This window comes from Lactuca saligna, chromosome 7 (assembly GCF_052625555.1).
Source record: "Lactuca saligna cultivar CGN05327 chromosome 7, ASM5262555v1, whole genome shotgun sequence".
In the NCBI taxonomy this organism is placed as follows: domain Eukaryota; kingdom Viridiplantae; phylum Streptophyta; class Magnoliopsida; order Asterales; family Asteraceae; genus Lactuca; species Lactuca saligna.
Window position 1 is genome coordinate 179,516,777 of NC_136423.1, and position 72,089 is coordinate 179,588,865.

The following is a 72,089-nucleotide window of genomic DNA, read 5'->3' on the forward strand; positions in this document are numbered from 1 at the left end:
GGGTCAAGTACATACCAAAATAGTTATGGACTTAGACACTAATCCAACACTCTCCAACTTGGATAAGTCTAACAACTATTCTGCGTACAACTTCAGATCCCGATCTGCAATCGTAGCTTTCCAAAGCCATTGTCAACTCTGATCCTATCAGATACGCGTGTCCTTAGATAAGGGATCATATATTCCTCCATTCTAGATATCGTCTGAGATATGATTTTTAATCATTCTCTTTGTACTATATCTCGATTTCTGATTTATGACGACAGACTAACCAAACAAATCAAATTAGCCCTAGCCCGGCCGAGCAATGTCATCACTAAACCATCGAGGGGCCCAAAGATATCGCTTTTATTCTTTGAATAAAAGGAACGGATAAACTTTGATACAATGCTTGCTTGCACTCACTAACCAAATCACACACAACAATATGTTTTATAACACCAAGTTACTAGTGCGTTTGCATATTATCAATGTGCAACCGATTAGCAAGATACAACTCACACATCTCGGTTTCAAGAATATAAGATGTTATCGTCTCACTAATCACTCGAGATAGTGATCCAAGTGAGTGTGGGTTTAATCCAATGCTCAAATCATATTCATAAGCACTCATGAACGTTGCAGCAAACATTTGCTTATGTCTAATACTCTTTTAGACAATCCACACACCAATTCACGACAATCTTCATTCATATCTACTTCCAACATATGAACGACTGTGGCCCGTTCGAATAATTCGATTATTCTTAATAAACTCAATTATTCTGGAAGTCAAAACATGCAAGGTGAAACACAAGAATAATACTAATCCCATATGGCCTCAAACCTTTGAGTATAAACAAAGCACGTTTTATTTATCACCATATCGATTACTCATTATTTGTCGTTTCGGGTAATTAACTTTATACTTGAATTATTACACTTGTCCCATGCTCCTAGCATGCACACAATGTTTACCTATGGTTTTTACTTTGTGAAATAGACAAATTGAACACATTTCCAATCATTCTCATTTTACAACTCCAAATCCATTTTCTTAAGTGTAAGAATATCAAATTCTTGTTACTTATAGAATATACTAGATTCTAACACTTTATGCAACGATCCTTTTTGTAATGCCACTGCACCAAAGTCTCAAAGACTATTGCCAATGATATTACAAAGTCCTCAAACGTAGATTGTTACAAGACAATTCCTTAGATATGATGTCTCTCACTCAAAGTACATTCCTTTGAACATCCTTTTGCATAAAAGTTTCTAATCTAGTCATAGATTTTCAATATTTACTTCCCAATATAGATACATTTCCATACTTTCCATATGACAACTCATTTCTTAATAGAATCTTTTCTATTCATCACAATGTCAATATGGTCCATTAATACCATGCTTCCGACTACTCACAAGCAACCAATCCTCATCGAAATTTGGATTGTTCTTTGATAGTTGTTTAATTATTTTAGTCAAAACCGATTATAGTCCCTTTTCCCTCTAAATGCGCTAGACATTTGGAAAATTTTAGAATGGTCAAACATTAAAGCATTTGGAATCGATCCTATACCCGAAGCGTATGGAACACGATGCATAATGTTTTATTTGCTATGTTCTTAAAATTTGAATTGCAATTTTAAGAACACACTATGTACCTTTGACTAAATTTATTAACATTTCTCAACCTAAGCCTTTAGATTTGAAATGAAGCATAATATTCTCTCCCTTAATTATAGCAAAACAACTATTCCATCCTTACAACTTTGCAAAGAATGACTCTTGTTTTCTATAATTAATATTGCCAACTTGCAATACTTTCCTTAATAATCATACAATCATAACATTTATGCTCCCACTATCATGATGACTATTATAAAACATAACACTTATGCTCCCACTAGCTTCGACATGTATTCATAAACATCTTAACTTTCAGAAAAACAATACTTATTGAATTTCTTAAGTTCATGTTTCTAACACTTAGTGCTTTGATAATCTTTTATCAAGGCTTCTTGAACTTATACACCTTTGCCTTAGATAGTTCATATGTGTGTCTCAACAATTAAGATTAATTGCCAAACCTTACAATTCAAATTATGGAAAGGGATGCCGTAACCATAATCGAATTCGAGAATGCAATTTTACAATCACTATCTTCTTAAAATCTTTCTTAGTGAAAGCATTTTCTCACAATCATTTTCATGAAGGAGGAAATCTTATGACACTTAGATTTAAATGGTGTATGTGTTCCTATCCATGTGAATTTGTTAAAAACCAAAGTTTACGACAAATTCAAACTCATATGGATCGAACTTTCTTAATCTTGATTTCTTGCCTTATGGTAGCACAGCTGCCCACCACGTCTTCCAAGTAGTAAAGCAGCTCACCTTTTCCTATCAATGTACTTTCCATTGATCAAGGTCCTTGCCTTTTATGCATTCAAATGAGAACTCATAGGACACACATGCATAATTAACTCGATTGGATTGGCACAGAAACAAAATAATGTCTTCACGATAGGTTGTAAACCTCAACTCGTGTGCTAGTGATGATCGATAAGGTTTATTTGATTTGTTCTTGAAACTTTTCAAGACTATTAAGACTCCCACTGACTCCTTGACATATTCGATTCTCTTATCAAAACATTTCTTGACAAACAAATATTCAAGAGTTAGTGTAGCTTTTATCAAAACAAAACACTTCATAATTTTGGTATTAGTTGGTCTTTGTCTTATTTAAGACATTACAACTTTCCACAATTGATGAATGTTATAAACCTTCTTAATACTATTCACTCAATGTCACAATCTTGACTTTAAGACTTGTTTTGGAACGAAGTATGATTGACTTCTTGATTTGACCATTTCTTCAATCTTTGATTCCTCTTCTTGGACATACAATTGTACCAAGACTCACTTAGAGGATCAATTGAGATATGGTTCTTAATCATTAAGACCTATCATAAAGCATAAAAACTACTCTCCCTTCTTCTTAGAATGGAGAAACTCTTATCTTTCTGCCTACTTGATTCTTCTTATTCGTTTTGCTATTGATCTAAACCGTTTAATCAATTCAAAATTACACTTAATCTTGTAAGTGTAATCATATTTACTAAGCCTTTAGTAAATCATGACGAATATCTTTGTTACTCTTATGGTGAACTTGATCAACACACAACTTTGTGTACTCGATCTCCTAGTCCTTCATTTGACACTTTGTCAATGAATTAGTCTAATTTTCAAATATGAAATTTCTCATTCATCATGCAACCAAGTTGCGTGATTCCAAATTTCAGTCCAATTGAAACTTTGGGCGATGAGAAACTCTCCCTATTTGGTAAGTTCTCGACATTTCCATAAATAACATAACTAAGAATCATATCCATTCGTTGTAGAAATATGCAAACATCAATTTTCATAACGATTTCATTGCAAGGGAATAAACAAATAAATAAGTCAAACAAAATTTACTTTATTTATAAAAGCAACGGAAAAACATTTGTCCTTACAATGCAAAATCTATTGAAAACTATGTAAAAAGAAAATTTCTAACAACTCTATCATAACTATTTAAGCTCAAAATCCAATCTTCAAGTCCATGAGATCGAGATACATCTCTTGTGATTAGATTCATCTTGCTCTCTTATCAAGCTTCCTTTCTTTTCACCGATCCTTCAAAACATTCAAATGCAATCTTGTCACATCATGTATTAAGAATCAATGAATAGGAACTTAATGGAGTTAGATAGTGGATTCTTACCTAAAGCGTAGTCATACTTTTGACTCTCCCATCTCTTAGATCTCTTAGGTAAATAGGGAAACTTCGTCTCCAATGCCCCTTCTCTTGGCAATAAAAGCAAACTGACTCTTTTGGAACAACACATGGAACTACCTCAGACATCGCCTTTCTCTTATGATCAAACTTTTCGATCATTGCATGTCTTTCATTGCCATTGTCTATATCCATAGAGGTCTTGAAGGCAGATTCACCAATCAACTTTGCTTTTCTATTGCGACAAACCATTGCTGATTCACAGCAATAAGCATGTAGGTAAGATCTATAAGTGTCACGTCGTGGTTCATCATATAGTACTCTCTTACGAACTCACTATACGAGTTAGGAAGTGACTGAAGAACCCAATCAACAGCCATCGCTTCACCGACAACGGATCCCATCATTCTTAATCTATCGATGTGTGACTTCATCCCTAAGACGTGTGGACACACCGACTTGCCCTCTTTATGTTTACTTGCCAAAAGGGCTTGAGTGATATTGAACTTTTCAATTTTACAATCTTGTGGGTTAGGGAGAATAATTAGGAGGATGAGGAGGAAGTGAAGCATGATTTCTTGTTCCTCGATCGAATCGTGGAATATCATCTTCATGTGGAATACTTGTTCCACGGGATTTGAGAAGACCATAGTTGTCGAACTTTGACATCGGGAGAAAAACGAATTTAAGTTAGTTGATTGATTGAGTCCTTGGTAAATCACCCAAATGAAATTCCAAGGCTAGGACCCAACACAATATTCTACAACTCGGGAGAGGGATGCTGTAACCCAAATTGCAGAACATTTGAAGGTAAGTGAATGACGATTCACTAATTTCCACCATGAAAAACGAAAAAGAAATTTAAGTTTTAAATCTATGAAAACTCCTAGATCCTTTGAGATTCATTGAACATTTCAATGGCATCTTTAAATCTCGATATGCCCCTCTTGTTTGTGACTGGGATGCCGAGGATCACAAAGCGGGTGTGAATAACCATGCAAACTTACATGGTGCCCTCACATGTTACAGTCACCTATTCGATGTGCCGGTAAACCACACACGCTCCACCGAACTATGACAAACATTGAGTCACCCTTTGCAACCTTTGCTTAGAACCATTTAGTGTGCCGGTAAACCACACACGCTCCACTAACGTCTTTGCAAGGGCACAAAGTGTAATTTCATGGAATTGCATCAATTCACTTTTCCTAAGTAACTAAGATTAGGAATTAGAAAAACATTTAGTTACTTTAGTAATTCATTATACTTATAATGGAAGGTTTCATCCTATCCTACCCGTTCGGCTAACGACCCTCCACTAGTCAAGAGTGCGGTGGGTAAGAGTGGATACCCATTCAATCGTCATTTTATAGGCAATTTCCTTAAACACCCCTTATAGACCAGCTTCGTGAATGAGGCCTACTAACGGTAAGACTGACTTTTACTCATACATATATATATAATGTTAGACTTTTAATGTTATATATAGTATAGGGTGTATTTTATACTTTTAAAATACTATATGGTTAACTTTAACAATTACACTTTTAATTCAATTAAATGGTTAACCTAAACTTTTATGGATTTATTAAACCTCTTTTAATTATACTCCTTAATTAATTAATAAAACCATAAGGGTGTGATTTGAACTTTTCATAACATTACTAGGGTTTTAGAATTTAACATTCCTAATTAAACTTTTAATCAACTTTTAAATTCCAAAACTTGAGGGCAAATGTTTGAAACATTTCAAAACATTAGGGTTTTAACTATTTAAATTTCAAAACTTCAAAACTTTTGGGTTCAAATTTAAACTATAAAACCTAAAGGGGAAAATATGAAACTTTTCATAACAACAAGGATCAAATAACAAATAATCTAAACTAACATTTAATTACATAATTATCCATATTTGATTTGTTTAATGATTTCTTGCAAAACAATTTATCAATTTACTCAAAATAATTAATCAAATATCTTATAAGGAAACAATTATCTTATTAATTGATAATTATCTTTAATTAGATCAAGAATATAGTCATATATATCATAAAATCGGATTTATATTGATCTAACACGATAAGGTAACTATCCATATGCAAAAATTGCAAGAAATCCCGAGATAAGCATTATCTGACGAGTTGACTCGTCGAGTCAGGCTTGGACTCGTCGAGTCTGCATGGACTCGGCGAGTCCAGCCTCCAGAATCCAAAAAATCGAATTTTTCAAACATGTTAAGCATCAATACAATAGAAACCAGTCTAGTCTCTGATACCACTGATGGGTTTTGGTCATAAGACATCCTATGTGCTCATACAAACCCTAATGCTTGGATCTAGGTTTCTCTATTGTACATGCTTTGAATCCAAGACTATAAACTCTAATTCTAGCATACAAGTAATCATATTAATATGTAATTAGGTTTAAGATCATACCTTGATTGTTATGTAGCAATAACAATCCCAATTCCTCCTTGAATTGACTTTGGAAGGCTTAGAGTCACAAGTGTCACTCCTCTAATGGTTCACAAACACCATAAGCAAGAGGATGAAGAGGAGAGAGGTTGGAGGCTACCAAAAACGTGTGTAAACCCTTACAAGAAACTTAGCCACGTTTTTGAGCCTTAAGGGGTCTTTATATAGTTGGGCTATTAGGGTTATCTAACAAGGAAACCCTAATTTGGATGCTTAAGCCTTAAGCAACTCATATACTCCTTTTAATCAAGCCCTTGGACGATTTCCTTATGGGCTTCCCCATAGAATTCGTCCAACCCTTGATACAAGGCAATCCATGGCCCAAATTATAATTATCTTATAATTACAATTCCAGTCCCTTAAGTTTAATTAATCTATTTTAGTCACAAAACTAATTACCAATTAATTATTGACTAATATTAATTAAACAATATGATTTCTCCTTTAATATATTATTCCCATAATATATTAATAAATCATATTTAATCCTTTCTCTCCATAATTCATCCCATCAAGTTGCTTTGGTGAAGGCAACCCAAAAGGACCATGCACCATCGGGTCAAGTACATACCAAAATAGTTATGGACTTAGACACTAATCCAACACAACCGACCTAAGATTTGCCTCCAATACTCTACCTGGAAAAACCTAACACCCGCTGGCTACCTCTGCCAGCCTTCCGCCCGGTCACTCTGACTATCATTACTTCTTGCAGATAATATTCTCAGGTTTACCCTAGCCCTGACCCTCCTGGAACACAACTTACTCGACTGACAATCCTTCTGGTACTCCCCGAGTACTCATGTTGGACCTCCTAGAGGTTCACCCCTCTTTTCCTCGTGTTTTCTGGCCTTCTAAAAGTGACATCCCATGTCAACTACCCTCTCTGTCACTGTGAAGGTCCTATCCTTCACCAAATCCATTACTCCCACTACCTCTAGCATGGGTCATTATCGCCAGTATCCACTAGGCATTTCTCTCTACTATAATTTGGTGTCGAGCACCCCATGATCAACTAACTAAATTCCATCATAGACTGCTTACCAACACTGCTACTGACTGAAAATTTCTGCTATTCCTTATCTACATTCTGGATGAACGGAGACCACCATGGTCCCTACTGATCTATCATTATCTGGATTATCGGCTCCCACCGGTCGCTAGCCCCAACACCAACTACTAGTCGCTCCGAGCAACTTTCGAAGAAACTTAGGCTATCCAATACTGCCCTCTCTACTCTGCCACTCTGGCGCTACAAGTCCTGGGACCCTCAATCCCCTAGCTTGACCCTAAGGTCCTTACCAGGTCCCACCTGTGCTACTAACACTCACGGACCTCGCCCACGGGTCTCACCCAACTACATCCTGGAGCGGCCTCTCCCCAGGTCTCACCTCTCTAGGACTATGCAGGCTGCTCCGTACTATTCTCATCCACTACCCGTTCTTGATCCCTATCTGATCACTAGGAGATAAGGGCCTCGCCCCAACTCCGCTAATCGAAGCTACTAGGGAATGTTACGGCTACACCGTAGTCTTACAACACCTTCCATCTCTGACTGCTGTTGTAGAATGTTGCGACTCCCCCACTGCTCCACCATGCTCTACATGCTGTCTCTGCCGCTGACTAATAACGCGAAAGCATCCCATGCTATCTATCCCCAAGATCTTCATTCTGGCTCACTCGAGTCCTATAGGCGATCCTCCAACCTGAATTCCCAACCACGTACTAACCATCACCATTACACACACTAACTGATGGGGAGTTTCTCAAACTCCCAACCCTGAACTCCTCAATCCATCAAACGTTGTTCCACTTCCTTTCCTTCTCAGAGACCGCGTACTCATTCTGGATCTGCGTGCTCTTACCCTTGTACACTCAGAGGATTCTCCCCCACTTCGATCCTGCTTACACCTCGTTGCTCAATGCTCGAAAAGAAATCCCAACTTGCTACCATTCCATAATCAATCTGCTGAGGAACCCCAAGCTTACCACAGCTAGGGATCTAACCAGTCCATTTCTAAAACTATACAGCTCTGAACTAGCGAGACATACCAAATCCCTCCCAGGCATGCTACAGTTACCGCTTCCTAAGTATCCTTCTCCAATTGAGCCCATCCCTTAACTATCATTCAAATATACAATGTATGCAGATGGCATATAACTCGGTCACAAGCAAGCCGCACAAAATTAAAATACTCATACCGATAATGATGCAGAGCCATAACAATATAATCATGCACGAATAAAAGAACTGAAAACGGAAGTCACATACCTGCAACGTCCGATGTTGCTCGCGTCCCTAAGGTAGTCATCTGAAAAGCCCTGCCTCCTACCACAGGCGCCTCTGCACAACCCTGATCGCCGTCTGTGATCCTCAAAGTTGCAGGGGCAGGTGTCATCACCCATCCTGTCGGAAGCAAACTGGGGCACTGGGTCTTCTTGTGGCCCCGCTGATTGCAATGAAAATATATCAAATCTGATCCCTGTGTGGTGGTAACAGTGCAATCCCAGCTAAAATGACCAGTCCGACCGCACTTGAAGCAGTCAAACTAACCACCGCTACCACTCCTTCACGCACCACCATGCGTCCTGCCAAACTTCCCGCACCGGATGTGGTCCTGATAATCCCTCAATCTTGAATCCGATCCCTTGGGACTTTTACCTGAACCTGTGGATATACGAACCTCATTTGACTTCCTCTTCCGGATCTGATCCAAATCAATTTCTCTCTCTCTAGCCCGCGCGATCATGTCTTCCAACGTTTTGTCGCTGGACCTGCTCACGAACTGCCTGATGTCATCCCTCAACATCTCGTGATATCGGGCCTTCTTCATCTCCTCATCCGCGACATACAGCGGAACAATAAGGGCCCTCTCCCTAAACTTGGCGGTGATCTCCGCCACAGTCTCAGTAGTCTGCGTCAAATCCTAAAACTCCCGTGCCAACTGCTACACCTCAATAATCAGTGAAAACTCAGTCCTAAACCTGGCTGAGAAATCGCTACATGTCATCGCGTCCAATGCGGCATCATCACCAATGGCATGACCAATCTCCTCCCACCAATCCCTTGCTCTGTCCTTCAATAGATAGGAGGCGAGTCTGACCTTGTCCCCCTCAGGACACTGGCTCGTACGGAAAGCATTGGTAACATCAGCTAACCATCTGCTGCTAGCAATGGGGTCCCTAGCCCCATGATAATCTGGTGCCCCGCAAGCCCTGAACTCTCGGAATGACAAAGTACATGCTCCCATCAAATCCATCATCTCGGTACGGAAGGCTCCCAGCCTCTCATCCAAAATCTCCAGTATACCCTCCTTGACCATGCCAAAGATCACAAGAGTCTGGTCTAGTATGCTGCGCGTAACCTCTGCTGATATAAACTCTCTCATACGCTCCTTGAGCTGCTCGGTCCATGAACCTGACCCCGATCCCTCTCCGGAGCCTGATCCGCCCACTGGCCTCTCTCGCAATGTCACCACGCTGAGAACATAACATAATAACTATCAGAATACTCATCATTGTTGCGACACCAAACACACGCACTACCAGATCCCCAGTCTCATCTCGGCCTTTCCCGGATCGAGTACAGATCCTCTGATTTCAGTAGTACGGGCCCATACTACCTTCCACATCTATCCGTACTTTCCTCAAGAATTGCTTCGACTCCAATAGGTCCCTTTTCCACTACTACTGCTCCCAACACTACCTCATCCTAGGCTTACCCTATGGAAACCTCTGACTCAAACCAACCAGTCCTCAGCCGCTGAAGGCCTCCTTATGATGCTAATTAGCCATCACCTGGATACCATCACATGTGACGAGGCTCAGATAATCCTTCGAGTAAAACACTCATCCCTACAACGGTTGGACTCAAACAGGAGCTGCGCAATAGGGCCAAATCCAGCACTCTGAGATTATTCAACCCTGATCACATGTGACATGATGTATCCACCTAATGGCTAGCTCCCATCACTCGGAGTCCCATGATGCATAAAGCAAGCAGCATTCAGACAGTGGGAAATCTAACCATAACATACTCAAGCAATCATAATCTCATATCAGGATTCTATACTAGCATGCAACACAAACTCATAAACTCATGCATAACCTAAACAGGCTATCCTACTAATGTCTAACCAGCACTATCATGCAGCTTAAAAGCACATATAACAGGCACATAAAGCATCCTCCCTAGATCCTTAGTCCTAATCTAGCATGTTATTCTATTAATTGATAATCATAACATAACTTGCATGGGTATTTTGGGGTACTTACTTGAGATCGGCTGATTACATGTACCACACCCTTTTTTCTTATCAAAATTCTTTTCTTTCTGAATTCTTTTCGCTTTTCTAAAATTGTTTCATTTCTAAAAACTCTTTTTACAAAATTGTCTTTTCATTCTTAAAACTTTTAGACCAATCCCTTAGTTTGAGTTCAGACACACCCGAGAGTATGTATGAATCCCTCAAAACAGATACCAACTTGTAACGTCCTAAAATTCAAGGCTAAAAATTTCTTTTATAAAACATTACATAAACATAATTATCAATCCATAACATAATCAGAGTATTCATTCCAAAATGTATTTTCATTATCAGAGTAAAACATTCCTAGGGTGTCTAATCTATGGTGTGTGCCATGCGACCACCCCGAGCTCTTCCCTCCGCTACCGGAAGTACCTGAAACCAAAACTAAAATCCGTAAGCACGAAGCTTAGTGAGTTCCCCAACCTACCACATACCATGCATAACCACATACTACACATACTGGGCCACGCCCGCTATTTTGGGCCTCGCCCCCTACCTCGGGCCTTGCCCGCTACAACGGGCCCGCTGCTCCAAGCCTCGCCTGGCTTCGAGCACCACTCGGATACATATCTATTTCGCTTAGGCCTCTCCTGTCACTAGGCCTCGCCCGCTAGCATATACTAACACATAATCATATCACAACACATAAACTAACATGTACTAACAAATCCTGTCCCGAGGCCTCGCCCTTGTCCTGCTACTGATGAGTCATGGAACCCCGTCCATGCTCCTACTGATAGTGAGGTACGGCCCAGCCCACACTCACTCTTTCCCTAACTTAGGCCTCGCCCTTGATCTGCTGCTAATGAAATGTGGAACACCATCCACACTCTGCTATTGGTGAGATACAAGACCTCGCCCACACTCACCTCCCTACCAGGCACATACATGTATCACACAGACAACAAGTATAAACTATCATATAAACCATTCCTTGGGCACATGCCCACTATCATTAGACCTCGTCCTGAATATCATACTAGCAAACAATGCCTAGGGCTAACCCCCGGGTCTTCTACTCATAACTACATGGGCCGGCATTGTGGCCTTAGACCCATTCACACAAAGGGAAACTTACCTGCACTAGCTGAACTTGCTGATACCCCTCTGGCTGCTACCCGAAAACTCTCTGAATTGAGGCTCCACTAGCTCCCCGAGCTACCAATATTAATATAACACTTAGTCTAACTGTCCACCGGAAGTCAACTAAGTCAACTCTGGTCAAAGTCAAAGTCCTGGTCAAGGTCAACCTTACTCGCCGAGTTTGCCTACTGACTCGCCGAGTTCACATGCTCAGAGTCCTTCCATTAGCAACTAGACTCGCTGAGTCAGACCATGACTCGCCGAGTCCACCGATTTTCGAGTCCTGACCTGTCTAACTCACTAAGTCTCCACCCGACTCACTAATTCGAGTCTTACCTCGAAGGGTTCGGGGTTTCGTGACCTGACTTGCCGAGTCCAAGAACAGACTTGCCAAGTCCAAGGCAAACTTCAACAGACTCGCCGAGTTGCTCATCCAACTCGTCGAGTTCCTCCAAATCTTCATGCTACTCGCCGAGTCCACTCGAAGGACTCGCCGAGTCTATTTTGTCTTGCGTACATTCAGAAGCCTTTTGAGTCATGCAGGGACTCCAAACTGTTGATCCATTCTTCCAAGGCCTATTCCTCATGTAAAGTTTCAAACTTTACGTGTAGCTAAGGAGATCTAGTCTAAACACACCACAAACTAGGATTTAAGACAATCATACATCACCTACACTCTCAAGGATGATACTTTATGACCCTCTGGTCCAAGACACAACTGGAGCTGAAGGGATTCAGCTTGGGGACGTCCAATCCCCCGAAATGTATCATACTTGGTCCATAATCTCATAAAGAGGGACATGAAATGATCCAACAATTAACAAGGCAAGGAAGGAAATTGATTACCAAAATGAGCAGCTAAAAAGATGAATCTTCTGGATCCACAACGTTCCTCTTGAACCCTCAACTCCTTCTTCTCCTTCTAGGCTTCAAGAACACTCCAACTCTTCAACAATGGCTCACACACTCAAAGAGAGCACTAGGGTTTTGTGGAATAGCTTATGAACGATGGGGGCTACAAATGAGGCTGATAGAAGGAGAATAAGATGCTTAAATAGGGTACAAGTCCCGGAATTAGGGATTTCTCAACCCAGACCAGACTCGCCGAGTCAGTCTCCCTGAGTCATCGAGTCAATCACTTAAACCGCGACACGGATCACGCTCCGACTCGTTGAGTTCATCCCTGGACTCGACGAGTTGACCTCTTTGACTTAGTGTTTTCTTTACTTACTTGGCCTTTCTGATTTTGGGTATTACATCAACAGTCTATGTTGACTAAAATCGTTGAGTGCATCTATGCGACTCAACGATTTCCTTCGCTTTCTCTGAAGCATCAGGAAAATCAAACTTAACTCATCATGTTGTCTCATCAACTTGCCGAGTTACAAGGTGTCCAGACTTATCGGGGGAAAACCCTAACCGACTCGTCGAGTTAACTCACCGATTTGTCGAGTCCCTTCAGTCCATCTTCTTATTCAGACGTTTTTAGGTAGAAATGATGTCTCATACTTTGGATCTAACCTTCTAAGGCTCACTTATCACGTAACGTTGCAAGCTTGACGTTCATACATGGCATCTAGGGCTCAAAATTCCAAAACAAGCTCCATAAAGGGTTTCATGCATGGAGACTTGCCTAAAGCTTGATAATGCTTGCGTCTTTGGGATCAAGGGACCTCCTTTTATCTAGATCTGGAGTCTCAACTCCATAACAAGCTCCAGCAACTCAGGAACCATAGGATAAGGGGGAAAGCCCTAAAAATCCCTAGAAGGAGATCTATCAAAAGAAATGCTTAAGGTGGTAGCTTTTTAACTCGAAACTGAAGCAAGCACAGAAAACCACTTGATCCAAAAGCCTCTTCTCATTCCAAGGATTGATGCTCTACAATCCTCTTCCAAATATGCACTAGAACACCCAAAGTTAGCTTCTCTCTCATAGACACAAGCAAATACACACGATTAGGGTTTCTCACAGGGTATTAGGGTGACAAGGGTGGCAGAAATGTAGGCTTAAGGTCCTTTAAATAGGACAGAAACCCTGAAAATTAGGGTTTTCTCACTCAGCTCCTACTTATCGAGTTGGGGTCCTTCAACTCGTCGAGTAGATTCTAGAAATCACGAGGTCATTAAATACTCTACTCGACGAGTTGGGGCATCCAACCCTTCGAGTTGATCTAACATTTTGAATGTAAAATAATTTAATATTATACCTAGGAGTTGGGATGTTACGCGGATGGAGTACACTAAGCGTTAGTTTGAGTACGCCTAACGTACTCAGCTATTTGACTTTTGGGTTGACCTCCTTAGGTAGGGGCATATTTTGGGTCTTTATGGTTTAGGCCTTGTTGGGGCATTCAACTTCTGACTTTAGGCTATAAACAAACTATGAACTTTCTTGGGATTAGATCCGTGATGATTTTTGGGCTCAATTTAGAAGTCGAGCCTTATTAGGCCTTAGCATGTCATTTAAGAATTTGGACCTTTTGAGTAAATGGGTTCATCCTTGGTTATGGGCCAAATAAGGAAAATAGTAAAATAGTCTTTTACCCTATATATTGGACAAGTAACATAGAGTGTTCATTATGGGTCGAGATAAAATTCTTAATTGGATATTATTTAATGATTTTAGTAGGGGGATTTACCGAACTAGTAGACTGAGATTTTATCTGAGAGATTCTTCAGCGTGAGGTGAGTTTCCTCAATGTGTTTAGTGGGTCTAAGGCACTAATCTGGGTCCATGGTTTACTATGATTGGGATGTTAGTTGCATGTGTGACTCTTGTATGTGTTATGTGTATACCAAGCGAGTGCACTGACCCGGTGCCTTCGGTAGTACGGGCCCACACTCGATATCCCAACCCTAATTGATCTCTGGTACCCTAAGGATTCTTACTTGGGTTGTGCACTGACCCGGTGCCTTCGGTAGTACGGGCCCAATACTACTAACCATACCGACTCAGCATTCATTCCAAGTCCTCCTCCCAGAGTCCAAATTTCCAAGCACCTTACTCTCTTAAATCATGTACTACTCAATAGCAGATATCTCATTAGCACCTCGCTGCTATCTAAACACTCTCAAACATTTCTAGCAGCAAAACCCCTAGACTAAGGCATCATATATCAGGCCACTCTAGTCCTAATAAGAATACCTAGTCTACTATAGCATGTGCATCATAATTTATCATAACATATCTGATAGCACTTATTGTAAGGGTATTTTGGGAAATCACCGTCCGGGCGCTGGCTGATCGTACACACGGCTCTGCTCTGTTTGTCTCAAAACTCCTTTTACTCTTTAAAATTTTACTTTATTATCAAAATTCTCCTCAAATCCTCAGTTTGAGTTCAGATACCCCCGAAGATGCATCTGAATCCCTCAAACCAAGGCTTTGATACCAAATTGTAACACCATAAATTTTAAGACAAATTTTCGCATTTTAAAACACATTTTCCAAACACATTTATTAAAAAAATCCCATTGTATCATAACTTTGTTTCACAAAATATTTCCCAAGATCAAAATACATAAATCCCATGCGTGTGTACGAATCATGTCGGCGCCTTCCCGCGATCATCACTGGTACCTGAAACACATAACACATAACACTGTAAGCATAAAGCTTAGTGAGTTCCCCAAAATACCACACATAACACATACTAGCCACTCAAGCCTATAACTCTGTGGGCCCTTGGGCCCTAACTCTGTGGACCCTCTGGTCCTAGCTCTGTGAACCTTCCGGTTCTAACTCTGATATACTCTGATATACACATGGCATAAATCACATAGAAATAATGCAGTGCAACACATCACATAAATAACATACAATAACTCTGTCACATAACTCTAATTACCACTCAAGGTAAAGTATAGTGAGAAGACTCACCTCAAATGTCTCGGCAAATCTCTGACTCGGTAGAAATACGATCTAGCCTCCACATAACTACATAAAATAAATAATCTCATAAATATAACTCTCGGGACTAGACTCAACCCTCTCTTGGCACCCTCAGAAGGGTAAAAGACCATTTTACCCCTCCTTTGGCTCAAAGGCCCCCATTGTTGACCAAACCCTAAAAGTCAACCAAAGTCAATGGTCAAACTTTGACCCGACTTGTCGAGTGCACTTGGGCAACTCGGCAAGTCTACACGTGTCCACAAATTCTTTAGTCCCGCTTGGCACATTGAGTTCCTCCCCTTGCTCGATGAGTCTCATCTGGCATGAATCGCGGGGCCACCCCGACTCAACTCGCCGAGTCTCAAGAACAACTCGGCGAGTTCCGCCTTGAACTCAGTCCTCTAATCCCCCTCTGACTCACTGAGTTAGTTCCCCAACTCGTCAAGTCTACTTACTGAGTGAATTACGGGAAACCCTAACCCTACTCGCCGAGTCTGATCTTTGGACTCGGCGAGTTCATGCCATGCACAAACTCCATTGACCTCCAAAGGTCAGATCTGTTCCTTAAATCCATAGATCTTACCTTCCCAAGCATGATAATCACGTAAAGTTCAGACCTTGACACTCATATAGCTTCTAGATGGTCTCACTTGGTTATTTAGCCCCAAAAATAACCTCCTAAGTTCATGGATCCCAAAATAACCCATAAAGATCCAAGGGTTAAGGTCTCTGGACCTCTTTGAGTCTAGATCCAAAGCATAAACTCGAGAAGGGACCAATTGCTCCACATATTCATTCTCTAAAGGGGTTAGAAAACCCTAACTCTAAGAATCAACACCAAATCTAAAGAAGGTCTGAATAGATACCTCAAGATGAAGTCTCTGAACTCTGAAATCACCAGAACCGCTCCTCTTTCAGCCTCCTCTTGCCTTGGTCACCTCCTTCTTGCAATCACACCAACAAAATGATCAAAAGTGGCCTCTCCTTCCTCACAATCACTCTAGATCTCTCAGGATTTCTCTCTGGGGTTTGGTAGCCGCAAATGACGGCCCTAAGGGCCTTTATATAAGTCCCAAACCAGGGAAATTAAGGTTTCATTAAACAGTGTGGACTCGCCGAGTCCACTCATTAACTCGCCGAGTCCAGTCATGAACCCGGGTGAGAATTCGCGACCCTACTCGGCGAGTCTAAGCACCAACTCGTCGAGTCCCTCTACAAACTCCAAAATAAATGAATAAAATAATATACCTGGGAATCCGGATGTTACAACAATCTTGGAGAAATCTTTAATAAATCTCCGATTGTAGCCAGCCAATCCCAGAAAACTCCTGATCTCGGATGGGGATCTCGGCACTTCCCATCGCATAACTGCCTCAATCTTGGTTGGATCTACCAAAATCCCATTATGATTAATGAGATGTCCCAGGAACTGGACCTCTTGTAACCAAAAATCAAACTTGGAGAATTTGGCATACAACCTCTCCGAACTCAATACCCCAAGAACCTCTCGCATATGCTCCTCATGATGCTCTCTGGACCTCGAATACACTAAGATGTCATCAATGAATACGATCACCGATCGGTCCAACATAGGCCTGCACACCCAGTTCATAAGATCCATGAATGTTGTCGGTGCGTTGGTGAGCCCGAAAGGCATCACCACAAACTCGTAATGCTCATAACGAGTTCTAAAGGCCGTCTTGTGAATATCCTCCTCGCACACTCTCATCTGATGATATCCAGATCTCAAATCAATCTTGGAAAACCAAGATGCCCCCTACAACTGATCGAACAAATCGTCGATCCTCAGAAGTGGATAACGGTTCTTAACCATCAGCTTGTTCAACTCCCAGTAATCAATATACATCTAGTGTGAACCATCCTTTTTCTTGACAAAAAGGATCAGTGCTCCCTACAGCGAGCTAATTGGTCTGATAAATCCCTTCCCTAGCAGCTCCTTGAGCTGTGAAGATAACTCATATATCTCTGGTGGTGTAAGGCGATAAGGTGCCTTGACAATAGGCGTCACACCCAAAACTAAATCAATCCGGAACTCCACCTGCCTCTCGGAAGGCACACCTAGTAACTCCTCTAGAAAAACATCCAGGAACTCGCACACTATAGGAACCTCGAAGATAGAACTCGGCCTCTCTGAAACAATCTATGTATCCATCATGTATGCCAAGAAACCCATACAACCCTGTTGTAAACTCTGCCTCGCCCTGGCAGCAGAGCAGAAGGCTGACCCAGATCTGGTACCCTCACCATACACTGTAAGCACTCCCCCACTGGGGTCTCGTATAGTCACCAACTGATGCTCGTAGTCGATCATGGCTACAAAGAAGCTTAACCAATCCATACCTAAGATGACACCGACATCACCCATCACAATCGGTACCAGATCAATCGGGAACTCGACACCAAAAATCTCCAGCACACATCCTCGGAACACATCAGTAGCGAAAACTGCACGCTCGTCAGCTATAGAAACCCTCAAGGGTCGACTCAATGTCTCATGTCAGATACTGATGTGATGACTGAAAGCTAAGGACACGAAGGATCAACTTGCACCCAAGTCAAATAACACCAAAGCAAGTACAGAACTCACAAGAAATGTACCTAAATATAACACAAAATAAGTACAATAAAACTCAAAATAAATAAATCTGGAAATACCTACCAGCCACGACATCCGATGTTGTGTGGACCTCCTCCATTGTTAGTTGAAAAGCTCTCCTACTACCCCTCAAAACCTCAGCCTTCACCCGCCGACTATCATTAACACGTAAAGCAGCAGGTGCAGATCCATGTGTTGATCTCTAATGAAGCTGGGGGCACTCGGCCTTCTGGTGGTCGGTCCAATTAAGTGGAAGCAAACCGCAAACCCCTTAGGGCAATCCTTCGCCATATGCCCCTCTTTGCTACACTTGTAGCAAATCCCCGCTCGTCATGACCCCTTGTGACTCTTGCGGCACTTTCCACAAGTGTGGCCCTTCTGGCCACCAGTCCTTGAATCAGCGGGCTTAGCCCGCTTAACTACCGACTGTGACTGCCTTCTGTCTCTCCCCTGGGACTCTGCATCCTCCCTAGCATGAGTCTCCATCTGGATCTCCCTCCTCCTGGCATTTGCCTGAAGCTCAACAAATATCCGATAAGACGAGTTCCCCATGAACTCTCGAATATCCCTCTTCAGAATGCTCAAATACTGGTTCATGCATGCCTGCTCAGTCAACACATGCTCATGGCTGAACAACGCCCTCTCGTGAAACATTTGTGTAATCTCAGTCACCGACTCTGTCTTCTGCTTAAGAGACAGGAACTTCTGGGCCAATCATTCCCTCTCTACTGGGGGAACATACTCATCTCGGAACATCTCAATAAACCTCTCCCAAGTCACTGTAGTGTGCTCTTCAAGAGTAAAACTAGTCGTCACAAACTTCCACCAGTCCTTCGCTCCCAAGCGAAGCTGGTTCAGCACGAACTGTACCCTCAAATGCTCTGGGCATGAACAAGTATAAAGCCACCCCTCGATATCAGAGATCCATCTCATCACAACAATCGGATCCTGAGTCCCATCAAAATCTGGTGGCTTTGTGTTGCTGAACTTTTGGTACAACAACGAGTCACCTCCTTATGTCATGGTAGCAACGACAACTGCGGTGGCTGCAGCAGCAGCCGCCTCAGAAACTGCAGCATATCGCTCGTCAAACGTTTCGATCAAAGTGGTCTTAATAGACCCAAACATCTCCAGAATAGCCTCTCGTATGGTTGCGACCACCTCGTCGTGAATCATCCTACAAATCTCATCATCGTTATCTCCATTGCTCCCTGGGTGTGGCGTGTACCTACCATGATGTCTCTGAAACACAACACAAAATCATCAGAGACTCACTCGAGCATACTCTCACTCGAATACTCATCCTTACTTGCTCCTTAGCATCCTAAGGGTTCTTACTTGGGTTGCATACAGACCGAGTGCTTTCAGTAGTACGGGCCCAATACTACCTTCCACACCCCACTTGTAGTCACCCCAAGTCCTCCTCCTCGAATTCTAATTCACAAGTACTCTATCCCTCACAAACTTCAGACTACTCTCTTTGTAGACTACTCACATGCTCATCAAAGTATCTCTTCTTATATTACCTCCCGACTCATAACTCAGCACATACTCAGAGCAAATAAAAGATAATACTAATCAAAAGTATCTCCTAGGCTAAGGTATCATAAATTAGGCAAATCTAGCCCTATAATATGAAATACATATCCTACTTTCTAGCATGCAATTCTAATACAATATCGCATAAATATCTCATAATACAAAAGTATGGGTATTTTGGGAAATCACTGTTCAGGCTCTGACTGATTGTACACACCGCTCCAACTCGTTTCCTTTTAAAACTCTTTCCCGTTTTAGAAAATCATTTCTTTTGAAAATTTCTCTCAAAGCCTCAGTTTGAGTCCAAACACACCCGGAGGTGCATCTGAATCCCTCAAACCAAGGCTCTGAAACCAACTTGTTACGACGTACATTTTTTAAACCAAAATTTTTCATTTTCAAAAACAAGTAAACACATGCCACATTTCTCAAAAATCTGCAGTATCAAACATCAACACATATTTCAAAATTTGTTTATCACAAATCCAGGATCCTCCAAAAATAAATCTCCAATGTGAGTATGTGTACAATCAAACTGGTGCCTTCCAGCTATCCTGGAGTACCTAAAACATATAACACATAACACGGTAAGCATGAAGCTTAGTGAGTTCCCCAAAATACCACATACATCACATTAGCCACTCGAAGCTAACTCAATACAACCCTCCGGTCAATGTGTTCCAGTGGAGACCCACGGCCCTAACTAAATAAGTTCATAATAATAAGCATAACCCACAAAGACAAAATACAGAATATCACAATACACAGATAAGCACATAAGACATCTCAGTCACACAAGGATACCACTCATGGTAAGTATAGTGAAAAGACTCACCTCGCAAGAAATTGGCTAATCTCAAACTCAAATCACCAGTCTAGCCTTCGCCTAATACATACAACTATCATCCCTAATTAATCGCGGCTCTCAATGAGATAAACTAACCCTTCTACAAACTCACAGAAGGGTAAAATACCAGTTTACCCCTAAATGGCCTTAATAGTACACAAATTGACCAAACCCTAAAAGTCAACCAAAAGAGTACGATGCGCGTACCAACTCTCTCCACTGGTCATACTCTGTTGTCATGCATGCATCGGGGATGCTCGACCCCTACGCTGTGCGTATTGGGATTACGCCCAGCGTACTTCCCAGTTTCACTCTTCTCACTCATTTAGTCTTAATCAGTTACGACATTGGCTCATATCACAAATCTGGACTCCCTAATACCTCTTGATCCATAAAGTCAGTGACTTTAAGCCTTTGCATGGCTGGAATGGTCACAAGCACACAAAACACTTACTCTCTTATCTCAAGAAGCCCATATCTTATGCATGGCTTGATTCCAATGTCCAATATTGGGTTTTTATGACACTACACCACTAAATTCACTCAAAGAGGGTTGATCATAGTCTTTGGAGCTCAATATCACATAAAGTCTCCAACTTTTGGGACAAAACCCTAAAATACTCTACTATGATGCACAAATCAAAAGAGTGAGAAAGCTTTGAGCTTTGTACCTCAAAATGAAGCTCCACACTCAGATAAGCTCATATCCAAAGCCTGGAATCCCACTCCTTCTTCTTCAAGACTCCTTCTTCACTCCAAAGAAACACAAGAATACTCTTAAGGCTCTCAAATGCACTTACAAGCTCTAAGAACAAAACTAGGGTTTAGGAGGGTTGTTGTCTGAGAATGGTGGCCAAGAATGAGGCCATCATATCCTTTAAATAGGGGTCTCACCCTAAATTAGGGTTTTCACTCTGGGCCTAGTATGCTCAGCGTACTAGGTGGCTTCCGCATCAAATGCATGCATATGAGTACGTTGAGCGTACACTCGCGTACGCCCCGCGTACTCATTCGCCACCTTTTTCTCATAAAGGGACTAAAATGGACAAGTACTCAAAGACCAAGAGTTACAAGGTATACCTGGACTTGGGATGTTACAACATTTCTGAAAAAGCTGCACATTTTTCTCTGTTTAAATTGTTTCCTTGTTTGACTAATTCTTTTGTTTGTATTCTTATATTGTTTATTCTTTTGTACCATCTTGTAAAGGAATCTGACGGTGGCAATTCTAAGCCTAGTATCCAACTTTTGACACATCATCATCCCTATAAGCATGTTGTTATATGTGACAAAATCTCTCTAAGTTTCTCATCAACGAGACCATCTGCTAAGAACTTTGAGCCACCCTCTCATGTTGATTCTTTAACATTGTCTAAACTCTCAAAGTGAGATAGCCTGGTCCAAATGAGAAAAATATTGATAAAAAGGCTATTAACTTAATCATTTTTACCTAACCCTGTCCCTGGAAGCATGTTTGGTGTATGTATCAAGTCTCATGTTATGTTGAAACATTAAGCATAACCCAATGGCTTACTTTAATTGCATAGTCATCAGCATAAGAGATACTTATCCAGTCCTTGAATGAAAAAGGATTGTTCATGTCCCTAGCATCCTAGTTTGAGGTATTTAAGCTCCTTAACCTCCCTAAACCCATTCCATTCTTAGCCTCCACCTCTCCAACACCCTCCCTTGAAACCTTAACCCTTGTTTAAGCCTTGTGAGTAAAAGGAATGTGTTTTGAAGTATTGTGGAGTGCTCTTTGTGAATCTTGGAGAAGAAGGAGCTCATAGGAGATGTGTTGATTGCATTGGAGCTTGTAGATCCAAACCTTGTTCACCTTAATCTTTCTTCTAGAGGTGACCAATAGAGATAGCTTTTAGAGCAGTGATCGGTGCAGCTATTCTTTCACACTGTAAGGTGAGTCTCCTCATTAGATCCATAGGTCGAAGGCACCAATGTCAGACTATTACTTTGTTTTGTTGAATGCTAGGTGTCTCTGTGATACTTGCATGAAATACCAAGATCTGGCCCCTAGCAATTATATGAAAGACCAGGATCTGGCCCCTGGCACTTATATGTAAGACCAGGATTTGGTCCTCAACATTGCAAGGAAAGACCATGGGGTAGCCCATGACACTTGTATGTAAGACCAGGATTTGGCCATTGGCATTGCAAGGAAAGACCATATGGTAGCTCATGGGCACTTGTATGTAAGATTGGGATTTGGCCATCGGGTTTGCAAAGAAAGACCATGGGGGTAGTTCATGGCACTTATATGTATGATATGGATTTGGCCCTCAGCATTGCAAGGAAGGACCGTGGAGGGTAACCTGTGACACTTGTATGTTATGATATGTGGTACTTTAGGAAACTCATTAAGCTTTGTGCTTACAGTTTATGTTTATGGTTTCAGGTTTTTCTGGTGCAAAAGGGAAGGGTCCGACGCGACTGCACCGCATCCACTAGAGTTTTCCGCATTGGCAATTTTCAATATTTACTCTGATGTTTAAATAATATATTCACCTTGATCGGTTTTGGAACAACTCATTTATATGGCCTACTATATTTATAAAAAAAAATGAAAATTTTACTATGAATTTTTGTGAGGTTACACAAGAGGATTAGGGTTTTGAGTTGTGTGTCAAAGATGGTGGAGGCTTATTATGAGAAGCGCTACAAGGGTTTAGAATCCTTAAATAGCATTCAAAACCTTAGAATTAGGGTTTTGGTTAGCAGTAATTACGCCCTGCATAACATAAGCTATGCCCTATGTAGCTCATTAAAAATGTGTCCCTCTATTAGCTTATACGTCATATGTAGCTACCTTATGCCTTACGTAGGGCACCCCCCCCCCCCACCCCCATCTTTTAGGTCAGTTTCAAACAACCATAACTTCTTCGTTTTAACTCTGTTTTTGGCTTTATATACACAGAAAGGTATTGACAAGACTCACAATCTCATCTAGTTACTTTTCATTAAAAACCTATGGAACTAAAATCCTTGATTCATTCAAAAAGCCCGAGATATCACTTTTCCAAATTTACCCTTTTGGTTCCAACACCCAATCAAGGGCTTTCATAACCAATATTATTAACATTCAATAAGGTCTAAAATTTACTTCCTCAAAGCCCAAAGCCTTTTCTTGATAGAATTACGGTCCACAAACTTTGAATTAAGAAATATATGCAACAAGGTGTTACACTCTTAATCCATTATCTCGAGCTTCACTTTTTATAGATAATCCCCTCTTTGTTTCATGTTGTTTAATCACTTCACCTTTCAACCTTATATTGGAAAGATTAGAACAGTAAGTGAATGTGTGTCATTTATTTTCTTATGAAAAATTGCAAAGTTTCCTTTTTAAAAGTTCTAAAGTTTTACATATTTCATTTTGATCATCATTAGAAACAAATTAATAATACGTTAGAGGTTAGAGAGCTAGAGCTTAGAGAAAGAGAGAAAGCACAAGAAATAAGAATAAAAATAAATGAGCTTAGAAAAAGAGAAAAAATAGAAATAAAAAGAGATTAGAAAAAGTGAGAAAGCACAAGCCATAAGAATAGAAATTTAAAACAAAACAAAACAAAAAAAAACCAAAAAAAAACAAAATATTCAAAGAATAACCATGAAGGGTAGAAAAGTAATTTAACTTTATAAATAATGGTAGAAAGAAAAGACATGTGTCGATTCTTTTATCACACGATTCGAGGTTCTTCTTGATGCGAAAGATCGATTACGTGTGTGCAGATTGTAATCACAGAAGTATAGATTTTCTGAAAAAAAAAAAAAAAAAAAAACTTTTTATTAGCGTACCACAGAGCAGTTACACAGCTTTCCCTCGTCTCCGACATCGTCATCTGCCTCCCGCTGAGAAACCCTAAATCTACTTCCTGTAAGTTATCTTCCCTAAAAGTATTCTGAATCTTATCAAGAAACAGTTTCTTGATTGAATCCTCTACTGTTAGTATTTCTATCTTGTATTTGTTGATTAAATTCCCTTCACTAAAAGTAGTTTCAATCCTCTCCTTGCTGTTGTGAAGTTTGAACCAATTGCTCCTATTTCTATTAATGGTATTGATTTCTAGTTAATTTAATAGCACTACAATTATGGACAAGTTGTATACGACTTCTTTCATCTTTCATATACAATAGAATAAGAATCAGAAAACTTAGAATTTTGGGGTGAGAGTAAATAGCTACTTGGTGGGACTAAAGTTTGTTCATAATTAGTTCATGTGAGAAAAGTAGTATGTACGAATATGGCATTGAGCACTGGGTAGAAATTTACAATGGCTATTACCTTATATTTGACTTTAGTTGGTGGCACTAGATAATGGAAGAGGGACAAAATGCTAACATATAATTGAGTTGAAGAAAGTAAAATTGTTAATTATACAAATGCTACTAATCTTAAAGATTACAATTTAACTTTGTAATTAAGATTGGTGCTTGTGACCAGATCTATGTCTTCTTCCTTGATGAAGCAAAAGTTGGATGAATCTTATATCGATGATATCCGAGCTACTGAATTCAAAAGACTAAATGGTAAGTCCTGTTGATAAATGATAATTCATGTATCTTCTTCTGTTGTTATAGAAAGTGGATTGATATTTGTTAAGAGACAGCCACAGGTGCACATATATTGGTTTTCCCATTTCCAGCACAAGGTCACATGCTCCCACTTCTGGACCTAACTCACCGCTTAGCCAAACACGGTTTAACCATAACCATCGTGGTGACCCCAAAAAACCTCCCAATTCTCAACCCACTTCTCTCTTCTTTTTCTAACATCCAACCCCTCGTATTTACCTTCCCACCCCACCCTTCCCTTCCTGAGGGTGTAGAAAACGTGAGAGACATCGGAAACCATGGAAACCTCCCTATCATCAACTCACTCGCAAAACTCCAAGACCCAATCATCCACTGGTTCAACTCCCACTCTAATCCACCTGTTGCCATCATTTCTGATTTCTTTCTCGGATGGACACACCACCTCGCCGACAAGCTACGCATCCCGAGGATCGGGTTCTTTTCCTCCGGTGCTTTCTTGACCTCTACCCTCGACTACATCTGCAACCATATGTCGTTGATTCGTTCTCGTTCTCAGGAAGTCGTCACTTTCCACGATCTCCCGAATTCTCCTACTTTTCCATGGGAGCATCTTCCATCCATAGCTCGATTCTACAAGGAATCGGATCCTGAATGGGAGCTTGTTCTTGATGGTTTTATCATGAATGCATCAAGTTGGGGTTGCGTTGTCAATACCTTTGATGCATTGGAGTCTCCATACATGGAGCATCTCACAAAGATAACGGGTCATGGGAGGGTTTTCGCCGTCGGGCCGGTTACTTTGCTTCCGGATTCGGATCCAACCAAGTCTGGTATTGGTTTCGGGTGTGATGTGTTGAGTTGGCTCGATGACAAACCCGATGGGAGTGTTGTATATGTGTGTTTTGGAAGCCAGAAGTTCTTGACAACCGAGCAAATGGAGGCTTTGGAAATTGGGCTCGAGGAGAGTGGGATTCGTTATGTTTGGGTGGTGAAACCGGAACAGAGTGGCCCGGTTGGAACCGGGTCGGGTAGAGGAAAAGTGATAAAGGGTTGGGCACCACAGGTGTCGATACTGAGTCACCCAGCTGTTGGTGGGTTTCTGAGTCACTGTGGGTGGAACTCGGTTCTTGAAGCTATTGTAGCTGGAGTTATGATATTGGCATGGCCTATGGAAGCTGACCAATATGTTAATGCTAAGTTGTTAGTAGAAGACCTTGGTGCAGCTGTTCGAGTTTGTGAAGGAAATGATACTATACCTGACGCAACCGAGTTGGCTCGGATAATTGCCGAGTCAATGAGTGGGGAGAAAAGTGACAGGAAAATAAAAGCGGAAGAACTGAAATCCAAAGCTATTCAAGCGGTGAAGGATGGTGGGACATCATCTATGGATTTAGATAGGTTTATTAGTGAGTTGTGTAACATTGGGCCAAAAATGAATGTTGCTGACGCTATTTCGGTGTAAGAGATTTCAAATTAAAATTTATAATTCAACGTGTAGTTTTTAACTATTGGTTGGGTTTTTAATTTAAAACTTAGTGAAAAATAAAATATTATATTTGCACTAACATCAATATCACAAACTATTGTTACAGGTTGGAAGTCAAAATCACAAACTATTATTATTTTCATTTAAATATATAAATACTAGAAAAGATTCCCCTTGGTAGTTGGATGGTATAACAATAGGCTGCTTCAAATTTTAGAACCTTAAGCTTATTTGCCTTTCAACTTTAGTCTAAGCAGTAGTAATCGTTTGAATCACGTTAAATAAAGTAATCCTTAAAATTTCTTCCAAAATAAAGAGGCATAAATGTATTCTAAAGAAAGAGAACCATAACTCACATTTGTAATTAATTTGTTAAATTTTGATACGAAAAGTAAAAAGAAAAACCAAAATTTTGATCATCCTTTGGCAATGCACCATTTATGTGTTCTTCCTTGAATTTGATTTCCAACAACTGTAGCAAGTATGGCTATCAATAGCATCGGGACTCTCAAATTGTCTAAACAAATTAAAACCAACTATCAATTAGCCATATATCAAAGTTTAAATAACTTACCTTGCACATAAATATAGAAGCCAATTTTGTAGTATTTTTAAATGATATCATGATAAATAAGCACCTTGCTCATCCTTTGGCAATGCAGCATTTATGTGTTCTTCCTTGAATTTGATTTCCAACAACTGTAGCAAGTATGGCTATCAATAGCATGGGGACCCTCAAATTGTCTAAACAAATTAAAACCAACTATCAATTAGCCATATATCAAAGTTTAAATAACTTACCTTGCACATAAATATAGAAGCCAATTTTGTAGTATTTTTAAATGATATCATGATAAATAAGCACCTTGCTTCATATATCTAAGAATCAAGGAGGGTTAAACAAAGGATGTAAAATCTGCAAGAAGAAAAAATATATTTCCTAAATGAACTTACAAAAGTACATTGTTATTTTTCTTAAATTTAGCCTTGAAAAGAAATAAAGATCAACAAACCTGGATAGCCAACTGAGAAAAATATTCAAAATCAGCAAACATGTAAAAGTAAAAAAAAAAAATTATATTAAAAATCGAAACTTTATACAAAAAGAGCACATTTTTGAATTTATATAAACAAACGCTTACATGCACTGCATGATAAGTCCCCTTAAAGATTTTCAACCTCATTCATATGTTCATTATTTGTGTTTGCCCTCTTTTTTCTGGTTTAAATACGCTACATATGTATCATAATCAGTAAATATGTAATGAGAATGGGCCAACAATGACTCATTAAATTCTGTTGATGACAACAAATAGAAGAACCCCATTCCCGGTCAACCAACAGAAAACCAAAGCAAAGGTAAGGGGTAAAATGGTCAAATTTAGACCAAACTGCACATCAAACACACACACAATAAATAGTGAAAAGCATATTGTGTGTAAAACAAATCATCAATTCTACAAATATACAATGAGTATGAAAAACGCAAACCTTTTTTGTCAATTTGTTTAGATCCATCTTTAGTAGCCTTGGAATATGATCTTTCAACAATCAATTAGCCTCTTAACACTCCACACTTCTCAAACCTTCATCTCCTTCCATCTTTTTATCACTGAAAAAAAACCCACATCACATTTTAATGATATCACAGATGTGAGAGAGCAGATTTTTTCTTTTTTCACAAAACACCTTGAAAAAAATACTATTGAAAGGTAAGCAATTGTACTTTGTGTATTACAAAATACTGACTGGTGTCAGTCATCTGAGATATTATATCGGATGACTGGTGCTCAGATGACTGGCTGACTCATAGCCAGTCATCTGATACCCGCATAAGTTCCAAGTAACGTTAGACCATATTTACCGGTTAGGCAATATCGAAATGCATAAGAATAGAACCCCACATAATTTGATTCTTTCTTATTTAACAAAACTTAAAGAAAATGAAAGAGAAAAGTATGGTAAAATAGTAAAATATCTCGTTGTCTAGATCAGGAAGTGCCTTTTTTTAACTTAACTATGGTATTACTCTGTAATGCTTTAAGCCCTTTTTGCCATTCATCCTATAAAGAATAGAAATTTATGAAGTTTTTTGTAACGACCCGTTCCCGGTATGTTGATTTATTGGTAATTATAGTGAGTTTTTCAAGAGGGACTCGGCGAGTTCTAGCCTGACTCGCCGAGTAGGGTCGCGCCTGAGGGCACGCGTGAGCCGGGGACTCGGCGAGTCCATATCCCTGACTCGGCGAGTCCATCTGTCTGGGTGAAACCCTAAAATCCCCGGGTTGCCCACTATTTATACCACCTTATAGCCCCCATCCTCGCCTCCCTCACCCTGAGAACGCAGTGTTAGAACCCTAAACCTCCCTTGAAGAGCTTATATGTGTTTTGGTGCCATTTTGTGAAGGTGTGAAGAAGGAGAAGAAGGAAGAAGCAAGGAGAAGTGTTGTAGTGCAAAGATCCAAGGCCAAATCAGAGCTAATTGAGGTATTTTCGGAGTTCCATCTTGTTATATGCTTTAAACTTCCATTAGAGCTCTCCTAAGAGCTAGTTGATGCTTGTTCCAAGCCTTACACTTGCATGAACGTCTTATTAAGTCGAAATAGCTATGGATCTGAATGTTGGGGTGTTGTAGAGCCCAGATCTACTGTCTTTTTGGAGTTATATTGCATGATAACCATAGATCTACCCATTTTATGCACCTTTTAGCCTTATTTCCCTTATTCATGAGGTTGTGCACGTAAAGTTGGAAACTTTACGTGGTAAATCAGCTTATTGGACTCAGATCTATCAATTGTATGCATTGGATTCAAACAAAATCGAGTAAAAATCAGTTGCATGGCGGCAACTCGGCGAGTCGGAAGAACGACTCGACGAGTTGGGTCGCGAGTCCCGAGTTCTTCAGTTTTATCAGTGTCGAGTGTACGAGGTGAGTTAGAGAGTGGACTCAACGAGTTGAGGGTGAACTCAGTGATGGAGGGACTCGTCGAGTCTGTTCATACGACTCGGCGAGTCGGATGAAGATTGTCTGAGTTCTTGGATCAAGAGGGTACTCGTCGAGTCGATGCCAGACTCGACGAGTAGCAGTGAGTAAAAGTGAAAAGTGAGAGTAGGACTCGGCGAGTTGGGTGGCCCAACTCGGCGAGTCAGCCCAAAGGAGAGTTGACTTTGACCGAGGGTAAAAGAGTCATTTTACCCCAAGCGCAGTGTTTAGTATTTGATTGAGTGTGTTTATGGACTTGTAGCCGAGGAGATTCAGGAGCAGCCGCCGTTAGCTTTCCGAGCCACACACTCAGCAGCCAGCTTACGAGGTGAGTTTCCTTCCAGTAGGAACGGGTCTAAGGCCACAATGCCGGCCCGTTCAGTTAGCAGTAGTTTCCGGACTTAGGTCCGATGCAGTAGTTAGTATGTTCGATGCCTTTGTGGTTCGAACAGGATTTGTGTGCAATGTTTTATGTGTTAAGTATTATGTGTTCCGGGCCACGGCCCGATGTAGCATGTCGTATATGTGTTATGCTAGTTGATGTGTTATGCTATGCCATGTTCAGTCAGTCGGTTCCGGACTTCGGTCCGATGCAGTTAGTTCCGGACTTCGGTCCGATGCAGGGGAGAAGGTCCCAGTCAGTTCCGGACTTCGGTCCGATGCAGTCAGTTCCGGACTTCGGTCCGATGCAGGGGACAAGGTCCCAGTCAGTTCCGGACTTCGGTCCGATGCAGTTAGTTCCGCACTTCGGTCCGATGCAGGGGACAAGGTCCCAGACAGTTCCGGACTTCGGTCCGATGCAGTTCCGGGCTTCGGCCCGATGCAGTGGGCAAGGCCCAATATGTGTTTATGTGTTATTGTATGGTATGTGGTAGTTTGGGGGAGCTCACTAAGCTTCGTGCTTACAGTTTCAGTTTGGTTTCAGGTACTTCCGCAAGCAAAGGGAAGAGCTCGGGGTGACAGCATCGCACACACCACAGCATAGCTTTTATCCTGGGGATGTCTTTTGATGTTTTGGATTGATGTTGTATGATACAGTTTTCCGCACAATATTTTATTATGTTTTGGGGATACATCGCCTGTGTTTTATGTTATGATACTTATATTATGGGTTTGATTATATTGAAAAACGAAAATTTTTGGGTCATGTTTTTGGGTCGTTTCATTTTTATTCATCATGTTACTAATTAGGTTAAAAAGGTTGGTTTTTTTATTACCAGGGTGAAGTATCCCTGCTTTTCATCTTGCATTTTCCTGGAAATTATAGAGAAATCAATAATGGAAGTGATAAAAGATGTGATAAAATGAAGTAATGGATGCAATGGGAACTTACCAAGCAAGCATCAATATGCAGACATCTGTGTGTTCAACTTTTAAGTCAGAACAAAGATATTCTATTCCTTCTGGGCTGTTTATATAAACATGAATGTATTAGAGATGAAGATGAAGAAGAAGAAGAAACTAAGACTTGATGCAGAATCTAGTAATCTACTGCAACAAATTCAATCACCAAAAGAAATAGATAGATAGCACTTACTCAATCATACCAGAAGACTCATTTGCATATGAATAGTATAGCTGATCAATACGCTCTAGTTCCTTGGATGCAGCTTTACCTGAAGCTGAAGCGAAAGGTTAATTCTACAAGTGAAAGTAGGCAGTTATCTGAATCTGATTAGTAGTATGTATATTGTGATAAACTTGCAGTTTTAGCAATAGATTTAGCTTAAATCAGATGACTTTGATCAAAATCTCAACAGATGAACGACTTTATATTTCATGAGTGATTGAGTGTTGTTATTTATCATGTCAGAATCCACATATGAACGATTGAACACGGAGTTACTGGTTCAAGAACAACACATGGAATTCGGGACAATCAAAAGGGAATTTTGTAACTCTCTTGTGAGAACTTAACATGATCGGTGAAAGTTGTTTTTGTGTATCTATTCATCACCGTCTTTAGAGTAAATTGAAAGTTAATAATCCGAGAACATAGCTCGATTAAGATTAATTTATACGGCTATGGACCAACTTGATAACATGTATAGAATTATGGTCGTAATTTGCCTCTGAAGTCAGCTACCGGCTAAAAGTTGAAAAAACAGTAATCCATGGGCCTTGATTTTACTTCAAATCGAACGAAATCATCAAACTAAAGCAAAAACTAACCTACTTATAGTGAAATTGAAATCGAGAAACAAAAAATTGATTGCATACCAGAGCGGAATAGATCCATGGCAGAAGAATTAGATGATGTTGTTTAATTAGTTGGGCCTTTCTTCGACGCAGCCCGACGTATCTTGAATAAATTCTTTAGAAAACGAATTTCGAAGAATCATGGCAGAAGAGTGCTGGAACTGGCCCTATTGCGCAGCTCTTGTTTGAGTCCAACCGTTGTAGGGACGGATCTTTTACTTGAAGGATTATCTGATCCTCATCACATGTGATGGTGTTTAGGTGGTGGCTAGCTGGCATTATGAGGAGACCTACAGCAGCTGAGGACCAGTCGTGTTGAGCTTGAGGTTTCTCTAGGGCAAGCCTAGGATGAGAGTAGCAGAGAATGGCAGTAGTAGAAGTGACTTGGTGGAGTCAAGGCAGTTCTTGAGGAAAGTACGGATAGATGTGGAAGGTAGTAGGGGCCCATACTACTGAAAGCAGAGGATCCGTACTCGAATCAAGGAAGGCCAAGACAAGACCAGGAAGCTAGTAGTGGTATCATGATCCCTTGAGATATTTCAATGTTCTGATGTTGTTATGATATGTTTCAGAATGGTAGTTTTGCATCCGAGGCCAGCAGCCGGCAGTTCAGATGCCGGAGGGGGATCAGGATCGGGATCAGGCCCGGAGGCCGGGCAGATGGATGAGCAGACTAGGGAGTTCCTCTCTTCTGAGGTTACCCGCATCATACTAGAGCAGACTCCTGTGATCTTCGGTTCGATCAAGGAGGGTATTTTAGAGCTGATGGATGAGAGATTGAGTACTTTCCGCGCTGAGATGGCAGCCGTGATGGGGTCGCGCACACTTACGTTCAGGGAGTTCAGGGCATGCGGGGCTCCAGACTATCATGGGGCGCGGGACCCCATAGCGAGTACCAGATGGTTGGTGGATGTGGCCAACGCTTTCCGCACTAGCAGGTGTCCCGAGGGGGACAAGGTCAGATTGGCGTCCTGTCTTCTGAAGGACAGGGCACGGGATTGGTGGGAGGAGGTCGGACATGCCATCGGGGATGATGCGGCATTGGATGCCATGACCTGGGCTGACTTCTCTACCAGGTTCAGGGCGGAGTTTGCACCGGTCATTGAGGTGCAGCAGTTAGCTAGGGAGTTTCAGGACCTTACCCAGACTACAGAGACAGTGGCGGAGATCACCGCCAAGTTCAGCGAGAGGGCCCTTCTTGTTCCTCAGTATGCAGCCGATGAGGAGATGAAGAAGGCCCGTTATCATGAGATGTTGCGGAGTGACATCCGCATGTTTGTGAGCCGGTCCAGTTGTAAAACGCTGGACAACATGATTGCCAGAGCTAGAGAGAGGGAGATTGATCTCGAGATGGAGAAGAAGAGGAAACCGGAGGCGGTTTCGGGTTCAGGCAGTGTGGGCAAAAAGCCCAAGGTTTCAGATCACAGGCCTAGGAGTCAGCAGAGCCACGGTCGGTGTGGCAAGTGTGGGAGATTGCACGAGGGGGCGTGCAAGGCAGGGAGTTTCGGCTGCTACAAGTGCGGTCGGACTGGGCATTTGAGTAGGGATTGTACGACCCCTGCTACTACGGTTACAGCATCAGATCTGATTTGCTTTCAGTGCAATCAAAGGGGACATAAAAGGTCCCAGTGTCCCAGTTTAGCTGCAGCAGGGAAGGTGGTTGCACCTGCCCCTGCCACCTTGAGGATTACGGATGGTCGGCAGGGCCGATCTGATGCGCCAGTGGCGAAGAGCAGGGCATTTCAGATGACAGCAGAGGAGGCGCGAGCGACTCCTGATGTGGTGACGGGTATGTATCTTTCCTCCATCTCTTAATTGTTATAATATCGTTTGAATATTACTTGATGATATGTTTTATTTAGGGTCGTTCTCGGTGAACGGCATCCCTGCTTTGGTATTGTTCGATTCGGGGGCTACCCGATCATTTGTATCGCTTGCGCTTAGCAAGAGATTTAGCAGAGCTCCAGGGGAGCTGGATTGTCCATTAGAGGTTGAGATAGCAGATGATAGGACCGTGAGGGTTGGCAGAGTACATAGAGGGTGTTCCCTTCAGATATTTGATGAGCAGTTTTTAGTGGACCTGGTTCCTATTCCCCTGCGTGGGAATAAAGTTATTGTGGGCATGGATTGGCTGAGCCCCAATGGGGCGGTGATTGATTGTGAGCTTCAGCTAGTGAGGGTTCGCACTCCCAGTGGGGGAGAGATAGTGATTCAGGGCGAGAGGCCCCAGCGAGGACCGATCTTTTGTTCCGCCGCAAGGGCGAGGCGCTATGTTCAGCAGGGTTGCGTCAGTTTTGTAGCTTACGTCTTGGATGCCCGGGAGAAGGGCAAGACGACGATTGATGATGTTCCTATTGTTCGTGACTACCCGGATGTGTTTCCCGAGGATTTGCCGGGGATACCTCCAGAGAGGCAGGTTGAGTTCAGGATCGACCTAGTTCCTGGTGCGGCTCCGATAGCCAAAGCACTGTATCGACTTGCTCCCCCTGAGATGCAGGAGTTGTCTACACAGCTTCAGGAGCTGTTAGACAAGGGTTTCATTCGGCCGAGCAGTTCGCCTTGGGGAGCGCCGATCTTATTTGTGAGGAAGAAGGATGGGTCGCATCGTATGTGCATTGATTATCGGGAGTTGAACAAAGTAACAGTGAAGAACCGTTACCCACTTCCGAGGATAGACGACTTGTTTGATCAGCTTCAGGGAGCGTCTTGGTTCTCCAAGATCGATCTACGCTCCGGTTATCATCAGATGAGGGTTAGAGATGAGGATGTACAGAAGACTGCTTTCAGGACCCGGTATGGTCATTATGAGTTCGTGGTGATGCCATTTGGGCTCACCAATGCCCCAGCCGCGTTCATAGATCTCATGAACCGCGTGTGCAGACCGATGCTGGATCGGTCGGTGATTGTGTTTATAGATGACATCTTGGTGTATTCCAAGACGCAGGGGCAGCACGAGGAGCACCTGCGGGAGGTGTTAGAGACTTTGAGGAGGGAGAGACTTTTCGCAAAGTTCTCCAAGTGTGAGTTCTGGTTGCGCGAGGTGCAGTTTCTTGGTCATCTCGTCAACCAGAAGGGTATTTTGGTAGATCCGGCCAAGATTGAGGTCGTGATGCAGTGGGAGGTCCCGAGGTCACCATCTGAGATTCGGAGCTTCCTGGGGCTGGTAGGGTATTATCGGAGATTTATTCAGGACTTCTCCAAGATAGCAGTGCCGCTCACCCGGCTAACCAAGAAGTCGGTGGTTTTTCGTTGGGGGCCTGAGCAGCAGGCGGCGTTCGAGACTCTCAGGCAGAGATTGTGCGAGGCTCCGATCCTTACCTTGCCAGAAGGAGTAGAGGATTTTGTAGTCTATTGTGATGCATCGATCACAGGTATGGGAGCAGTATTGATGCAGCGAGGCCATGTAGTAGCTTATGCCTCGAGACAGTTGAAGCCTCACGAGGCTAATTATCCTACCCACGATTTGGAGCTGGGGGCAGTTGTGTTTGCCCTCAAGATTTGGAGACATTACCTTTATGGGGTCCGCTGTACTATTTACACGGATCACAAGAGTTTGCGATATCTTATGGATCAGCCGAGTTTGAACATGAGACAGAGGAGATGGTTAGACGTGCTGAAGGACTATGACTGTGAGATCCTTTATCATCCAGGGAAGGCCAATGTGGTGGCCGACGCCCTGAGCCGCAAGGTGTCGACGACCCCTATCAGAGATCTGTGTATGAGGATGACAGTGATCACTTCGTTGTTGGAGCGGACCAAGGAGGCTCAGATGGAGGGCCTCAAGGAGGAGAGGCAGAAGTGCGAGAGGATAGTGGGCCGAGTAGCTTCGTTTGATTACGACAGTCGGGGTTTGTTGACGCTTCATGGTAGGGTGTGGGTACCGTATTGGGGTGGGGTACGGCAAGTATTGATGGACGAGGCTCATAAGTCTCGATTTTCTATCCACCCAGGAGCGACGAAGATGTATCGAGATCTTCGACCTGATTATTGGTGGCCCTGCATGAAGCGAGATGTCGCTTGGTATGTGGAGAGATGTTTGACCTGTCGGAAGGTCAAGGCGGAGCACCAGAGACCTCACGGCAAGATGCAGCCGTTAGACATTCCCGTGTGGAAATGGGAGGATATCACCATGGATTTTGTCACCAAACTCCCCAGAACCGCACGCGGGGTGGACTCGATATGGGTAGTAGTGGATCGGTTGACGAAGAGTGCCCATTTTATTCCGATTCAGGAGAGTATATCGGCGGAAAAGTTAGCCGATATCTATGTGCGAGAGATTGTGGCACGTCATGGAGTGCCGGTATCGGTGGTGTCGGACCGAGATGTTCGTTTCACGTCCAGATTCTGGAAGCGGTTCCACGACGAGATGGGTACTCGTCTCCATTTCAGCACCGCTTTTCATCCTCAGACTGACGGGCAGAGCGAGAGGACGATTCAGACTCTCGAGGACATGCTTAGGGCATGTGTTTTAGATTTTGGGGGCAGTTGGGATACGTATCTTCCGTTAGCGGAATTCTCGTATAACAACAGTTATCATGCGAGCATTGATCGACCTCCTTTTGAGATGTTATATGGCAGGAAGTGCAGGACCCCGATTTGTTGGGGCGAGGTCGGTCAGCGAGTCATCGGGAGCACCGAAGTGGTGCTCAAGACGACTGAGTTGATCCAGCAGGTCCGTAGTAGGCTGCAGACTGCGCAGAGTCGGCAGAAGAGCTACGCCGACAGGAGGCGTTCGGACTTGGAGTTCCAGGTGGGCGACATGGTTCTTCTGAAAGTCTCACCTTGGAAAGGTGTCATTAGGTTCCGGAAGAGGGGCAAATTGGGCCCCAGATTTATTGGTCCTTTCAGGGTTTTGGCCCGGGTGGGTCGGGTTGCTTATCGGTTAGATCTCCCTGAGGAGCTTAGTCAGATACACAACACCTTCCACGTGTCGCAGTTAAGGAAGTGTTTGGTGGATGAGACGGCAGTCGTTCCCTTAGAGGATATCCAGGTTGATAGCGGCCTGAATTATATCGAGAGACCGGTCGCGATTCTGGAACGGAAGACCAAGACCTTGAGGAACAAGGTAATTCAGCTAGTAAAGGTGCAGTGGCAGCACCGGAAGGGGTCTGAGTGAACGTGGGAGGCTGAAGAGGAAATGAGAGCGCACTACCCGGAGTTATTTGCAGATCCAGCCGTAGCAGACTTCGAGGACGAAGTCTGAGACAAGTGGGGGAGAATTGTAACGACCCGTTCCCGGTATGTTGATTTATTGGTAATTATAGTGAGTTTTTCAAGAGGGACTCGGCGAGTTCTAGCCTGACTCGCCGAGTAGGGTCGCGCCTGAGGGCACGCGTGAGCCGGGGACTCGGCGAGTCCATATCCCTGACTCGGCGAGTCCATCTGTCTGGGTGAAACCCTAAAATCCCCGGGTTGCCCACTATTTATACCACCTTATAGCCCCCATCCTCGCCTCCCTCACCCTGAGAACGCAGTGTTAGAACCCTAAACCTCCCTTGAAGAGCTTATATGTGTTTTGGTGCCATTTTGTGAAGGTGTGAAGAAGGAGAAGAAGGAAGAAGCAAGGAGAAGTGTTGTAGTGCAAAGATCCAAGGCCAAATCAGAGCTAATTGAGGTATTTTCGGAGTTCCATCTTGTTATATGCTTTAAACTTCCATTAGAGCTCTCCTAAGAGCTAGTTGATGCTTGTTCCAAGCCTTACACTTGCATGAACGTCTTATTAAGTCGAAATAGCTATGGATCTGAATGTTGGGGTGTTGTAGAGCCCAGATCTACTGTCTTTTTGGAGTTATATTGCATGATAACCATAGATCTACCCTTTTTATGCACCTTTTAGCCTTATTTCCCTTATTCATGAGGTTGTGCACGTAAAGTTGGAAACTTTACGTGGTAAATCAGCTTATTGGACTCAGATCTATCAATTGTATGCATTGGATTCAAACAAAATCGAGTAAAAATCAGTTGCATGGCGGCAACTCGGCGAGTCGGAAGAACGACTCGACGAGTTGGGTCGCGAGTCCCGAGTTCTTCAGTTTTATCAGTGTCGAGTGTACGAGGTGAGTTAGAGAGTGGACTCAGCGAGTTGAGGGTGAACTCAGTGATGGAGGGACTCGTCGAGTCTGTTCATACGACTCGGCGAGTCGGATGAAGATTGTCTGAGTTCTTGGATCAAGAGGGTACTCGTCGAGTCGATGCCAGACTCGACGAGTAGCAGTGAGTAAAAGTGAAAAGTGAGAGTAGGACTCGGCGAGTTGGGTGGCCCAACTCGGCGAGTCAGCCCAAAGGAGAGTTGACTTTGACCGAGGGTAAAAGAGTCATTTTACCCCAAGCGCAGTGTTTAGTATTTGATTGAGTGTGTTTATGGACTTGTAGCCGAGGAGATTCAGGAGCAGCCGCCGTTAGCTTTCCGAGCCACACACTCAGCAGCCAGCTTACGAGGTGAGTTTCCTTCCAGTAGGAACGGGTCTAAAGCCACAATGCCGGCCCGTTCAGTTAGCAGTAGTTTCCGGACTTAGGTCCGATGCAGTAGTTAGTATGTTCGATGCCTTTGTGGTTCGAACAGGATTTGTGTGCAATGTTTTATGTGTTAAGTATTATGTGTTCCGGGCCACGGCCCGATGTAGCATGTCGTATATGTGTTATGCTAGTTGATGTGTTATGCTATGCCATGTTCAGTCAGTCGGTTCCGGACTTCGGTCCGATGCAGTTAGTTCCGGACTTCGGTCCGATGCAGGGGACAAGGTCCCAGTCAGTTTCGGACTTCGGTCCGATGCAGTCAGTTCCGAACTTCGGTCCGATGCAGGGGACAAGGTCCCAGTCAGTTCCGGACTTCGGTCCGATGCAGTTAGTTCCGCACTTCGGTCCGATGCAGGGGACAAGGTCCCAGACAGTTCCGGACTTCGGTCCGATGCAGTTCCGGGCTTCGGCCCGATGCAGTGGGCAAGGCCCAATATGTGTTTATGTGTTATTGTATGGTATGTGGTAGTTTGGGGGAGCTCACTAAGCTTCGTGCTTACAGTTTCAGTTTGGTTTCAGGTACTTCCGCAAGCAAAGGGAAGAGCTCGGGGTGACAGCATCGCACACACCACAGCATAGCTTTTATCCTGGGGATGTCTTTTGATGTTTTGGATTGATGTTGTATGATACAGTTTTCCGCACAATATTTTATTATGTTTTGGGGATACATCGCCTATGTTTTATGTTATGATACTTATATTATGGGTTTGATTATATTGAAAAACGAAAATTTTTGGGTCATGTTTTTGGGTCGTTTCATTTTTATTCATCATGTTACTAATTAGGTTAAAAAGGTTGGTTTTTTTATTACCAGGGTGAAGTATCCCTGCTTTTCATCTTGCATTTTCCTGGAAATTATAGAGAAATCAATAATGGAAGTGATAAAAGATGTGATAAAATGAAGTAATGGATGCAATGGGAACTTACCAAGCAAGCATCAATATGCAGACATCTGTGTGTTCAACTTTTAAGTCAGAACAAAGATATTCTATTCCTTCTGGGCTGTTTATATAAACATGAATGTATTAGAGATGAAGATGAAGAAGAAGAAGAAACTAAGACTTGATGCAGAATCTAGTAATCTACTGCAACAAATTCAATCACCAAAAGAAATAGATAGATAGCACTTACTCAATCATACCAGAAGACTCATTTGCATATGAATAGTATAGCTGATCAATACGCTCTAGTTCCTTGGATGCAGCTTTACCTGAAGCTGAAGCGAAAGGTTAACTCTACAAGTGAAAGTAGGCAGTTATCTGAATCTGATTAGTAGTATGTATATTGTGATAAACTTGCAGTTTTAGCAATAGATTTAGCTTAAATCAGATGACTTTGATCAAAATCTCAATAGATGAACGGCTTTATATTTCATGAGTGATTGAGTGTTGTTATTTATCATGTCAGAATCCACATATGAACGATTGAACACGGAGTTACTGGTTCAAGAACAGCACATGGAATTCGGGACAATCAAAAGGGAATTTTGTAACTCTCTTGTGAGAACTTAACATGATCGGTGAAAGTTGTTTTTGTGTATCTATTCATCACCGTCTTTAGAGTAAATTGAAAGTTAATAATCCGAGAACATAGATCGATTAAGATTAATTTATACGGCTATGGACCAACTTGATAACATGTATAGAATTATGGTCGTAATTTGCCTCTGAAGTCAGCTACCGGCTAAAAGTTGAAAAAACAGTAATCCATGGGCCTTGATTTTACTTCAAATCGAACGAAATCATCAAACTAAAGCAAAAACTAACCTACTTATAGTGAAATTGAAATCGAGAAACAAAAAATTGATTGCATACCAGAGCGGAATAGATCCATGGCAGAAGAATTAGATGATGTTGTTTAATTAGTTGGGCCTTTCTTCGACGCAGCCCGACGTATCTTGAATAAATTCTTTAGAAAACGAATTTCGAAGAATCGGGACAAAAATCAATGGTGATGATGGTGATGGTGTTGATAATGAAAGCCCTAATTTTGAGAAAACAGTAATCGGGGAACGGGGACTTTTTCTGGGTGTAGGGCTTACAAAACCGAATAGGAATCTTGATTCTTTTGAAGAATCAAACCAATTTTACAGAATCAGAGTAGAGAGAGAAAGAAAGAAGAATAAGAAGAAAACCATCTGAAGACCACAACACCTCCAGCCAGTACCACCGACAACCAACGTTGTCACACGACCAAGAGCTGCCCCTCTCGAACTAAAGCTGAGAAATCCATTGTGGTCTGTTGAAGCGGACAATCGATGAGCGATGGCGTTGGAAGGTGATGATTGTTTCTGATTGAAGGTGAACCGGCGGAGATAAGTGAGGAAGAAACTGGATTTGTGTCTGGTGTTAGAGACGGAAGCGGGAAGCAAAATGAAGGAGAGGTTATAGAATGGGAAGCGGTGGGGAACATCGATGAAAGTGTGTACGGGCGGTGGATCGTTTGAGGAGATAACACTTGGCCATGACGTGTAATCCACTATGCAGTATAATTATCAAAAAGAAAAAAAAAAGCAGCCAATCAACGGAAAAGAAATAAAAAAAATATAAAATAAAATAAAATATAAAAAAGTGGTCCAATAAGATTAAGGAAATGATCAATTGGGAACATATTTTTAATATAATTATATAATTATTCGGTCGCTTCAAGAGGTTAATTTATAATAATATTTTAAATAATAAAATCTATATATATTAAGCAAATTAATTAAATCAAAGACATAATAAGTGATACAATTATAAAAATCTAAATACATTATAAATAAATAACTTTGATTTCATTTTTTGTATTAGAAATACAAAAGTATGGATGTGTTTTTAACATGATTCTTGTTTATATCATATCTGAAGTTGGTGTTTACAACATGTCGTAATCGAAATAAAACTTATTCGATTTTTGGGTGTCAAAATTCTAAATGATAAAAGAAGACTTATTCAATTTTGGGGTGTTCAAATTCTAAATGATAACCACCATGTCAAATTCTTGTGGTTATACAAAATCATTGTCCATTCTAGTTTTATGGTTTCGGAGCTAATTTAGTAAATTTAAGCAAAAAAGACAAGCTATAAATATAGACAATGAGAATAAATATAAAATTAGAGTTGTCAAAAAGTCTCGTGGGAACCCAAACACGTGGGGCCCCGATATTATTTGGGGGATATTTGTAAAAAAAAAACCGAGGACGTGGTGGCGGCGGGGACGGGGTAGGCAGTCAATTCATATCCCGAACCCCTTATGGGCATAGTTGTCAATAGCGACCATAGTGGTCATTATAGCGAATAGTGTAGCGTATAGATATATGGTCGCTATTGAGTGCTTAGTAACAAATAGCGAGGTATATAGCAACATTAGGGTTTTTTTTCATTTTTTTTCTCCTTTTTAAGAAATAAAACAAAATAAAAGCGATAAGGGTTGAAGTTTTGAATGTTTTTATCTACTTTAATGGTTTGTTTTCTTATTTATTGATTATAAATTTATAATAACTACAAATATTTTTAATTTTTATGCCTATGGCTAAATATGAAATTGCGTTCGCTATTTCATCGCTATCGCACTACATAGCATGCAGATAACTATGCCTATCATTATATATAATGATTTTGAGTTTCCAAAAGTAACTAAAAAAAACCATGTTTGTAAGTTGTGAGTATAACGTTTTTAAGATGTGATAACATTTTTGTTCTGAACATGTAAAATTGTGTTATAAATAACTATCTTTAACCCAAAAAAATAGTTTCTTTAAGCTCAAAAAAATAATTTCTTTTAGCCCAATAAAAATATCTAAAAATCAGTCAGGACGGGACACGAGGGCGGGGGCGGGGAAGTAGTCCATGAATTCAGGGGTGCGAGCGGGGTTGGAGGTGGGGAGACTCGAACTTTCGGGGGCGGGGGCGGGTTGAGGGAATGGAGAAATTTCGGGGGTGGGGGTTGGGGATGCAATAAACGTCTCATTTACCCGCGTTGACATCTCTATATAAAATTAGGTAGTTGGTTTCTCTAACAAAGATATATGTTACATTAATTTATATTAAAATAATATTCTATGAATTTGTATAATAAAATAGAATTCTAACCAATGTGTGCATCCATATTTCAGTCGCTACCACATTTTGTATGATTTGATTTTACCATAATGATAGAAAAAAGGTAATTAATTAAAACATAATTGTATATATTACAAAAAGAAACTTATTTCATTGCATAGAATTGTAAAAAACTAGAAGTACGTTACATAAATAAATGATTAGGTAATATTTAATTTAATATCGTTACGTAACTATTGAAGTTTTATGTTTAAGGTAATTACACTACACATTATGTTGCATTAGTGCTACGTCGTTTTTTTTTCTTTAGTTCACCAAAATCGAATAACCAAACGAGATATACAACAATGTGCCGTCTATTGCGTACATAAGAGTTAGAATCGTAAACCGTGCCACATAATATAGTTTATGTAGTGTGGTGCCGTGGTGGGGTGCAATGTAATTTGTGGTTTATGAAACAAACATTATAAATGTTAAAACCCTTAACTTATTTAGATAGATAATTGAAGCTAACAATATGCAATGATGAAAACATCCTCATTAGATTTGAATTCCGTCCATCAATACACCACATCCAACTTTCCATATTTGTTAGGGATAATGACTTAGAAGACGATTGAAGTTTCAAATTTGTTCAAAAAACACCATTCATGTATTACATGTTCAAAAAACATCATCAAATTAAGATATATATTCAAAAAACACCAACGAAGTACATATTCTGTTAAAAAAACACCATCTTTATGGTTTGGGGTAATTTATATGTTTAGCCCATAACTTTTTTTTTCTTACCTCGGACGGTCGCTTACGTTTATATTTATTTTTCCTTCAAACCATGATCGAATTAAAAGACTAATATACCCTTATTAGTTTCATTTAACATTTATTTTTATTACTTGTTAACTATTTATACAATTGATATATTTATAATAAATAATAACATAAATTGTATAAATAATTAATAAATAATAAAAATAATGTTAATTGAAACTAGTAAGGGTATATTAATCTTTTAACTCGATCAGGGCCCAAAGTTGAAACAAATCTAAACTAGAGGGACCGTCCGAGTTAAGAAAAAAAAACTTAAGAACTAAATATGTAAGTTACTCCAAAACATAGAGTTTGTGTTTTTTTTAACAGAACATGTACTTTGTTGGTGTTTTTTGAACATATATCTTAATTTGATAGTGTTTTTTGAGCATGTAATACTTGAATGGTTTTTTCGAACGAATTTGAAACGTCAATGGTCTCTTAAGTCATTTTCCCTATTTGTTATGACAAATATAACAGTTGAATTTACCAAAATACAAAATATGAAAGTTGTAAATAATTGTGTCTTATTACCAAATCATTTTGAATCGCTTTAATCATATTTACAAGAAGTCCAACACGATAAAATACTACCATATGGTGAATTTCTCCAAAAATATCCATTTGCGTTTATTTGTTTGTCTAATTACAATGTAATGAAAAATGAATGATAAAATGTATATTGTCTTTAGTATGTGGTGCACTGCATTTTGAAATCCCATTTTATATTGAAGAAATCATAAAGCGCATCGCATACTACGGTTTGCTAAAATTACAAACTGCACCATGAAAGTTCTATATCGCGTTATGCAACGGTTTGATGAACAACTTGGATCCCAATTTCACCTTTAAAGTCAGTTGAAAACTAATTTTGATTTTACTGTTTATAAGAAAAATTGGTTTAGATTCTTCCAAAGATTGATCGAATAATACATAACCTCTAATCCTAAAACCTAAAACCTTTAAAATCAATTGAAACCTAATTTCAGTTTTACCGTTTACAAGAAAATTTTGATACAAATTCTTCCAAAAACCGATCGATTAATATCATAACCTCTTATCCGAACAAACCTAATAAATCCTAAAATAACCTAGGCTTGCACAAAAAAACCGGTTCAGGATCCGAACATGTCACTAAATTGGTAAACCGGTTCACCATGAACCGGTCCACTATGAACCAAACTGATTCAAGAACCGAACCGTCGGTTTGAACCTGTTCAAGATTTTAGACATTGAAACCGGTTTAATAACCGTGAACCAGTTTAGAACTGGTAGTCAAATCGATCAAACCGGTTTAGAACCGATTGAACCAGTTTAAATAGATTCGGGTTTAATAATGACGGAATCGGTTTGAACCGGACCGGTTTAAGGTTGAACCGGTTTTACTATTCACGAATCGGAACCGAACTGGTTCGGTTTTGAAAAAAAAAAAAAAAAAAAAAAAACGGTTTGCTCACCCCAAAAATAACTTAACCTAAAAAAATGTAAATATATTGGGCCATATAAATATCGTCAGTCCGTAATTTAAAAGCCCATAAGCCCATTTGTTGGTTGGTCGCCACTCGCCACTTCAAGCGTGTACCGTCTGAATTATAGTGATTTAAACGAAAAAAACACTCAGCAGATACCAAATAAGAAAAAGTTATCTTTTCACTTGATTCACGATTCGAAGTTCTTCTTGAAGCAAAAGATCGAATACCTGTTGCACGCAGTCCGAAGATGAATATGATTCCACCAAATACGAGCATGGACGCTGCAAAGAAACAGTTTTTGAAGGAATTCGGTGAGTCTTACGGTTATCCGAATGCTCCCAAGCACATTGATGATCTCCGAGCTACTGAATTTGAAAGACTCGATGGTAAGCCCTCTTAATAAATGATAATCCATCCATCTTCGACTGTTCTTATCGAAAGTGGATTGATATTTGTTATGCTACTTTTTTTTACTGCTTGTGGAATTTCTTTGTAGGAAATGTCTACTTGGATCACGCTGGTGCAACTTTATATTCTGAATTACAGATGGAGGCAATATTTAGAGATCTTACTACCACTGTATACGGCAATCCTCGTATCCTTTTTATGCAATTGTCTAGTTTCATTCGTTTATATCATTTCTAGTCATTGTTCTCTTCCTTCACACATGAAAAATTAGTTGGATTCTCTAATCATCACGCCGTTTGAGCAGCTTATGTTTGATACCTTAATCTATGATCACTAGATACTCAAAGCAGCTCTAGCTTGACCTCATCAAACATTGTAGAAGATGCTCGTCATCAGGTAACTTGTTAGACACACACATACTTATCAATTTCTGTTGCATAATTGTTTATATGATTACTTATAGGTTCTCAAAATCTGTAATGCATCACCAAAAGAGTACAAATGTATTTTCACTTCTGGAGCAACAGCAGCTCTTAAACTTGTTGGTGAGGCTTTTCCTTGGAGCAATGAAAGCACTTTCATGTATACAATTGAGAACCACAACAGTGTCCTTGGGATCAGAGAGTATGCTCTCAATAAAGGAGCTGCAGCATTAGCAATAGACTTTGAGGAAACTGCACAATCTGATACATTTGGAAGCACTAAATCTTCCATCAAAGTCTCACAGCATCCTATACCAAAGAGAAGTGAAGCTAGGGTTTCAAACAGAGATCCTACTGGTAGCCTTTTTTAGTCAAAACCTAACAGTTGATGTTTATAAATTCATTTTGTATGATTACATTAATAGTAAATACTAAATACTTCCTTTTTATATGCAGGACATACATACAATTTATTTGCTTTTCCTACAGAGAGTAATTTCTCAGGAATGAGGTTTAATCTTGATTTGATAGACATGATTAAGGAAGATTCAGAGCGAATATTGGGAGGTTCTCAACATTCCAGGTGTGAGATTTACTTTCTGGAATATGTAATTAAAATATTAAATAAACATTATATTTAATGCTGATGATTTGTTTACATATAACAGGGGATCATGGATGGTTTTACTTGATGCTGCAAAAGGTTGTTCTACAGAACCTCCGGATTTATCAAAGCATAAGGCAGATTTTATTGTCATCTCATTTTACAAGGTATGCCTTTTCAACTTCCAGTTAGTAAAACAAAATAAGAAGATCCATAATCCCATATATATATATATATATATATATATATATATATATATATATATATATATATATATATATATATATTTCATTGAATTTACTTTTTTGGATATAGCTTTTTGGCTATCCAACTGGACTTGGAGCTTTGATAGTTGGAAATGGTAAGTTGAAAATAATTAGACATTTAACAATCATTCCCTAATTCCCTTACTTACTCAAGTTTGTTTTCTTATTTTTATAGAAGCTGCAAAGTTACTTAAGAAGACCTACTTTAGTGGAGGTTCGATTTTTCAAACAAAAAAAAAAAATTAATTTTCTCTGAATTTCGCATAAAAATAAAATTGAAATATTCCAGGGACAGTGGCTGCATCGATTGCTGACATTGACTTTGTGAAAAGAAGAGAAGGTGTTGAAGAGTCATTTGAAGATGGAACATTATCATTCTTGAATATTGCATCCATTCGCCATGGATTTAATATCCTAAATACTCTCACCACATCAGCCATATCAAGGTATATGCTGCACTACAATATTTTTATAGGAACAAATTTTTGTAAAATTTTTCACAAAAGTTATTTTATCTGTTCTTTAGGCATACCTCATCACTTGCAAGATATACAAAAAATATGCTTTTGGCATTAAGGCATGCAAATGGTGTGGAGGTTTGCAAAATATACGGACTTCATTCTCTAAAGGTTAGAGGGACACTCACACTATGAAATTACAATGCTGTTATGGGCAAAAAAGTAATTTTTTTAATTTTTTAAATTATAAAAGTAAACATTTGATTTGATTTAACAGGCAGTGTATAGTGGAGTTGGTCCTGTAATTTCTTTTAACTTGAAACGGTCTGATGGTTCTTGGGTTGGTCATCGTGAAGTGGAAAAATTGGCTTCTTTGTCTGGAATTCATCTACGGGTAACATTTCTAATATTTATTAAATTTTATAAAATTTATGATGTGTAAGTTTTTATATATTTTTTATTTTTTCCTATATTGTGTAGACAGGATGCTTTTGTAATCCTGGTGCATGTGCTAAGTATCTTGGTTTATCTCATTTAGATCTGATATCCAACATTGAGGTGAGTGTGAGTCTTTTTATATATATAAAAAATATATATATAATCTAATAAAATAATACTATTATCATTATTTTTTATATATTTTGTTAGGCTGGACATGTATGTTGGGATGATTATGATATATTAAATGGGAAACCAACTGGAGCTGTTAGAGTATCTTTTGGATATATGTCAACATTTGAAGATGCATGGGTATGTTGTATTTTATACAACATATATAAATCTCAAAACATTTTTAATTTTCTTTTAATTTTTTTTACAGAAATTCATTGACTTTGTTGTGAGATCTTTTGTCTTGTTGCCAACCAATAGTATAAATCTTAATCCATTAAGATCAACAGAAAGTTCACATCATCTTACATCAATTGTGGTGTATCCAATAAAGTCATGTTCAGGGTTCAGAGTGGACACTTGGCCTCTCAGCAGTACTGGTAGAGAGTTGTAAGATGCATGTTTTTTTTGTTATATCTTTTCCTAAGCAAGGGTAGTTTTGTCATTTTTTGACTTTTTATATTTTTATCTGCATTTTCTAACCAGGATTGTTATATGATCGAGAGTGGCTTCTCAAAAGCACGAATGGTGAAGTTCTTACACAGAAGAAGGTGAGCAATTATTTACCAAACAACTATATATTTTTTACTCATAAATATGTTGCTATTATTGGTAATATATATATATATATATATATATATATATATATATATATATATATATATATATATATATATATATATATAAGCATGTTGGTATTCTTTGTGATTAGATGTATTAATATTATTTTTGTTTGGTGATGTAGGTACCTGAAATGTACTATATAAACACAAAGATTGACCTAAAAATGGGAAAGCTTCATGTGGAATCTTCTAGATGCAAAGAGAAATTATCTATTGAACTTAAATCTGATACTTTTTCTGTAGTAGAAGAAATTAATATACATGCCCAAAGGTAATTGATTCAAAAAGTCAAAAAACTGTTCTTTTTTCCGAAGTAAATTACATTTTTGGTCCTTGAGTATAGCCAATTTTTGCAATTTTGTTCCTAAAAGATTTCTCTTGCAATTTTAGTCCTTATATGAGATTTGTGTAACGTTTTTGGGCCCTGTTCTACTCTAGAGTAAATTACATTTTTGGTCCCTGATTATAGCTGATTTTTGCAACTTTGGTCCATAAAAGATTTCTCTTGCAGTTTCGGTCCTTATTCGAGTTCTTTTGTGACGTTTTTGGTCCCTGTTTCATGCTATGACGTTATATTTGGGACCAAAATTGCAAAAATAAACTATTTGGACCAAAATTTGTCATTTTACTTGGAAAATAGACCAATAGCGTTACAAAAACCTCAAATAAGGACCAAATTTGCATAAAACAAGTATTCTCATGGACCAAAAATGTCATTCACTCTTTTTTTTTTTCCCATTTTTATTACACAGATATGAAGTTTTGGGATATGATAACAAGATTGACGAATGGTTTAGTAAAGCAGTTGGGCGTCCTTGTTATCTGTTAAGATCAAGTTCTAGAAGCTGTAACCACTTTAACAGAAACAAAAACAAAAACAAAAACATGGGCACATGTAGAGATGTAAATACTAGGTTAAACTTCGTGAATGAAGCCCAGATTTTGATGGTATCTGAAGCGAGTGTATCTGACCTCAATTCCAGACTACATTCTAACAGGTTTGTTGATCCAATGATATTCCGACCTAATCTAGTTATATCTGGTGGTGGGCCCTGTGTTGAAGACACGTGGACTGGTCTCAAGATTGGAAATAATCACTTCATGGTTAGTTATAAAAAGGGCAAATTACATATGATTGTTAAAAAAGGGCAAATTTCATTGATGATGTGGCATTTTTTTTTTTTTTTTTTTTTTATTTAAATTTTGTTGCTGATAATTATGGTATGCGAACTTTTTGTAGTCATTGGGTGGGTGTAATCGTTGCCAGATGATTAATTTGAATTATGAAGGTGGTGAGGTAAAGAGATCAAATGAGCCTTTAGCTACTTTAGCATCATACAGGAGAGAAAAGGTTGATAATTTTACTCTTTTGTCCTTAGAAATCTAACTTTTATATTTCATTTTTGTTTAAAAAAAGAATTGGAAATTTTTATGGTTGAAATAGGGGAAAATACTCTTTGGAATTTTACTGAGGTGTGAGTGTGACAATGAGGTTGGGGAAGAAATGTCTTCATGGCTTCAAGTGGGACAAGAAGTACACCCCGATACATAAAATGATAATATCATAATATGACTTTGTACATGTAATGTTAATCTTATAAAGTTTAATTCTACTTTTGGAGATTTAAGTATTAGAATTTATGATGTGATCATGTAATAAGGTTTGTATGATATGTTTGCGTATATTTCATGCACACACAACGTGTAGTGATAATCAAAACTTGGATTAGTTGAAGTCAAATCACTAAATCCTTGTAAGGCTTGTATGTTGGTAGGTTTTACAAGAGAGCCCGAAATTACTTTTATATATATATATATATATATATATATATATATATATATATATATATATATATATATATATATATATATATATATATATATATATATATATATATATATAATTGACAGTTATGTGGTGGTTGACAACGGTTTGGATATTGTCATAACAATATGGTTGTTGACTACAATTTTGGATATTGTTAGTTATGTGACAGTTGACAACAATTTTGGATATTGTAAGTCGGTTATTTGGCAAGAATTGTTTTGGATATTGTCAGTTAGTTATGTGGTAGTTGACAACAGTTTTGGATATTGTAAGTCGGTTATTTGGCAAGAATCATTTTGGATATTATTAGTTAGTTATGTGGCGGTTGATAACAATTTTGGATATTGTAAGTCGGTTATTTGGCAAGAATTGTTTTGGATATTGTCAGTTATTTATGTGGTGGTTGACAACGGTTTTGGATATTGTTGGTTAGCTATGTGGCGGTTGACTACAGTTTTGGATATTGTAAGCCGGTTATTTGGCAAGAATCGTTTTGGATATTGTTAGTTAGTTATGTGGTAGTTGATAATGGTTTTGGATATTATCGGTTAGCTATGTGACAGTTAACAATAATTTTCGATATTGTTAGTTTGTTATGTTGTAGTTGACAACAATTTTCAATATTGTAAGTTAGTTATTTGGCGATGATCGTTTTGGATATTGTCAGTTAGTTATGTGGCATTTGACAACGGTTTTAAATATTTTACGTTAGGTTTATGGTGGTTGACAATAATTTTAGATATTGCCATATGGTTTTTATTTTAGGACCTTATTGTCTAGTATTATACTAAATTATTAATGCAAATCCTAATTTTCTAAAATGTTTTAACTATATTAAAAAGGAATATTGGGATATTTGTGAAATCATCTAGAATATAATTGAATGATTGGGGAGGTTGGCTTTTATGGGTGGCAGGTATAAATGTTGCTTGACTTGTGACTTTGACTAGTTCTCCTTCAAATTTGGCTGTTCTTTTTTGGTCTTTAGTTCTTTTCTTTCTTCATCATTGGCTTTTGACTTGGTTTAAAAAGCTTGGGTCTTGTTTTCCATACACAAAACTCCTAATTAACCTTTTTCCAATTTGTTGATAATGATATTTTTTTGTGGGGTGGATTTTAGAATGTGGGTAGGGCTATGAACCTCGACGAATTTTGATTAGTTCTTGGTCATAAGTACTCTTGAAAGCATATGGTTTGTTTGATTTGTAAGAATTAAACCTTTTAGGATTATCAAAGTCATTGTGGGGATCTTTCCTGGAGAGACTTCCGTTTTTTCCATTATCCCGAAAATTAAGGGTTGTTGCTCTTTCTTGAATCGTATGATGTGTTACTTGATGACTCTGAAATATCAAATTATATTTTTGTTTCTTTCTTAGAGATTTTTTGAGGCGGAAGAAAATGAAAGAGAAACAAAGAAATTTGTCCTTTTGAGCTATTTGTCAAAACAAGAGAAATAAGGGTGAGAGATATTTAGGGGACCTTCTAGTTTCTATTAAAGAAAAAAAAATCATTTTAAAAAGTTAAGACGACTTGTTTTTCTAGCAGCTAACTCACACTCTAATGTAATACTAAATCTACACATATGTGATTATTAATAATTTTTCTGTATACAAAAGTAACAGAAAAATAAATATAATAGAAACTTATTAAAAACCATACAATATTATAGTGGATACTCTTTTAGTTATGTTTAGAAGGAAACAATGTTAATGAATCTACCTTATATTATACTTTTTCAATAAGTTTATGATGAAAAAAAAAACAATTTCCACAGTTGAAAATTAAATAAATAAATAAACAATATAATACTTCAACTAGGTGTCAAACCAGTGTATTACACGGGTTAATAAAAATAAATATAATATAAAATTATAAGCATTATATATTTTTTAAGGTAATGATTTTACATAAATAAAAAAGAATATAATAAATAAAATAAATAATTTAATATATAATATAAGATATTTGAAAGGTTACAGAGCGTTTATTACGAAACTTAATAAATTGATCTACTTTACACATATAAATCTCTCTAAAATACGGATTTTAAATTTAAAAAAATGAAAATACAAGAAAATAACAAGTAAAAAAAAATAATTTAAAAACTTTTAAAAAATAATTCGATGAGAACATGACATTTGATAAAATTGATTTTCGTTTATTACTTTATAAATGGTTCATTCCATTCATATAAATAAAACAATAGTTTTCCTATTTCAATTAATGCGTTGTTCCATATTTCCATTCTTATATGTATCCTAAGCATTATAATAAAATTTTATTGTAAGAAACGACACTATATCAAATTTCTACTATACTCTTGTAAATTCTTTTATGGGAAATCAACAGAAAAATCTTAAATTTTTAGAAAAAATTTCAAAAACATCCTAAAAAATACTTTTTGGTTAATTTGAGTCAAATGTTAAATAATCGGGACTTTTCTATTAAAAAAAAACCTTTAGGATTTTATTGATACTTTTTTCAAAATTTGGTATTTTTCTATAGATTTCTCTTTCTTTTACTATCAAATTAGTCTAACTTTACTTTTCGTATTTGTTTCTATAAAAATTGAGCCTATAAATGTTTTACAAAATAGAGTAAATTACAATCTTGGTCCCGGTAGAATTCATCTCGACCTTCTTCAACGTTGTGCAACACATTTACGATGAAGAAAGTTCAAATGTTGGGCGTTCAAGGGTGATCATCAATCGAGATCGCCAAACCGCACATGACTTATTGTTACGTGATTACTTTGCCGATAATTGTCTTTACAATGATGACTCGTTTGAACATCGTTTCCGTATAATAAGGCTATATTTTTACGTATTAATAATATTTTAGAGGCCCGTTATGATTTTTTTCAAACACAAACATGATGCTAGAGGAAGAATGAGTTTTAGTAGTATACAAAAATGTGTGGCTACGCTTAGGTATTTGGGATACGGTATAACATTTGATGCAACCGACGAGTACTTGAAAGTATCCAAGATGACCACAATTGATTGCGTAGATTGGTTTTGTGCATGTGTGTATGAGGTTTTTCACAAACAATATTTACATAAACATACTCTACGTGATATTGAGAAATTATATTTGGCTCATGAAGAGTGGCTTGGTAGTCTAGATTATATGCATGTGGCTTGGGAAAAATTTCCAACTGCATGCCGCGGTCAATTCAATCGATGAGATATAGGTGAACCAAGTATAATCCTAGAAGATGTTGCATCTCAGGATTGGTGGATACGGTATTCGTTTTTTTGGAGTTGCGGGGTCTAACAACGACATTAATGTTCTTGGCGAGTCTCTTCTTTTCAACGATATTTAGACTGGTAAAGCATCTAATATGTCGTTTACGGTGAACAGACATTCATACAAATATGGTTATTACATTTGTGATGGGATATACCTTGATTATTCTTTATTTATGAAGGCATACTCGGTTCCTCGAAGTGAGAAGACCAAGTTGTTCACAAAAAGGCAGGAATCAACGAGAAATAATATCGATAGGGCATTTGTAGTCCTCAAGCAAACATGACATGTAGTAAAATACGCTACACGACTCTAGGATATAGATAGAATTAAACGAATGGTCGAAACATGTTTTATTGCATAATATGATTATTGAAGATGAAGGTCGAGCGATTTGCACGTATGATACGGACGACGATGCCACCCTAATTGAAGAGTCATTTCGGGAACGACTGAATTTTTATCACGAATTGTTGAAATTCATAACACTGAAACGAGTTTAAATCTCCGAGAAGATGTCGCAGAGCATTTGTACCAACTTAATATGAACGAAGATTAGTTTTTTTTTTTTTTTTTAATGTTTTTTATTCTATGTTATTTAAGTAATGTAGTTTTTAATATTAATGTAATGTTTCTTTATTATTGAATGAAAAACTAGTTAAAACAATTATATGTTTTTTTTTCAAGTAAAATTAAAAAAATGTTGTGGAGTGGAGTGGTAGTGGTGGGTATCTCATACGTTTAGTGATAGTGGTGATAATGTGACACCCACCATTATAATGGTTAGTATTGGGTATAACGGATGTCCTAAGGAGCATATTTTTAGGAGTACTAATAAAAAAAGTAACATTAATAAAACATTGAAAAAAAATACTACTCGTCGTCATCATTGTCCTCAATAAGGGTGTTGAATGGGTAATTTTTTCGGGTTTCAGGTAATTCAGGTTTTTCATGTTAGAAAAATTACCCGTTACCCTACCCAAACTAAATTCGGGTAATTCGGGTATCGGGTCGGGTTTGGGTAATTCGAGTATTACCCGAAATATATAATTTTTTTTTCGAATTTCACCTGAAAATAACTTTAATGAAATAAACACGTTGTGCTTTATTAGTCTTGTTTATATAAACAAACGAAACATAAACGAAGTTACTCAAGCTTTGAACATTGAGATTTTTTAGTTAATAATACATGAGATATCAAGTAATTTTTTAACAACTTAATCTAATCTAATAAGATGTTAAAAAAAACAAATACCTAAAGATCTTAATTTAAAAGTTTAAAATGTTTAAGATAAATGTAGCCATAAGTTTTGCTATGTTATGAAGTTTTGTCAAGATAATGAGTTTGTTTGTTGCAATACAAACTATAATTTAGAAAACAGTTAAGTTTTAAAGAACGTGATGATATATAAAAATTACTTTTAATATTGTTAGTGTCGTATTGTCATAATAAATATATTTATGTTTTACAATAATGATAGTTAGTTTAAGCGTGATCAAATACTTGCTATATAGTACAAGCTCTACAAAAAAAAAAGGAATTTTTAAAATAACTCGGGTAATTCGGGTATACCCGAAACCCAAAAAATTTACCCTTTACCCGACCCGAAAAAATCGGGTAACCCGATTACCCGGAAAAATTTACCTGATACCCGATTTACCCGATACCCGAAAAAATCGAACGGGTAATTTGGGTATCGGGTATTTTCGACAGGGCCAGTCATCACCGTCGGCATCATTCTCATCGTCCGCTTCCTCATCCTCCTCGTCGTCATTGCCATTGTGCTATTCAAATTGTCGATGTCATATGTGCTCAGTCAAATCTTTACATAGATTATGATGTGTTTCACTACTGTGTATTTCCAAAATCCTTGTAAAGTATGTTAGACTGCCGACTTGTATTACTGCAGGTGAATTGAGTATTTCGTCCGAAGTATATGTACAAATAGCCCTATCATCTTTTTCTATTATCATGTTATGTAAAATAACACACGCTTTCATCACCTTCATCATTTTTGCCCTATCCTATGCTCGTACTGGATGTTTGATTATGTGTCACTTTTGTTTGAAGACTCCAAACGCCCGCTCCATATCCTTCCTTGCAGATTCATGTGCTAACTTGAACAATTTTCGTTTTTTACGGTCGTATATATGTATGACTTGACAAATGTAGCGTAATCTGGATATATCTCATCACCAAGGTAATATTCATAATTGTATTCATGTACATTTACAACGTGTGACATGTTTGATGCTTTACCTTACAAAATGTCGTTAAATAACAGAGATGCTTCAAGCATATTTAGGTCGTTGTTTGAACCCGTCATACAAAAAAAATGCATGCTAAAACCATAGGTCATGTGAAACAATTATTTTTAGTATAACAGTCGACACACTAAGATCACATTGCGTGAATTGCCCTTGCCATGCATTGAGACAATTTTCCCATATCCAATGTGTACAATCAAGGCTACCAAGCATTCCTGGAAATCCATGTTTAACCTGATGTGCGGCATACAACTGTTCGATATCACTTCTAGTCGGATTTCACAAGCATATGTCACCGTAAAGCTCTATAACATACTCACAAAAAAGATATGTGCATTCTCGAGCGGTCCTCGCAAACATTTTCAAATATTCATCTGAAGCGTCTACGACTATGCCGTATGCTAATTGTCTAAGAGTTGTAGTGTATTTTTGAAATGTAGTAAAACCACGTTTACCTCTAGCATCCCATCTCAATTGAAAAAACTCATAATTGTTTTCCAAATCTCTAGCTATACGTACAAATAAATTTCTACTAACACGAAAATGATATTCAAATTTCGATAGGTCGTATAAACTATTAGTGGTAAAGTAATCACGTACCAAAAGTTTGTTAGCCACGATATGATCCCGGTTGATCGACTTTCTATGTTTCTTCTTGGCATTTGAACTTTCGCCTCTACGACGCACAATTTCGTGTGTCGCAGACAAAAACATGTCTATAATCAACTCATCATCATTGGAATCATCATTGGATGAAGAAAAAAAATAGCATCCAAAAGATTATTCATATTGTTATCGTTGAATGTAGTTGTTGTGAGATATTTGATGTGTATTATGTGTTTGTATATATTGGTCAAGTTTTAATTTTTAAAAAAATGTTTTTTTTTAAATAATGCTAAATGGTCAAGGCACTCAAATGGTCCAAAAACGAGTAAACCAATCAAATGGTCCGTGATTGTCCGTTACCAACATCAATCCACGTCACATTTACTCTTGTTGGGGGCGGTGTTCACGCATGAACAAGCCCTCCAACTAGATCCTTACACATGAATATTCATCCCATGCCCGATGGACTTAGCTAACTAACTCTTTGCTAATGTTTTAATAAAATCAAGGTAGTTCAAAGCACAAACCTGACAAAATTGGTAGATTTGACGCTAGCAACAGTAATAACTTTTTAATGCTTATAAAATAATTATTTATTAAACGTGATTATAATTAACAATCTAATGATTCAGGAGTTTAGGATTATATGGATACAATTTGGACGGTGTTCGACATCATTATAAGTTAGGTAATTTCTTAAAAGTAACATTCGATTCACTTCGCATAATATATAACCTAAACCAAAGCGGAAGTTAATTTGTCAAAAGTATCACATCTAATGTGACATCTATAAATGGTATACAATATGTATAGCGATATTCTGTATTATACTCTATACGTGGCCAAAAGGAGACACAATTGCTGACCAAATAAGCAAGACTTGGAAAAATGGAGCATAATAATTTGAATGGATCAAAACCACAAAAACCAAGACTCTAATATTTGTCAACTTTGACTATCCAGACGCTTGTTACGAAAGCATTGCGTATTCATTGATTATGACTCTGGTTTGTTTTTATATGTTTCCTTTTTTGTTTGCTTTGAAATTCTTCTATTTTGTTTTTTGTTTGTGATTTTTTGAATATATATATATATATATATATATATATATATATATATATATATATATATATATATATATATATATATATATATATATATATATATATAAAACTAGTTTATAACCCGTGGGAAACATGGTTATAAAATTAATCAAACTTTTATAGTAAAAACTCAAAATTATTAATAAGTTATTTTAAATAAATTATTAATTTAAGAGATATTTTTATTAGTTATGTGAAATTATAATCATTGACTCAAATAAATATATAAAATTAATTTTTAATATATATTAGATATTTTTTATTTGTGAATTAATGAAAACAATAATTTAAAATTTAATATTTAAAATAGAATTACATTAATGAAGAGGTCTAATAAATTTAAAATGAAAAACTAATAGATTGACAAGTGGCAACACATTAATTAAAATGTTTAATATGGTGACACATGACAAAAGAGCTACTATTTTATTAGCATAAGGATTAAATGTGTGTTTGACAAAAACTAGTTAATAGTTAAACGCCGAAAGCTAATAGTTGGTAGTTGATAGCCTTGCAACAACTTCTGTTAAAAAAATCTAGAACTTTATCAAAATTTTCATAAAATAATATAACTTACACTACCTCTCTCAAAGCTTCCATAGCTAAAATGTAGCTAAAAAGGCAATAGGTAATATACAAGGGAAATTGATTTATTAGGTAATTAACTTTTCGTTTTGTTCATATCTGGGTAATTTTTTTATATTTTTTTTTGTATATATCTAGGTAACAAACTTTTTAGAATCGTTCACATATGATCATTACGACCGGCTGTAGCAGGTTATATCCGGTCATAATGGTCATTTAGAACATTTTCAAAAAGTTCGTTAAAAAAAGAAGTTACATAATAAGTCTAATAGGACTAGTTTTATTTTATATTTGTATGGTATCAGGGGCCTAACTCTCCTGTCCGTATCTTCTCTTCTCGTATCTTCATCATGGCCGGTGACTCCCCTGCTGATTCTCCTCTCCCTCTTGCCACTATTCTACATATGATCAACATAAAGCTTTCTTCTACCAATTACCTTCTCTGGAGGAGCCAGATGCTTCATATCTTGACATATCATAAACTAACAGGTTATGTTGATGGCTCTATTCCAGCACCGCCGCCTACTGTTCTTTCCGATCAAACATCCTCTCCGAATCCGGCCTTTTCCTCCTGGGAAGTTGTTGATCAGCGTGTATGTCTTCTTATTCAAGCTTCTCTCTGTGAAGAAGCCATGGTTGAAACATTAAGTCATACTACATCTCGTGTTATTTGGTCTGCATTGGAATCTGTTTACAATCACGATTCTACTGATCGGATGCATACATTGCATGACATGCGCCGTAATCTGAAAAAAGGCATTTCTACTATTGCCGAGTTTGCTCGCACCTTCAAGGCTACCTGTGATCAGCTCAATGCAATTGGTCATCCTCCTGATAAGACCGATAAATCCTATTGGTTCTTATGTTGTCTTGGTTCTTCTTTTGAAACTTTCTCCACCATGCAGCGATTGATCAAACCTCATCCCACTTTTCGTGATCTTGTTTCACAAGATGAAAGTCATGAGCTATTTCTCAAATCAGTTAATGGCCCAACTGTTCCACAGGTTGCCTTTCTTGCTACCGTTGCACATGAAATTGCCACAACCTTCACACCTAGAGGTCGTGGTGGTTGTTCTCAGTCTTGTGGTGGCTCTCGAGGTCATGGTCGTGGCAATCGAAGAACCCCTCACTGCCAGCTATACTGCAAAGAAGGACACTATGAAAATCAGTGCCCAGACATGCACACATTTGCCTCTCGCCCTACGCCCATTGATGCAATTTTAGCACATAAGTTCCAAGCACTATCATCTCCTGACTAGTTTTTCGATACTGGAGCATCATCTTACATGACCCTATCTTCATCCCACTTGGATTCGGCTACCACATATTCTGGTAATTATCTCGTTTCCTTTGGTAATGGCCATACTACTCATATTTCTCATGTTGGCAAGTCACACGTCATGCCTAATATTTCATTAAACGATGTCTTTGTGGTTCCTAAACTCACCAAAATTCTGCTATATGTTAGCAAACTTACCCAAGATAATCCAGTCGATGTTTTATTTTCTAACCCTATGTTTCTTATTCAGAAACGTCTTTCAAGGGAAACTCTAGCACAGGGGCGTCGTAGAAATGGCTTATATGTTCTTGAAAGGGGTCAACATGCTTTTCTGGCTAACCTATCCTCAAGGCGTCTTCAAGCATCCTTCAGTTATGGTATAATAGGCTAGGACATGTTTCTTATGATGTTATTTCACTTTTGAACAAGTCGGGTTGCTTATCCATTAACTCTACTTTACCAAACCCAACATTATGTTCTTCATGTGAGTTGTCAAAAAGCAAACGTTTACCGTTTACCCTTAATCTTAAACGTGCTTTACATGTCTTGGATTTGATTCATTGTGATTTGTGGGGACCCTCTCCTGTGATGTCTACAGATAGGTTTTGATATTATGTTATTTTTGTTGATGATTATTCCAGGTTCACATGGTTTTATCCATTGAAAGCTAAGTCATATTTTTGCAATGTCTTTGAGAACTTTGTTTCTCTCGTTCAAACACAATTTTCCTGTAATATTAAATTATTCCAATCAGATGGTGGAACGGAATTTACAAATGAACGAGTTCGTAACCTATTATCAAAAAATGGCACACACTATCGATTATCTTGCCCTTACACTCCTCAACAAAATGGAAGGGTTGAGCGTAAACATCGATATTTCACTGAGACGGGCCTTGCCATGATGTTTAATGCTAATGTCCTGGCTACTCTTTGGACTCATGATTTCAGCTCCGCTGCCTATATCATCAATCGGCTACCCACAAAGCTTCTCGACAACAAATCTCCTTATGAATTATTGTTCCTCTCAAAGCCTAATTATGGAAACTTTCGTGTATTTGGTAGCCTTGTTTTGTCCATATCTACGTGACTACTCCTCCAACAAATTAGCACCACGAAGTGCTCCTTGTGTCTTCATTGGTTACAGCACGCAATACAAAGGTTATAGGTGTCTTGACATATCCACCCAACGTATATACATCAGTTGTCATGCTCAATTTGATGAGTTGGTCTTTCCATTTACAAATGATGGAACTACCACACCATCACCTGAATTGTTCTTATCTACTTATTATGGTGACTCCTCCTTGGTTACCTTTATTCCAACCGTAACCTCTACTACCCCAGCTTCATCCAAGGTTATCTCTCCATCACCCTCCAGTGATCCTTGTGATCTTTGCATTGGGCCAACACCCATGCATGTTACCCCTATCACTTCAGATCCCACGACTGTTACACCACCTTTAACGGCTACCCAATCTTCATCTGCTATATCCTCATGTCATCCCATGGTGACCAAGTCCAAAGTCGGCACCTTTCGGCCACGTCATATTGCCAACCTTGCTCATTTGTCTTCATCGGCTCTTCATCATTCTCTACTTACATCAACAGAGCCCAAAGGTTTCAATACGACTCTCAAGGATCCGAAATGGTATGCTACCATGTGTACCGAAATGGATGCTTTAAATCAAAATTCTATTTGAGTTTTGGTTCTCCGACCTACTCGATCTAATGTTGTTGGTTCCAAATGGGTTTTCCGCACCAAGTTTTGTACTGATGGCTCTATTGATAGATTCATGGCTCGTCTTGTAGCGCAAGGTTTTACTCAAGTCTCAGGCATTGACTACTTTGCCACCTTTAGCCATGATGTGAAAGCATCAAATGTTCAAATTATTTTATCCATTGTTGTTCTAAACAGGTGGTCTCTTCATCAACTAGATGTAAAAAAAATGCTTTTTTGAATGGTACTCTATCTGACATTGTCTATATGGAACAACCACCAGGGTTTGTAAGCTCTAATTTCCCAAATCATGTTTTCCTTCTAAAGAAGGCTCTTTACGGCCTTAAACAAGCCCCAAGGGCGTGGTTTCAACATTTCAGTACCTTTCTCACTACTCTTGGCTTCAATTGTAGTCGTGCCGACACGTCATTATTCATATTCAAACGAGACTCTTCAATCTTGTATTTGTTAGTATACGTGGACGCCATCATCTTAACCGGGAACAACAATGACCTTATCCGCACCTTCATCTCTCGTCTTCACAAAGAGTTCTCGATAACTGATCTTGCAAACTCAGTTATTTTCTTGGTCTTGAGGTATCCTATCTTGACTCGGGCATTTTTCTTAGTTAAACCAAGTACGCTCATGACATACTTGCTCATGCCATGCTACTAGACGCTAAACCTGTGGCCACACTGTTATCTACATTGGCTTATTTTACTAGTCAAGGAATTCCCTTCTCTGATCTAACTCATTACCGATCTCTACTAGGTGCTCTTCAGAATCTTACGATCACTAGACCCGACATCTCTTATGTTGTCAATTATGTGAGCCAATTCTTGCATAATCCCATGCAAGACCATTTTCAAGCTTTAAAACGCATTCTAAGGTACATTAAAGGCACTCCTGCTTTTGGTCTCACTTTCTCCCATGCTCCCAAGCCCCATATATTGGGTTACTCTGATGCGGATTAGGCATGTTGTATTGAGACATGCTGATCTACTTATGGTTATTCCATTTTTTTGGGTGACAATCTTGTTTCCTAGAGCGCTAAGAAACAACCAATTGTTTCTCGATCTAGTTGTGAATCGGAATATCGAGCTTTAGCAAATACTGCTGCAGAAATCACATGGATCACTCATATTTTACGAGAACTTCATGTTCTTCCTTCAGGCAGTCCCACTTTACTATGTGACAACCGTAGTGCTCTTTTCTTAAGTCAGAATTCGATCTCTCATAAGCGTGTTAAACATCTTGATATTGATTATCACTTTGTTCGTGAGTTAGTTCTCTCTAGCAAACTTCACACAAAGTTTGTTCCTACGCATCTGCAATTCGCTGACATTTTTACCAAGAGTCTTCCTCATCCTCTATTTGAAGCTTTTCGCTCCAAGCTATGTGTTGGACCTTCCCCATCTTCGCTTGCGTGAGGGGAGGGGGGGGGGGGGTAATAAGTCTAATAGGACTAGTTTTATTTTATATATATATATATATATATATATATATATATATATATATATATATATATATATATATATATATATATATATATACAAGGATCACTTATTCAAGGTGATTGATTCTAAAACCCTTAAATTACCCACATATGAACTTGAGGAAAAGGACAACCAAACATCCCCGCCCCCAAAAGCGTAGACCGAAGAATCGTCAGGTTGTCGAGGACCCGTCTGAAGATTTCCAACGCCTTGGGAAACAGGTTGAGATAGATGACAGCGCCTTGGCTGAACAAAGTCACAAAAAAGTAAGAGAAAATTACACGAATGGTGCTTTTGGTTTGGGGTAATCTGCGCTTTTGGTTCCTAACTTATCTTTTTTAACTCAGATGGTCCATACTATTTATTTTTGTTACGCACTTGGTCCATGTCTTACCTAAAAAGACTATTGTGCCCTTATTAATTTATTTTTAATTAATTTTCTTATTTATGTATTTATTTTTTATATATTTAAAAAAAATAATAGACCTCACATATCTATATCTCTTCACGCTAAACCTGAATATTTGGGAAATTTAATTTGGGTCTCACCAGTCACCATTCTATTTCTTATCCTCCTCAACTTCGATTTCTTTTTCGTCTTTAGTGACATCGACATCTTCATCATCCCTTCTTTTTTCGGTCCTTCAACTCCGGCTAACCAACACCACAACTCACTGTCTCTTCATCGAATTTTCTACCGCCACAACCTAATGTATAACAATCCTTGCAGGAAAAGAAAACCGATACTAAAAAGAAAATTTGAAGAACCAAATCAATTGAAAACCATAACTTGAAATTCAAATCAAAACGTGAAACTCTATTAAAAACATTACAAGTTTTAACTTATCTAACAATGTGTTTTTTTGGATTATTGGTTTCCATTTTTGATACTTTTAGTTTCTAGTAAATTTAAATTTTTATATTTAATATCTTAAACAATAAAATTCTATAAAATGACAATGTGTTTTTTTTCCATGTTAAATCTCGAGTTTTTTTTACCAAAGTTGTGTACTTTAAAAAGATATTTAGCAAAATGAAGCGGTTTTAAAAATATTTGCGTGTTAGTTTAAATTTTATACCACATCAAAATTAGAAGGTAAGATAAAAAATAAAAAAAAAATTAACTTATCAGTGTACAGTGATGGAGCTTGAACTTTAGATTTGGGTGGCCTAAAGAAGCTCCGTTAATGTCAGGGTAATTAACTTTTCGGTTTGTTCACATATGGGTAACTATTATTTTTGTACATATCTAGGTAACGTTTTTGAAAGTGTTCACATATGACCATTATAACCGGATGTAACATGCTATAGTCAGTCATATTTTTCATCTTTTTACTTTTTAAAATATGACTTTGACCCCCTCACTTTGAACTTTGTAAAATGTTACTTTCACATTTCATTTTCCAAACTTCCATGTTTATCCCTTATCCGTGTAGTGTGTGTGTATATATATGTGTATGTGTATGTATGTGTGTGTGTATATATATATATATATATATGATTTTGCCTCATTACTTTGTAAATTGCATTTATCACACCTTTATAAAATATTATTTTGAACCCCTCAACTTTGAATTTTGTAAAATGTCACTCTTACCATCTCTATTTTTTAAACTTTCATTTTATCCCCCATAGTATATATAATCTGATTTTTTTAATAACTTTCACTCGTTCACTTAAGAAAATTAATTTTTTATTTTCTTTTTTAATGTAAGTGTCGATATAAATTCATAGTCAACGTTTGGACCTATTCAAATTCGAGTTTGTCTACATTTCGACTTAAATATTTTTTATGTTTTCGTCTTTATTTTATGTACGTTTTCTACATATAAGTCTGGCCATATATAATACGCTTTTTTATTATTTGAACTTTTGTTCGTTAATTAACAAAAAAATTACTTACATATTTTTTTATGAACGTATCGGTATAAATTTAAGTTTATTTACGTTTCGACATAAATTTTTTTGTATATTTTCTTGTTTGTTTATATCTAAATTATAGTAGCGGCGCACTTCTTTTTGTCCAACTTTAGTCTTTGTGTTTTGATTGTTGTCATTTTTAGTTTTTGCACTTATACCATTGTGAGTTATGAAAATTTTAGTTTTGTAGATTTTGGTCTATGTAATGGTCCCTACATTCTTTTCGATTATTCAAAACATCCAACTTATAAAGATAGTCTCAATTCTTCTCAACTTTTGATAAATCACCCAATTCTCATGCCTAATACACAAGAAAAACATGTAAGAACCCTATTAACGATAAGACTAATGAACCAAAGCTACAATTATCCATTCCTAGTTTATAGTACTTTGTTGTATTTTAAATTGATTATCATGTAATCTGTATATGCTATAAATAATGCAATATAATACTCCAGATGATTATTAGAGTTTTCATTTTGTTGCATTCTTATATGGTATCGGCCTGATACCGTTCCTATCTCTCAAATCCTTCTAGCCGACCCTACATCCTCTCTTCTTTTGTCATCAGAATCATGGTTGGAAGCTTTTCAACCGATGGTACCCTCTCTCTAAACACTATCCTACATATGTTAAAAATAAAATTGTCATCTTCGAATTATCTTTTGTGGAAAAAATAAGATCACTCCTATAACACCCGATTCCTGGTATGCCTTTAATTCAAGTATTTCTTATGTTTTTCTCTGGGACTCGATGAGTTGGAGGCCCAACTCATCGAGTAGATTCGTGATCCGCGGGAAGTTTAAGTAGTCTACTCGATGATTCGGGAGACTGACTCAGCGAGTAGATGTTGTTTGAGTGAAACCCTAAATTGAGGGTTTGCTACATATTTAAACACATTATAACCCCTCAACTCAGCCCCCATCGTCCAGAGCAAACCCTAACTCGAAACCCTAGTCGTTTTTAGTGTGTTCTTGAGCCTTCTAGTGTTACTTTGTGTGACTGAAGCTTGAAGAAAAGAAGAAGGCTTGTGAGATCAAGGGAAAACAAGAAGATTCAGAGTTTTTAGCATACTTCCAGTTTATTAAAGGTATAAAGCTTAAACATTGTCTAGATCTTGATTTTGAACCTTTTTCTACATCTTTCTAAGCCCTAGTGAGGATGTATTCGGGATTGAGTATAAGAAGTGAGTTTGTGCTTCAGATCTAGGGCTATTGGGGGTCTTTATGGCATAAAGGTGCCCACTTTGTTGCGATAAACACCCCATGCATCTTTAGACCACCTTTTATGGCTTTTTTAGCCAAAAATCCCATGCATGTGCACGAAGCTTGAGACTTTGTGTAAAATAGACATTAGGAGGCCAAATTTATGGTTTTGATGTGTTAAGACCCATTTAAATCGGATGTATAGTAATGGTCAAAGATGGAATCGACAAGTAGTTCTTAGGACTCGGCGAGTCAGGGTGTAATGACCACCAAATCCTTTCTATCGATGGACCAGAGGATAGTGTGGAAGGTCCCTAAGTTTCTTAGTCTCTTAAGGGACCTGGGAATGATGGGACTCGACGAGTGTCTGAGAAAACTCGGCGAGTCCAAGGCAATCTCCCAATCTTTGAAGATGGACTCGACGAGTTGTTCTTACGACTCGGCGAGTCATAGACCGGACGCATTCTTATGAGGGAGATGATCTCGATGAGTTCAAGGATGAACTCAGCGAGTCGAATGAAGTTGGTCCCGATGATATGATTGAAGGAGAACCCGTTGAGTTCTTGCGAGACTCGACGAGTAGAGTTGGGGCTGGGTCTGGGTTAGTGGAGTATGGACTCGACGAGTTGGTAGATCAACTCGGCGAGTCAGGTCAGCTAGATGTTGACTTTAACCAATGTTGACTTTGATTGAATTGAGTTGACCTTGGTTAGGGTTGCGTATTCAAATTGATAACTTAGAAGGGTTGTCGTGTAGGGATTCAGGAGTCGAGAATATTCGATTTGCATGCCGAGGATAATTCAGACACTACACGACATCGAGGTGAGTTAACTTCCAGTAGGGGTGGGTCGAAGGCCATAATGTCGGCCCACCAACAAGAGTAATTGATAGATAATTGTCATTGTGATAATTATCTTGGTATGCTTATGTGATATGCTTATAAGATATGCTTATGTGGTATGGTCATGTGATCTGCTATATGAGTTAGTGGTAGTAGCAAGGAATAGCTTTTTCCCTGACTCAGTCGTTAGGATCGAAGGGTAGGTCAGTACCCCATATATGCCTGACCGTATGATTATATTTGTTATTGTATGACTGAGGTAGGGGTGAAATAGTCCCTGTTTTCGGTTGAGATAGACCGGAGGGTAGTCGGCACCCCAGAACGGCCTGACATGGGTAGGCTAGCACCCCCCGGAGGGTAGTCGACACCCCAGAACATTTACGTATTTTATTTTCAGCATGGTGGTCACACGAAATGGAGTAGGAGGTTCAGGATCAAGATCAGGCTCGGGTGCAGGGTCCGAGCAGGTCAATAACGGGCTACGCGAGTTCATCGCGTCTGAGATCACGAGAGGTATCCTTGAGGCGACCCCGGTCATTTTCGAGTCGATCAAGGAGGGGATCATTGAGCTAATGGAGGATCGCCTCCGGATATTTATGAGTGATTTGGCGTTTGGAGAAACGGGTACACGCACACTGTTCTTCAAGGACTTCAGGGGGAGTGGTGCGCCAGACTTTCACGGGGTGAAGGACCCCATTGCTGTCAGGAGATGGATCGCAGACATTGAGTCTGCGCAGTTGACGAGCTTCTGCCCGGAGGGGTCGAAGGTCCGCTTTGATACAGGATGTTTGAGGGATAGAGCTAAAGAATGGTGGGAGTCAGTTGGTGACTCGCTGGGAGCCCCAACCATCGAGGCTATGACTTGGTCAAATTTTGTGACCCGGTTCAGGGCGGAGTTTGTGCCAGCTGTGGAGCTTCAGCAGCTGGCCAAAGAATTTCTTGATATGAGACAGACGACTAAGTCAGTGGCGGAGATCATCATCAAGTTCAGGGAGAGGGCCTTGTTGGTACCTCAGTATGCGGGGGACGAGGAGATGCAAAAGACCCACTACCACAATATGCTGAGGGCTGATATCCGGGAGCATGTCAGCTATTCAGCTTGCCTAACCCTGGAGTCCATGATTGACAGGGCACGGGAGAGAGAGATTGATTTGGAGCACCTCAGGAAGAGGAAAGCGGAGACTGAGCAGGTTACAGGGGTTTTAGGGAAGAAACCCAGGTCAAAGCCGCTGTAGGAAATGCGGCAGGCCGCATGAGGGAGTTTGTAGAGCAGGATCTTTAGGCTGCTACAAGTGCGGCAAGATGGGGCACTTTGGCAGGGATTGTACTACCCCGTCCCCATGGTTCAGACGTCATACCTGATTTGTTTCCATTGCAATCAGAGGGGCCATAAGAAGGCCAACTGCCCTAGATTGTCAGCAGCATCAGCAGCAGCGCCAGTGGCGGCGTCGACTCCAGCGACAACACTAGTGATGGATGGCCGGAAGGTCAAGGCAGAGGCTCTAGTGGTGCGGAGCCGAGCATTTCAGTTGAAAGCCGAAGAGGCACGCGCCGCACCCGATGTGGTGACGGGTATGATTTCTTCTCTTTGCTATTTTATGTTATGTCGCTATGATTTTGATATGATATATGTATGCTCTGTTTAGGATCGTTCCATGTGAATGGCATCCCAGTTCAGGTGTTGTTTGATTCGGGTGCTACTCGATTGTTTGTCTCTCTTGCGCTTAGCAAGAAGTTTTCTGAGTCCTCGAGCATGTTGGACTGCCCTCTAGAGGTCGAGATTGCACACGACCGGTTAGTACGAGTATTAGAGGTTTTTAGGGACTGTGTTTTTAGATTGTTTGAGGAGCGTTACCTGGTAGACTTGGTGCCCATAACTTTGCGGGGGAACAAGGTTATTATAGGTATGGATTGGTGATTGACTGCGCGTAACAATTGGTGCGGGTCAGGACCCTAAGTGGGGGAGAGCTGGTGATTCAAGGCGAGAGGCCACAACAAGGACCAGCTTTATGTTTAGCGGCGAGGGCTAGGCGCTACCTTCAGCAGGGTTGCGCAGGATATGTCGCCTATGTTATAGATACCCGGGAGGCAGGTAATGCGACGGTGGGCGATGTGCCCGTAGTACGAGAGTTCGCTGATGTATTCCCCAAGGAGTTGCATGGGATACATCCTAAGAGACAGGTAGAGTTCAAGATCGACATAGTCCCTGGTGCGGCTCCAATAGCCAAGGCATCATATCGGTTGGCTCCTCCTGAGATGCAGGAGCTATCCATACAGCTGCAGCAGCTGTTAGACAAGGGATTCATTAGACCGAGCAATTCACCTTGGGGAGCCCTGATTTTATTTGTGAAGAAGAAGGACGGGTCGCATCGGATGTGTATAGATTATCAGGAGTTGAATAAGGTAATGGTAAAGAATCGTTACCCACTCCCGAGGATTGATGACCTCTTTGACCAGCTACAGGGAACATATTGGTTCTCCAAGATCGATTTACGCTCGGGTTATCATCAGATGAGGGTCAGAGAGAAAGATGTGCAGAAGACTGCCTTTCGGACGCATTATGGTTACTATGAGTTTGTGGTGATGCCCTTTGATCTCACTAATGCTCCTGCCGCGTTCATGGATCTCATGAACCGCGTGTGCAGACCGATGTTGGATCGGTTTGTGATAGTTTTCATCGACGACATCTTGGTTTAATCCAAGATGCGAGAGCAGCATGAGGAGCACTTGCGGGAGGTTCTGGATCCTCTGAGGAGGGAGAGCTTGTATGCTAAGTTCTCCAAGTGTGAGTTCTGGTTGCGCGAGGTGCAGTTTCTTGGGCACCTTGTCAACCACAATGGGATTTCGGTTGACCCGTCCAAGGTGGAGACCGTGATAAGGTGGGAAGTTCTGAGGTCTCCATCTGAGATTCAGAGCTTTCTGGGACTGGCAGGCTACTATCGGAGATTCATTCAGGACTTCTACAAGATAGTCGTGCCCCTGACCCGACTGACAAGAAAAGTCGTGGTCTTTCGCTGGGGGCCTGGGCAGCAGGCCGCGTTTGAGACGTTGAGACAGAGATTGTGCAAGGCGCTAATCCTTGCCCTTTCGGAGGGCATGGAGGATTTTGTAGTATATTGTGATGCATTTATCTCAGGTTTGGGTGCAGTGTTGATGCAGAGAGGGCATGTTATCGTTTACGCTTCGAGGCAGCTGAAGCCTCACGAGGCGAACTATCCGACGCACAACTTGGAGCTTAGGTCTATTGTTTTCGCCCTCAAGATTTGGCATCATTACCTCTATGGGGTTCGTTGTACTATTTACACAGACCATAAGAGCCTGAGGTATCTCATGGACCAGCCAAATCTGAACATGAGGCAACGTCAGTGGCTTGATGTGGTAAAGGATTATGATTGTGAGATCCTCTACCACCCTGGGAAGGCCAATGTCATGGCCGACGCGCTTAGCCGCAAGCCAGCGCCAGTTAGGGATGACAGTCGTGACTCCGCTGTTGGAGCAGATCCGGGAGGAACATCAGAAGAGCAAGCGAATTGTGGGTCAGGTTTCCTCCTTCGACTACAATAGTTGGAGATTATTGACTCTTCACCGTAGGGTGTGGGTCCCATATCATGGAGGTGTGCATCAGGTATTGATGGAGGAGGCGCACAAATCCAGGTTCTCTATCCATCCTGGGGCAACGAAGATGTACATGGATCTTCATCTTGATTATTGGTGGCCCTATATGAAGAAGGACGTAGCTTGGGTTGTGGAGATGTGTCTGACCTGCAGGAAGGTCAATGCTGGGCACCAGAGACCTCACGGCAAGGTCTAACCGTTAGATATCCCACTGTGGAATTTGGAGGATATTATTAAGGATTTTATCATGAAGCTTCCCAAAATCGCGCGCGGAGTAGATTCGATTTGGGTCATCATTGATCGGTTGACCAAGAGCGCCCCTTTTATTCTGATTCAGGAGATCATTTCGGCTAAAAAGTTGGGCGACATCTATATCAAGGATGTAGTGGCGCAACACGGGGTGCCAGTTTTAGTGATTTCTGATAGGGATGTGCAGTTCACTTCCAGGTTTTGGAAGGGGTTTTATGATGAGCTGGGTACTCGCCTGCATTTTAGCACCGCCTTTCACCCCTAGACGAATGGTCAGAGCGAGCGGACCATCCAGACTCTGGAGGATATGCTGTGGGCGTGTGTTTTAGACTTCGGAGGTAGTTGGGACACTTACTTCCCTTGGCGGAGTTCTCCTATAATAACAACTATCATGAGAGTATCAACCGACCTCCTTTCGAGATGTTGTATGGGAGGAAGTGCAGGACCCCAATATGTTGAGGTGAGGTTGGTCAAAGGGTCATGGGGAGTACCGAGGTGGTACTCAAGACGACGGAGAGGGTCCATCCAGTTTGGAGTAGGCTTCAGACTGCTCAGAGTTGGCAGAAAATTTATGCTAACAAGCGTCGATCAGACCTGGAGTTCCAGGTCGGGGATATGGTGCTCCTAAGAGTGTCGCCTTGGAAGGGCGTCATTCGATTCATGAAGCGGGGCAAGCTGGGCCCCAGGTATATTGGGCCCTTCAGGGTTACAGCCCGGGTGGGCAAGGTAACATATAGGCTGGATTTGTTGGATTAGTGTCTAAGTCCATAACTATTTTTGGGTATGTACTTGACCCGATGGTGCATGGTCCTTTTGGGTTTCCTTCACCAAAGCAACTTGATAGGATGAATTATGGAGAGAAAGGATTAATTATGATTTATTAATATATTATGAGAATAATATGTTAAATGAGAAATCATATTGTTTAATTAATATTAGTCAATAATTAATTGATAATTAATTTTGTGGCTAAAAGAGATTAATTAAACTTAAGGGACTAGAACTGTAATTATAAGATAAGTGCATTTGGGCTATGGATCATCTTGGAATAATAGGTTGGACGAATTCTATGGAAAAACCCATTAGAAATCGTCCAAGGGATATTCTAAAAGGGTCCATGGGCTGCTTAAGGCTTAAGCAGTCAGATTACGGTTTCCTAGTTGAAAACCCTAATAGCCTACATGTATATATAGTACCCTTAAGCCCCAAAAACGTGGCTAAGAGTTCCACTAGGGTTTCTACACTTTTTGGGCAGCCTCCTCTCTCCTTATTCTTCATCCTCTTGCTCTTGGTGTTTGTGAACCATTAGAGGAATGACAATTGTGACTCTAAGCTTTCAAAAGTCATTACAAGGAGGATTTGAGATTGTTATTGCTACATAACAATCAAGGTAAGATGAAAAACCCTTTCACATGTTAATATGATTAATTGTATGCTAGATCTAGGGTTTAAAGTCTTGGATGAATTGCATGTACAATAGAGAAACCTAGATCCAAGCATTAGGGTTGCATGAGCACATATGATGTTCTTATGGCTAAAACCCATCAGCGGTATCAAAGCCTTGATTGGTTTCTATTGTATTGATGCGGAGTACATTCATTCATGTTGCAAGATCGAGTTTTTGGCCATCTGCCTGACAAACTCGTCGAGTTCCAATGTGGACTCGTCGAGTCCATAAGGGGACTCGGCGAGTTTAGCTGTCAGACAGACGGATTTTTGGGATTTTTACCTATTTTGACTTAGGATAATTGCCATAGTTGTTTATAATTAATAAAATTCGAATTTTATTGATTCCGTATAATTATTTTTATCAAAACAAAAGATTTTGGTCATCTAATTAGATAATTGTTACCTTATTTGATAAATGTTAAATTATATGAATTATTTGATCATTATCTTGCAAGAATTTGAACTAGATCTAATTAAATAACCACCAATTAATTGTTAATTGTCTTATTTGAATTATGTGATCTAGAATATTCTTGACAAAGTTTGGAAAAGTTTCAAATTAATCCCTTTAGGTTTTATAGTTTAAATTAGAACTTAAAAGTTTTAGTTTTGAAATTTAAATAGTTGAAACCCTAATGTTTTGAAATGTTTCAAAACTTGCCCTCAAGTTTTGGAATTTTAAAGTTGATTAAAAGTTTAATTT

General features: G+C 39.2%; 3 protein-coding genes and 1 long non-coding RNA gene across 9 annotated transcripts; 3 read left to right on the forward strand and 1 right to left on the reverse strand.

Moving 5' to 3' along the window:
- Nucleotides 1-24,247: 24,247 nt before the first annotated feature.
- LOC145005179 (UDP-glycosyltransferase 89A2-like) lies at nt 24,248-26,583 on the forward strand. The gene is made up of 3 exons (XM_078964229.1): nt 24,248-24,416; nt 24,984-25,069; nt 25,150-26,583. Exons 2-3 carry the CDS (start codon nt 24,988-24,990, stop codon nt 26,535-26,537), a joined length of 1,470 nt encoding a protein of 489 aa, XP_078820355.1. The 5' UTR covers nt 24,248-24,416; nt 24,984-24,987; the 3' UTR covers nt 26,538-26,583.
- Nucleotides 26,584-26,740: 157 nt separating this feature from the next.
- On the reverse strand, nt 26,741-40,646 carry LOC145005180 (uncharacterized). 6 transcript variants are annotated; one of them, XM_078964232.1, is made up of 11 exons: nt 40,074-40,646; nt 39,391-39,475; nt 39,187-39,261; nt 39,071-39,107; nt 31,082-31,166; nt 30,878-30,952; nt 30,762-30,798; nt 27,575-28,173; nt 27,427-27,477; nt 27,200-27,305; nt 26,741-27,078 (listed from the first exon to the last, which is right to left on the reverse strand). In XM_078964232.1, exons 1-5 carry the CDS (start codon nt 40,090-40,092, stop codon nt 31,137-31,139), a joined length of 246 nt encoding a protein of 81 aa, XP_078820358.1. In that variant the 5' UTR covers nt 40,093-40,646; the 3' UTR covers nt 26,741-27,078; nt 27,200-27,305; nt 27,427-27,477; nt 27,575-28,173; nt 30,762-30,798; nt 30,878-30,952; nt 31,082-31,136. The 6 variants fall into 6 exon arrangements, 5 of the variants coding, with proteins under 5 accessions (XP_078820358.1, XP_078820359.1, XP_078820357.1 ...); XM_078964233.1 differs by having other exon boundaries at nt 27,200-27,952; nt 28,053-28,173; XM_078964231.1 differs by having other exon boundaries at nt 27,427-28,173.
- LOC145005182 (uncharacterized) lies at nt 37,023-39,549 on the forward strand. The gene is made up of 3 exons (XR_013662518.1): nt 37,023-37,357; nt 38,116-38,181; nt 38,779-39,549. It is a non-coding gene; the product is annotated as an uncharacterized LOC145005182 (long non-coding RNA).
- Nucleotides 40,647-44,728: 4,082 nt separating the features above from the next.
- ABA3 (molybdenum cofactor sulfurase (LOS5) (ABA3)) lies at nt 44,729-49,715 on the forward strand. Its single transcript, XM_078964550.1, has 19 exons — nt 44,729-44,970; nt 45,081-45,179; nt 45,330-45,388; nt 45,456-45,771; nt 45,871-45,997; nt 46,083-46,185; nt 46,334-46,379; nt 46,460-46,498; nt 46,574-46,730; nt 46,811-46,913; nt 47,020-47,136; nt 47,223-47,300; nt 47,391-47,492; nt 47,563-47,731; nt 47,838-47,902; nt 48,097-48,245; nt 48,727-49,078; nt 49,215-49,325; nt 49,419-49,715. Exons 1-19 carry the CDS (start codon nt 44,832-44,834, stop codon nt 49,524-49,526), a joined length of 2,439 nt encoding a protein of 812 aa, XP_078820676.1. The 5' UTR covers nt 44,729-44,831; the 3' UTR covers nt 49,527-49,715.
- The last annotated feature ends 22,374 nt before the right edge of the window (nt 49,716-72,089 follow it).

Coding starts and splice junctions, on each gene's coding strand:
- ABA3 (XM_078964550.1), top strand. CDS start 44,832: ATGAATATGATTCCACCAAATACGAGCATGGACGCTGCAAAGAAACAG. Junction 46,380..46,459: donor AGCTTTGATAGTTGGAAATG/GTAAGTTGAAAA, acceptor TTATTTTTATAG/AAGCTGCAAAGTTACTTAAG. Junction 49,079..49,214: donor TTGGAAATAATCACTTCATG/GTTAGTTATAAA, acceptor AACTTTTTGTAG/TCATTGGGTGGGTGTAATCG.
- LOC145005179 (XM_078964229.1), top strand. CDS start 24,988: ATGTCTTCTTCCTTGATGAAGCAAAAGTTGGATGAATCTTATATCGAT. Junction 25,070..25,149: donor TGAATTCAAAAGACTAAATG/GTAAGTCCTGTT, acceptor GTTAAGAGACAG/CCACAGGTGCACATATATTG.
- LOC145005180 (XM_078964233.1), bottom strand. Junction 39,108..39,186: donor TGCATATTGATGCTTGCTTG/GTAAGTTCCCAT, acceptor TATAATTTCCAG/GAAAATGCAAGATGAAAAGC. Junction 31,167..39,070: donor AGCAGGGATACTTCACCCTG/GTAATAAAAAAA, acceptor CTTTCGCTTCAG/CTTCAGGTAAAGCTGCATCC.